At 35.4% G+C, this 72,089-nt stretch overlaps 2 protein-coding genes across 2 annotated transcripts; both read right to left on the reverse strand.

The window, feature by feature from the left end:
- Positions 1–24,100: 24,100 nt before the first annotated feature.
- LOC114281310 (FT-interacting protein 3) lies at positions 24,101–27,939 on the reverse strand. Its single transcript, XM_028223766.2, has 2 exons — positions 27,653–27,939; positions 24,101–27,212 (listed from the first exon to the last, which is right to left on the reverse strand). The coding sequence occupies exon 2, from the start codon at positions 26,792–26,794 to the stop codon at positions 24,467–24,469; it is 2,328 nt and encodes a 775-aa protein (XP_028079567.1). The 5' UTR covers positions 26,795–27,212; positions 27,653–27,939; the 3' UTR covers positions 24,101–24,466.
- A 5,326-nt stretch (positions 27,940–33,265) lies between these two features.
- On the reverse strand, positions 33,266–55,014 carry LOC114315426 (uncharacterized). The gene is made up of 11 exons (XM_082898061.1): positions 55,010–55,014; positions 53,648–53,729; positions 52,629–52,912; positions 51,618–52,498; positions 51,317–51,500; positions 49,056–50,319; positions 48,421–48,967; positions 48,204–48,327; positions 48,007–48,078; positions 34,173–34,263; positions 33,266–33,604 (listed from the first exon to the last, which is right to left on the reverse strand). The coding sequence occupies exons 1-11, from the start codon at positions 55,012–55,014 to the stop codon at positions 33,266–33,268; spliced, it is 3,873 nt and encodes a 1,290-aa protein (XP_082754187.1).
- Between the last annotated feature and the right edge of the window lie 17,075 nt (positions 55,015–72,089).

Consider the following 72,089-nt stretch of genomic DNA (forward strand, 5'->3'; position numbering starts at 1 on the left):
CACTCATAGCTGAAAATACTAACCGCCTTACGGTAAGTTTAGCCAAATCTGCTTCTGTACTGAGAACAAATGTAAGAACTAATATAGGCAAACAAACCTTGAGGCAAGGGAGAGTATTTGCACTTGTTCCAGGAGATGTTCAGAACACCAAATCTATGGTGTTAGGTATACCTCCTATCTATGCCCAAAATGCCTGTGTATTGATAGATTCTAGATCTACACATTATTTTGTGTTGCATACTTTTTCTCGAAAATTGACTAGACCTCTAGAACAAATGAACTATGTATTATCTGTATCTACACCATCTGGGGGTTCTTTGTTATATGCATATGTATATCCTACATGTGACATTATGATTGGCGATGTGCTATTATATGTTGACTCAATGCCTGTGACTATTGATCATGTTGATTTCATATTGAGTATGGATTGGTTGATGAAATATTGCGTTACCATCGATTGTGTAACTAAATCTGTTGTATTTTGACCACTTGGGTTACTCGAAATTATATTTGTTGGAAATAGTGTGGTTCCTCCCCTATATTTGATCTCTTCAGTGAAAGCTAATAAACTATTGAGAAAGGGGTGTCAGGGTTATCTGTGCTATGTATTAACTGAGCCCACAGCTAGTGCTAATGCAAGAGAACATTCATGTAGTCAATGAATTTCCCGATGTATTCCCAAATGAACTACCTGGTGACTTAGTCCATAGAGAGATTGAATTCACTATTGAAGTAGTACCTGGAATGCAACCAATTTCCAAAACCCCTTATAGAATATCGATCTCTAAATTGAAAGAATTGAAAATTCAACTTCAAGACCTGTTAGACAAGAAGTTTACTCGAACGAGCACTTCACCTTGGGGTGCTCCAGTTTTGTTTATCAAGAAGAAAGATGGAACCTTGAGATTGTGTATAGATTACTGAAAGTTGAATAAAGTAACTATCAAGAATAAATACCCACTGCCCTGAATAGATAATGTGTTTGACCAACTTCAGGGAGCCCAAGTGTTTTCCAAGATAAACCTTAGATCCGGGTATCATCAGTTAAAGTCAAAGCTGAAGACATAGAGAAAACTGCATTTCGGACTAGATATGGACATTATGAATTTTTGGTAATGCCATTTAGGGTAACTAATGCACCTGCAACATTCATGGACCTAGTGAATAGGGTCTTCAAACAATTTCTTGATGAATTTGTTGTTGTGTTCATAGATGATATCTTGATTTACTCTCAAAGCAAGGAAAAACATGAAAATCATTTGAGAACTATGCTACAGTTTCTGAGAGAAAAGAAATTGTATGCGAAACTGTCCAAATGCAAATTTTGGGTTGAAAGTGTAACATTTTTGGGACATGTAATTAACAAAGATGACATATTAGTTGATCCACATAAAATAGAAGCTATTGCGAATTGGCCAAGACTGACTACTGTGACAGAAGTTAGAAGCTTTCTGGGGCATGCTGGTTACTACAGAAGATTTGTGAAAGATTTCTCCAAACTTGCTATGTCACTAACTCAGTTAACATAGAAAAATGCACCATTTGATTGGAATAACCAAAGAGAGTATGCCTTCTAAGAATTGAAAACCAGATTAGTAACTGCACCTATTATGAATTTGCCGACTGGTACAGATGGATTCTAAATCTATAGTGATGCTTCATATAAAGGATTGGGGTGTGTGCTAATGTAAAACGGTAAGGTAATTTCCTACGCTTCTCAACAACTCCGACCTCATGAGAAGAATTATCCAACCCATGATCTTGAGCTTGCAGCTGTGGTGTTTACACTAAAAATTTGGCGCCATTATCTGTATGGAACTACTTATGAGGTGCATACTGATCATAAAAGCTTGAAATACTTTTTCACTCAGAAGGAATTGAACTTGAGACAAAGAAGACGGCTTAAACTAATCAAAGATTATGACTTGAAAATTCTGTATCATCCGGGAATGGTAAATACCATTGCAGATGCTTTGAGCAAAAAATCCATTGGAAATTTGGCATGTTCGCTCACCGGTCAAAAGGAATTATTGTATGATCTGGAAAGAAATGAAATTGAGATTGTTTTTCATGAACAGGGTGGAGTCTTAGCTTCTATTTTTGCACAGCCAACTATAATTGAAGAAGTTAAAGAAAAATAACTAAAAGATGAATTTTTGAAAAAGATTGTTGATGAACTTGATTCCAAACCAAGACTGGGATTTGTGTTGGAAAGTAATGTATTGAAATTTCAAGGTAGGCTTTGTGTACCAGATTGTTCAAAACTGAGAAAGCTTTTCATGACTGAGGCACACAATTCTAAATTTGCTATGCATCCAAGGAATACAAACATGTACAAAGATTGGTGGCCAGGAATGAAAAAATGTGTTGCTGACGTTGTAGCCAAGTGTTTGCATGGTCAACAAGTGAAAGCAGAATGTCAATGACCCGCTGGATCACTTCAGCCGCTTCAAATACCAAAATGGAAATGGAAGCATATTTTTTATCTGGGTCATAGTTGATCGATTAACTAAATCTGCTCATTTTCTACCTGTGAAAACTTTTTATAATGCAGATAAATTGGCTAATATTTATATGAATGAAATTATGAGATTACACAGGTGCCACTGTCTATTATATCTTATAGAGATTCTAAGTTTACCTCAAGATTTTAGCAGAGTTTGCAACAAGCCTTGTGAACCGCATTAAGATTGAGTAGTGCTTATCACTCACAGAAGGATGGCCAATTAGAAAGAACTATACAAACTTTGGAAGATATGCTATGAATGTGTGCGTTACACTTCCAAGAAAATTGGGAAACTTATTTACTATTGGCCAAATTTGTGTACAACAACAATTACCATTCAAGTCTCGATATGGCTCCTTATAAAGCTTCGTATGGTAGAAAATGCCGATATATGATTTGTTGGGCCAAAGTAGGCAATAGACCATTATTGGGACCGGAACTTGTGCAAGAGACGATTAAGAAAGTAAAATTGATTCAGCAATGTTTGAAAACCACTCAAAGTCGTCAAAAGAGTTATGCGGATGTCCGAAGAAGAAATAGAGAGTATGAAGTAAGCGACCATTTGTTTATTAAAGTGACTTCTATGAAATGGCATACACGATTTGGAGTTAAAGGAAACTTAGCACCGCAGTACATTGGTCGTATGAAATTATTGAGAAAATTAATCCGGTGACGTATCAAGGGGCTTTATCTCCAATCATGGAGAATATGCACAATGTCTTTCTTGTTCCTATGCTTCGGAATTATTTAAGAGACCTGTTACATGTGATTGAACCCATAAACGTACTAATGAAAGATGACTTCACATATGAAGAACAGCCGATTCAAATTGTCAACCGAACGATCAAAAGATTAAGAAACAAAGAAATCTCGTTGGTGAAAGTAGATTGGCAAAATCACAGAGGGACGTATACAACTTGGGAGACCGAAAAAGAAATGTTGAAATGATATCTAGATTTGTTCCTTCTAGACCCGGCATTCTTCCAAAATGAAGGTAATTCGAGTTTTGAGGACCAAACTCTTCAAGAGGAAAAGGCTGTGACAACCCTAACCTATGATTAGCATATGATCCTTGATTAAGAATGCCTAACAAGTAATTAAAATGAAATCCTAAGTTAATTGCATGTGTTATGTGTTATTTGTATTTATATCTGTCTATGGTAGGAATATCTGTCTGAAATTTTGTTTTGGTATGCAAATTGTAGGCCTTGTCAGCATCTGAACACGAAATCGACTACGTTAAAGTGTTATTTGGAATTTTTAGAAATTTCTAGTAACTTAATTAGAATTCAATTCAAAATCAAATAATTAGAAATAAATAATTACAATTTGATTAGTTTACGCTAGATTGATTAGTGAAGCCTATATAAGGCTCATGTTAAGCCTTAAAACATTCTATATACTCTCCTTTCATCATTTGAACTCTTTTAACGTGGAGAGAGAGAGAGAGAGAGAGAAAGAGATTAACAAGAGGGAATTAAGGAAGACTTGGAGAGATTAGAAAGAATTTGGAAGAATTGACTTGGAAACTCAAGTGATTATTTGCTATATAGAGCCCAATTGAAGACTTAAGGTAGGAAATTCAACTTTTGAATTATGAATTTGAGTCATTTAGTGCAAGAAATCTAGGGAATTAGAAGAATGAACATGAGATTCAAGATAAGAATGTAGAATTGAGCATGATCCATGCATGCATGCATAGTTCATCAAGTTTTTCTTACATGCATGGGCATATACTTGCATGATTTTGAAGATTCAACATGATTCTTCTCTTCTTGCTTCATTTGAACATGTTTTGGAACCAAAGATTTTGAGTTAGTGCATACATGTATATGTATATATCTATCTATATATAATGTTTCAAGTTTGATTGTGAACAATTGACTTGCAAATGGGTCTTGATTTTGTGAAATGGCTTTCCATTCATGAAGTTCTATGAGTTCCCAAATGTTTTCTAAAGTTTTTGGTCCAAAAGAGCTAGTTTGAAGCTTTAAACTCATGTTTTGAACTTGGAATAACAATCTGGAAATTCCAAAATTTGGTCACGTCACTCGATCGACCAAAGCTTTGCTCGAGCATAAATTACGAGCTCTCAGTATTTTTGTAAAGTTTGATGGTTGGCTCGAGCAACCAAAGTTTCGCTCGAGTGACCAAAAGTTGGCTCGAGCATGAAATGAGAGCTCTTAGTAGTTTTGCAGACAATTGCACGCTGGCTCGGACGACCGATTGTGTGCTCGAGCAAACATCATTTTTCTCAATACTTGGGTTGAGTGACTGTCGAGTGTGAAAATCAAGCATCCAATACTTTTGCAGACTTTACAGACTGCTCGAGCGACCAAAGTTGCACTCGAGCGAGCTGCCTTGTTTTCCAAAATTTTACAAGTGTTTTCAAAGTACATGTTTGCATCCTCATTTTATCCTAGACATTCCTAGGCCATGATTAAGCAATAAGAATGAGGATAAGAGTTAGAAACACGCATTAAGAAAGAAGAATGATAAATTAAACACCTATGGCACGTGTGTTCAAATGTATCTGTCATGTGTTTGTAGGTCACGTGTTAACACCCACCTAATCAATCTGTTTTGTTCAAGTGATATGTTCTACCTCTAGAGCTATTTGTGAGTAACAACTTTGTAAAACTATGTTTGAATTTAAGTATTTTTAAAATAATGTGATATGATCTGCTTTCTGAAATGCTATATGTGAATCATGAATGATTGTCCAGGTTTCTAAAATGTATTCATGGCATCCTTAGCATCAAGTGTTCATGTGATATATGTGGCCTAGTACTAGGGTTTCAAGTGGGTTCCATTTATGGAACTGTTTATGCATAACCGTCTTTATCAAGTGAAAGTGGGTCATCTAAATGGCCATCTCAAGTGAATGTGGGTCTTCATGACCAAGTGATCTGTAGCTAATGAATGTACCACATATAACTATTTGTGAAATCTGTATAAGTATGTGAATATGAATCTGTTTCTGATATGAACTCTAATTTTTAATCTGTGATGGACATCATTCATAAAACCTTTACTTGGTTGTTATTCACTGGACTCTAGCTCACTGTATAGGAGGGGGACCAGGCCTAAGTTGCTAGCTTGGAGTTCTTTCTTGTCAAGCTAACCACCGTGCCTCCTAAGGAGGTTTCCAAGTGTTTCTGTGGTCAAGTCAAGTGCACATGATGTCTATCTTTATCTTTTCTTTCTTTTGTTAAACAAGACTGTTGTATACTCTGTAAATAGGGCTAAGTCCCTTTTGTTTATCTGTACATGGGATGACATGTGTATGACATCCTATATGAATATGATTATAAGTTTAAATTTTTTATCTCATATACGTTTGTACAGCTCTATGGATATTGTACTTTGCTAACTGCTTCCGCTAGCCCCTTTATTTTGTTTATCTGTTTCAGAGGCCTTCAATAATCCCAAGATTACTGGGCAGTTACGATGCTAAACCTACAGGGGCGGGTTTGGATCGTGACAACTAGAGACGCACTTAAGCAAGGAAGAGTTTTTGCACTCATCCTAGGTGATACACAAAATACAGAGGTCGTTGTCTCAGGTACTCTTTCTATTTGCAACCAAGATACTTACGTGCTAATTGATTTGGGTTCGACACATTCTTTCGTATCTACTATATTTGCATCTTGATTGGATAGACCCATGGAATCACTGCCCTATCTGTTGTGTGTATCTGCTCCATCCAAAGAATTTGTATTGTGTTCATTTGTATATCGTGCTTGTCAAATACATATTAGAAATGCTACGTTGTTTGTAGACTTGTTGCCTCTTGACATATGACATTTTGATGTGATTTTGGGAATGGACTGGTTGTCTAAATATTGTGCTACCACTAAATGTATAATGAAACGAGTTTTGTTTAGACCAACAGGATATGATGTGTTTATGTTTGAGGTTAATGGTGTAATACCTCCATCTTACTTAATTTTGGCAATGAAAGTATGTAAATTACTTAAGAAGGGATGTCAAGGTTACCTATGTAGTATTTTGACTGTGCAATCTGTGGATACTAGGTTAAACGATATTCCGGTAGTTAGAGAATTCTCAAATGTGTTTCCAGAGGAATTGCCAAGGGAATTGGTTGATAGAGAAATCAAATTTACCATTAACGTTATGTTGGGTACTCAACCCATCTCAAAGACTCTATATAGAATGTAAATGGTTGAAATGAAAGAATTAAAAGAATAGTTGTAGGATTTGCTTGACAAGGGTTTTATCCGACCGAGTACTTCGCCATGGGGTGCTCTGGTTCTATTTGTGAAGAAGAAAGATAGAACACTCCGCTTGTGTATTGATTATCGAGAATTGAATACGGTAATGATTAAGAAAAAATACCCTCTACCTGTATTGATGACTTGTTTGACCAATTGCAAATTCACAAGTATTTTCGAAGATTGATTGAGATCCGAATACCACCAACTGAAAGTGAAAGCTAAAGATGTTGAGAAAATCACATTTTGAACAAGGTACGAACACAATGAATTTTTAGTAATACCATTTGGAGTGACGAATGCCCCTGCAGCTTTTATGGACCTTATGAATCGAATCTTTAAATCCTATCTTGATGAATTTGTTGTAGTATTCATTGATGATATTTTGATTTATTCGAGAAGTAGAGAAGAACTTGAACAACATCTGAGAACTATTTTGCAAATGCTTAGGGAGAAGAAATTATATGCAAAACTAAAGAAATATGAATTTTGGTTGGATAAAGTTGTGCTTGTAGGACATGTGATTGACATGAATGGGATTTCAATAGACCTGCAAAAGGTTGAGACAATTGTGAATTAGCCTACACCGATAAATGTGACAAAAGTCCGAAGCTTCATGGGATTAGTTGGGTATTACAGGAGGTTTGTAAAAGATTTCTCAAAGATAGTTGTACCACTTACCCAACTCACTCAAAAGGGAGAACCGTTTGAATGGACTGATAAGAGAGAATCCGCATTTCAAGAACTAAAAACAAGATTAACCACATCAACGGTTTTGACCTTACCATCAAGTACAGAAAATTTTGTGATTTATAGTGATACTTCATATAAGGATTTGGGTTGTGTTTTGATGCAAAATGGAAAAGTGATAGCTTATGCTTCTCAGTAATTGAAGCTGCATGAAAAGAACTATCAGACTCATAACTTAGAGTTGGTTGCCGTTGTATTTACTTTGAAGATTTGGTGTCACTATCTATATGGAGCAAAGTGTGAAGTCTATACCGACCATAAGAGTTTGAAGTACTTCTTTACACAAATGGAGTTGCATATGTGACAAAGAAGATGATTAGAACTAATTAAAAACTATGATCTTCAAATTCAGTATCATCCGGGTAAAGCTAACACTATAGCCGATGCTTTCAATAGAAAATCAACGGGGAATTTGGCAAGTTTGATCACTGAATAGAGAGAGTTACTGAATGACTTAGAAAGATCCGAGATTGAAGTGGTGTTTCACGAACAAGGCAGAATGATAGCCATCATCTCAACTCAATCGACAATCATTGAAGAAATAAAGCAAAAGCAATTGGAGAATGAATTCCTCAAGAAAGTGCTTAGCGAAATAGAATCAAATCCGAAACCAGGGTTTAGTATTGAGAATTAGATATTGAAATTTCAAGGGAGATTATATGTTCCAAATAATTTTGATTTGAAGAAAATGATTTTAGAAGAGGCTCACAAGTCAAAGTTTGCAATGCATCCGGGCAACGATAAGATGTATCAAGACTTGAAGCAAAGTTATTGTCATGACCCAAACCCGCCCCTAAAAGTTTGGTCCATGACCGACCTGTACGTAGGCCTCAAACAGAAATTTTAGAATAATATTTAACCACATATGGGGCCTTAAGCGGAAGCAATATCAATAAAATGCAACATCCATTGAGCTTGTGCATACATGATGGCTTAATTAATTTAGCATTTACATACATTCCCATAATTACATATACAATCACAAAATTATGCAGATCTCACACAAACTTAAATAAGACTCCAAAAATTACATAACTCCCAGTAATCAAAAGTAAGGCCTCAACACGGAGGCGTACCCCAGGCGGCTTGGCAAACAGGTTGACCCCAATATAATTCTATTGTCAATCCCCGATGGCTCACCTATATAAACATGCATAAAAACAGAGTGAGCAAGGCTCAATGAATAATAGTACGTGATAATCCAATAACTAACTTGAATCAGAAGGTATATAAATGTAGAGAACTTATAGTTAATCTGATTTTGTACTAATTTCAGGACAGCCTTAGGCCCAGTCTTTAAACAAAATGGCTTTAAGCCCTTGAACAGAGTGGCATTAAGCCCTTAAACAGAATGGTATTAAGCCCTTTAACAGAATGGCATTAAGCCCTTGAACGTATTAACATTAAGCTTTACACATGTTGGCATATAGCCCTTGAACATACTTGTATGAACCCAAGAGGTGTCTCACATGGATTCTAGAGGTGACTCACGTCGTAACACTTAGTTCCGTGTAGCACTTTGTTCCATACCAGAAATCATTAGGTCTTAAAGACCGATCAATTCATATCATGTTATAACATAGCATAAACGAAACGGATAAAAAGAAACATATTCATATATATTCTTAATTATGCTTGAATTAGAAACAGAAATCAGAGTTCATGCTTGATTATAACCCACCCGTACAAGACCGTCGGTGGTACCATCCGTACAAGACCGTCGATGGCAAAACATAACCCACCCGTACAAGACCGTCGGTGGTACCATCCGTACAAGACGGTCGATGGCAAAACATAACCCACCCGTACAAGACCGTCGGTGGCAAGAGATATCTCGTAACTTACTTGAACCACGGTATTATTACCCCCGGGCAAGGGCCATAAGACCATGGTATTATTACCCCCGGGTAAGGGCCTTGTGCTTAGGATGCCATGAATACTTTTACATATATGGATAATCATTCATTAACTCATAACGTAATAGGGCATTTCTTGCTATATCATGTCATTATCGTGCGCTTAACAAAATGGAATAATTCACATTCTCATGTGGGTCACTTAATGATGTTAAACTTTTGCATTCATGTTGTAGATTCGGAATCACTTTGAGTTCATATGGATTTACATAACTTTCCAATTATTCTGATTCTTCGAAGATGAACAACAAAGTCTCTTTATTCATTAAGAAATGGTATGGTTCACTTGAGCTATTAATCAGTAACATACACCTTTATTTAATCATTCATATATGTTAATATGGTTGACCCGCAACTAACAGAGTATTACTGGTAACCATTGCATTATTCACCTGAGTTAATGTAGGTAACTTAAGTTTAACAGAACGTTCTTGATAAATATTAACGAAAGGTAAACACATTTTACCGATTGAAGGATTCCAGAGATACCAGAATACCATAGTTCCATTTATTAGCTATAGACAGGACATAACGATTTTAAAGTCATACCGATGTATGCCAATCTTTCAACGTTCACATTGACTTCCAATCGTCATAAATGTTCATGTATCACTTACGAAGAACAGAGCATTAGTGACAATAATTATCAATGGTAAATAAAATGTACATTTCCGTAGTATTACTCACAGTGGTAGGTCTCTGAAGCGGTGGAACGATGTCCTCGTCTTGACCTACAAACATAATGCACATAACAGAATATGAGAATAAAACCATTCACTTTCTTATTCTTTAATCAATAGCCATGGTGGTTCTAGACTCATTAGTCCTCCATAGGTTATAATCCATGCCTCAAGATAAGAGGAAGCGATAGGAGAAAGGTTCCGACGAAGAAACGGTACAAAATCGGTAGACAGAAAGTGAGCAACTCTCACTAATTTGGGCATAACTATTTCCTTATTTAGAATTTGGGAGTGAGACCACCACTATTGGAAACTAGACTTCCGGGGCTTCATTTTAGGCTCAAGAATCACTCAAAATGGAGTCTGGATGCAAAAGATATGCTTGTTCAAAGTTGACGGAGCAGAGCTGTCTCCTGCACGTGCGGGAAACAGGGCCGCACGTGCGGGAATAGGGCCGCACGTGCAGCACGACATGCCTTTTTAGCAGAAACAAAATTGGTTTTGGGGCTGAACTGCCGCACGTGCGGGAAGACCCGCCGCACGTGCGGCGATGGGTGATTTTTTGTCCGAAAATGGTGTTTTGATTAGGATCTTCTCATTTTCAAAATCAAACTTCAAATTCATGTAAATCAAAGCCCAAAACCCTTTAATACATGCTAAATTTCACATTATTAGCTTCCATTAAACATCATAATCTCAAACTACTACTCAATTCCCAAACACACAAACAAGGGCAATCTCCCTTTAATTCCATATGACAATTCAATTCCCTTATATTTGATACATATATACATAAGATATAAGGACAACCATGTGTATTCAACATAAGAAATCAAAGAATAAGATGTATTCCTTCCATACAACTTAATTACTTCCAAACAACCAAGTGATAAGAACATCTTCCCAATTCAACAATTAACACACACACAACTCTAATTACCACCCTAATCTCACAAATGAAAGGGAATTCTTACTCAAATCCAAGAAAGATGTTGAACTAGGTAGATTAAACTCACCTTGAGCTTCCATCTCTAAACCCTCTCAATTTCCTTCCTTGTTGAACTTCTCTTTCCCTCTAAAATTCTCCTCTTCTAAGTCTCCCTCAGGAGATATTTTGAATAGTGGCCCTAGATCAAATAGGCAAAGGACATATATATCTAAAATGTGAATAAATACGAAAATCAACCAGTTTAATCATTCCAAGTCAAAATTTCACAGAAAGTCATATTATAACCTAAAAGTCATGCTAATCTCAAATATAGAATTAATTTCAAATTATCGAGCCTCTAAGGCCTTCAATTTACAGTACAAAGTTAGTCACCCAAACATGCGTTAGCAGATCAGACGAATTAAATTTCTAATTAATTTTCCCAAATTGTTCTAAAAATTCTCATTAACATACCTGAATACTCAATTTTGATTTCTGAACCCAAAAAGGTCGGTAATTTCAATTTTTAAAGCTGTAACTCAACAGGTAATTCCTCAATTTGAACAGATATAATCAAATTAAAACGCCTCAACTCACAAGGACATAAAAGCAATTTCGGTTACAGATTTTGGGGTCGTTACAGTTATTAGGGGCCTAGCATGAAAAAGGAAATTGCAAAGTATGTATCTAAATGTTTACAATGTCAACAAGTCAAGGCCGAACATCAAAAGCCGGTAGGAGTGCTTCAGCCCTCTCCCTATTCTGGAATGGAAACGGAAGCACATAACCATGGACTTCATTGTTGATCTACTGCAGACACCTAGAGATATGAACTCTATCTGGGTTATTGTGGATAGGTTGACTAAATCTGCACATTTTCTACCTGTAAGAACTACTTATGATGCTTATAGACTTGCCACTATTTATATTAATGAGATTGTTCGTTTGTATGGAGTTCCAGTATCTATTGTTTTAGATAGGGATTCAAAATTTGTGTCTAGATTGTGAAAAAGTCTTCAAAGGGAAATGGGAACATAATTGAAATTTAGTATTGCTTTCCATCCACAAACTGATAGACAATCAAAGACGAGTATATAGACCTTGGAAGATATGCTAAAAATGTGTGCCTTGGATTTTTAGGGAAGTTGGGAGACTTATTTACCGTTGGCAGAGTTTGCTTACAACAACAGTTTTCATTCTAGTATTGGTATGGCACCGTACGAAGCCTTGTATTGCAAAAAATGTAGATCTCTAGTCTGTTGGACAGAAGTTGGGGACAGAGTTTTGTTTAGTCCTGAGATTGTGAAAACGACTACCGAAAAGATCAAAATCATTCAGCAAAGGCTTAAAACTGCACAAAGCCGACAAAAGAGTTATGCGGATCATAGAAGAAGGGCTCTTGTGTATGAATCCGATGATCATGTGTTCATTCCTATGATTCCGATGAAGGGCCAATCAAGATTCGGCAAGAAAGGCAAGTTGTCAGCCTCATATATTGGGCTATTTTAGATTTTGGAAAGGCTTGGTCCAATAGCGTACTAAATTGCTTTACCACCAGGAATGGAACAAATGCATAATGTGTTTCATGTATCAATGTTGAGGGGTTATCTCCGAGATCTGTTCCACGTTATTGACTATCACTGAATCGCTTTCGATGAGAATATGGAGTATGAAGAGAAACCGATCCAAATCCTTGGCCGACAAGTGAAACAGTTGAGGAATAGAGAAATTACTACGGTGAAAGTGGAATGAAAGAACACTATGGCATGGAAGCAACTTGGGAGAAAGAAGATAAAATAAGGCAAAGGTATCCTGAATTGTTTCCGACACACGGTAACGCAAGTTTGGAAGACCAATCCTCTTAAAGGGGAGAAGAATGTGACAATCTCGTCATGCTAATCATTGATTTTGAATATTATTAAAGTGCTTAGTGTGAATTTGAATGTTAATTATGCGATTAATATGATTTTCGGGTTCATAATTGTTAGCTGTAGGAATATCTGTAGTGATTTCTATTATAATCTAAAATTGAAGGCCTTAATGGCGTCAGAAATCGAAATTGATTAGTTTATTGGAACGGCACAATTTTTAGAGCCTTATGAGAAGTTTGATTAAAATTTGATTCAGATTAAATTAATTAGTTAAAATCAATTAAGTTAAATTTTATTTGATTAAGTCTTAAGCTCTAATTACTTAACCTAATCCTTGATTAGTAAATTAAGTTAATTAAGCCTATATATGTTGAGAATGTGATTAGGCTCATTATATACACTCAAAAATCTTTTGAGATTAATCTAGAGAGAGAGGGAGAACAACTTAGAGAGAGAAATGCAAGAAACTTGAAAAAATTGCAAGGAGATTGAAGAATTCTAAAGTAGAGCTCAAGTTTTTTCTAGAATTGGTGTTATTGAAAACCTTAGGTATGTATTTGAACCTTAATTTATGAATTAAAGTCATCAAATATGTGAATTCAAGTAATTGTGTGATTAAATGTGAGAATTGAGCTTACAATGAAGAAATTGGTGTCGAATCATACATGCATGCATAATTTAGTAGTGTTTCATAATTTTGAGCATGATTCATGTCGCCCATGTTAAAATTAGAAGTTATATCATACATGCACTCATGATTCATAAGAGTTTGAAGTTGAATTAAATGTTTTGAGAGTTTTTTTTTTTTTTTTTTTTTAAGGGGGGGTGGGGGAGGGAATTAAAATCATTTGGCACATACATGAAAATTTGAGTTCAATTTGAAGAATTCTTAAAGTTTTGGAGCTAAGGGTTGAAATTGAGTACATGGTTATGTTTTTGAAAAAGTCTCTATGTGTTTTTAAGGTTTTGAATAAGCCATGCAAGTCTATGATTTGAAAATGCATGTTTTGAAACTCAACACTGTTATGAAAATTCAAAAATTCGACCTCATCACTCGAGCATGAAGTCACCGCTCGACCGCACTTTGAGAGCTTCCAATATTTTTGTAGAGGCATTCCACATAGCTCGAACGATAGCACTCGAGTGCACATCTCATGCAGCTAGTATTTTTACAAACATTTGCAGTTGGCTCAAGCGACCGCCTTTTATTTTGAACATTGGCTCAAGCGACCATCGAGCCTAAATTCAGACCATCTAGTACTTTTGCAAACCAAGTGGTTTGGTCGAGCGAAGTGTCCTATTTCAGCATTGTAGACACCCCATTTTTGACCGACTTTAAGACTCAGACGTCGCCAGTAGAGCACTTGGTGATATTGCATGTTGTGCTTGTTCAGAAGTCTCAGAGTCGCGGCTGCGAGCCCTGCCTCCGGACTTCCGAACCCTCTTCTGTGCCTTGTCTCGGTTTGCGAACCAGACTCGGTTTTCTCAGTTTCTTTTCCTGAGGGAAGGGAGAGGTCCCGTAGACCATCTCTCAATGGCCGTGGGCTACATTTGGTGGCCGTAGGCCATTTTGCCCATTTCGGAGTCCGGTTTCCGGTTTTTCGGAATCGTTGGCCGTGTGCCTCGGTTCGGGACCGCCTAACCATCTCCGTTTGCCCCGGTTTCTGGCATACCTCCTATTTACTCCCTTTTGAGGGACACTGGGGTCTGAGAAACCCACTTCGTGGCCGAATGCCACTTTCGGTGCTTAACAGCCCATTTTCGAGACCCCGAACTGTGCGTTTTGGCCCCCGAACATTCGTTTTGCAACGGTTTTCGTTCATTTTTGGCAAGTACCTCTGTTTTATCACCGGGAAGGTCACTGAAGGGTGGGAGGCCAGTAATTGTTGCAGCAACCAGTTATATATCCTCCGACGCCCTCCGATGCCTGTTTTTCACACTTCCGGGCTAATGTTGAACACCTTGGGGCCACTTTCTTGAACTTTGGACCACATATTTGTGATGTACACACTTGGGAGGATCCTAAAAGTTAGTGGCCGGCCAGTATTTCAACTTGACCCTTTTGACCCCCTCCTTCCGGGCTAATGTTGAACAGCCTAGGCCCTTTTTCTTGAATTTTGAACCATAGGGTTGTGTTGTACACACATGGGAGGACCCTAAAAAGTGGTGGCCGGCCACTATTTCAACTTGACCCTTTTGACCCCTAGCCGGCCGGCTAGGGGAGGTGGCCGGCCGGCCACCTGGAGCTCCAAAAAGGGGCCGGCCATGTTCCTCTCAATATCCACTTTACAGCTGTATAGCTGTTTCCCCCAGAAAATATCCCAATCCGGGGGATATTTTGTGGGGGAAAACTTGCCTAATTTTCCCCCACCTTTGCCCTTCCTTTACTCCCTCTTTTCTGTCCTTATAACCAGCAGGTGATATCACATTTAGGGGTTAGAAAAAATTGCTTCAAGCCTTGATACACTTATCTCACTCCATCTCTCTTATTTTCCTTGAAAATTCCTAAGCTACACCTCATTTTCTTCATCACCACCAAGCTCTACCACCACCACTCCATTCCAGAAGCAAGGGGAGGAATTCCAGCAGCTAAGAGGCAACAAATTTGGTCCAAGAAGCAACAAAAGTATTGATCTTCAAGGGTGAGTCCATTTTCCCTCTTTTCTAGTTCATTTTTGCACCATTCCTCTAGCCATCATGCTTACTATTTTGAGCTCCGACCAAAACTAAAAAGGTCATTTTTTTGAGCTCATTTTCATGTCTCATTAAGGGCTCAACCCTGTTTGAGCCCTCCATCTTGCACTTGCTTCAATACCCTCTTTGTATGTCAATATTTTGCATGCTTTTTCTAACCTACGTGTGATCTATTTTGGAGTTTCTCATGAACTGTAAGTAGGCTTATTTTGAGCCCCTCTTCAACATTGAAGAAGGGCTCATCTTTGTTTGGGACCTCCATGTACCACTTGTCTTTATATCCATCTTTGGTCCCCTATTCTTGTATGACTTGGCAGCCTATCTTGGTTCCATTTTTGGTCATTTTACAGAGCTATAAAAGTTCTTATTTTGGTCCATTATTCATGTTTTATTAAGGGCCTTTCATGGTTTGGGACCTCCATATGCTACTTCATGTTATATCCCTCCTTGGTCCCCTTTTCTTGCATGTTTTGGCAGCCTATCATGCTTCGGTTTTTGGCCTTTTTACAGTACTAAAAATAGTCTTATTTTGGCCCATTATTCATATTTCATTAAGGGTCTTTGGCCGTTTGTGGAATATTTTGTATACTTTGTGTTATAGCCTCTTTTGAGCCTCATTTTGCATTGCATTTCTAGCATGTTTGTATACTGTTTTGGGGTTTTTATAGTTCTGTAAACATGCATATTTTTGGTCCCTCTTCAGTGTTATAGAAGAGTCTTTTTCTGTTTGGGCTTTGCATCTACCACTTGCTTCTTTGTCCATTTTTCGGTCCAATTCTTGCATAAGAGCTTAGCCATACCTATGTTTGTTTTTGGGGTTTTTACAGTTCTGAAAAATGTCATATTTTGGGCTCCTCTTCAATGTTGTTGAAGGGCCCTAACCTGTTTGGGGTCAGAAACTGTGAGTTGCTTCATTATCTCACATTTAGAGCCATTTTTGCATGCTAGTTTTGCCCTATCTTTGCTTGCTGTTTGGCCATGATTTGTACTGGTAAAATGCTAATTTTGGGGCTGCCTTGCTACTATCTATTCATTGCATGTCCATATTGTGCATGTTTGGTATAGCTATAGGCCATTTTGGGTGCCAAAATCCATGTTTCGGGACTATTCCATGCATCGGGTGTACTTTCGTCTCGTTTCGGGGCTGTTTTCCCCACATTTCAGTGCTGAAATTCCATTGGCACGTTTGCATATCATTTTAGCCATATTTGCATTGCGTATGTCGTTTTCTCGATTTGCGTGCCCGTGTGCACGCATTTCGAGGCACTTCATTTGCATCCATCGGCCTCTTATGTGAGTACAGCTGAGGCTCTCTCATGTTAGTATAAGTCCATGTTGCATTCTATGTGCCATTTTAGCCCTATTGCATTGCATATGTCATTGCCTCGGTTTGCGTGCCCGTGTGCACGCATTTCGAGGCACTTCATTTGCATCCATCGGCCTCTTATGTGAGTGTGGCTGAGGCTCTCTCATGTTAGTATAAGCCCATATCATATTTCCATGTCATTTGCATTGCGTATGCCATTGCCTCGGTTTGCGTGCCCGTGTGCACGCATTTCGAGGCATCTCATTTTCATAGCATTGTGCATGCTAGGCTGTATCTTAGTTGCATTCATGCATGTCATGCATATTGCATCGTGTTCGGGATAGGAGTTAGCCTGGGCACGGGAAACGAGGCGCATTTCGTACTCCGAGTGACGGAATGTATCTCAATTCCCCAGTCGCCGACACTCCGGATCATCCATGATGGAGTTAGGTTTTAGCTGTGTTTTCATGTGCATTCATCCTATATTGAATTGTGCATTTCGATTCCTCGGCCATCATGCATCGGTATGCGTGATTGGTGGCACGAGGATCGAGGCATGCATATATCTGTGAAAATACATTGCTATGCCCCTTTCCTGCTCTCTGTTACAGCAAAATGAAGAATCAGCAACTTTTCAGAGTCTGGCACGCTCTCCAAGAAAAACTGCTAAACAGAGGCTAATTGGGGCATCCCGGTGGATTTCCGCGCAAGACAACCCGGACATGCATCATCCGTCAGAAGCGAGGCAGTCCCTGGCTTGCATGCCAGTTTTATTTATTTTCTTAGTTGATTTGTTAATTAATTAGGAATTTGTATATTATTTGGACTGTAATATTTGGACTGTAATATTCTTTTATTCGGGACTGTATTATTTATTTGGACCCTCTGTGCGAGGGCATAATTGTAATAAGTGTGGGTGCGTGTGTTGTATGTCTTCCAACCCCACGTCTTTCTCCCTTTTATTTACCAGCTTATGATGGTTAGATTAGGGCATATTTCAATTAGCATACAGTATGATAGCATGTTTGCATTCATTCATCTGTTTTGCATGCACCGGGCTCGGCGCATCATATTAACTGCATTTGTATTTCAATTCCAAGTTGAATACATGTTAGCTGTAGCATTTCATATGCCATGTTTAGAATAGCCGAGCCTGCTATAGTTGCATTTTTGCATGTGTTGCATTAGGCATTTCTGTATACTTAGGATCATGCATGATTTCTAATGAAGTTTCTGTTTTGGCTTGGAGTACTCGGTAAGTTTTATGCTTTAGCATCCTTGCATGCGTGTGAGTGACTGCCATGAATAGCATGCTTGCCATGAGGCTATGTGCTTATGTGATATAACTGCCTGAATGCCTGTGGGTGAAGGTTGGGTTACTTAGATTGGAATAAATCATCAACTGTTTGTTTTAAGCCCACTAGATAGTGGCAAAACCATCTTTTCTAAGCCCACCTGCGGGTGGCAAAATCTGCATTTTAAACCTACTTGCGAGTAGAAAACCATCTTTCAAATAAACAAGCATGAAATGTTTTGTTCCAATTCGGGCGACCCAGTCTATACTTATATGCTGTGCGCATCACATAGTAACCTAGGCTAATAACCGGAACAAGAACATACAAAGTTTTCAAAAATAGATATCATGGTTAGTAGAGGCCGATCTTTGATCGGGCGAGCGGGGGTGCTCACGAAGTGACCTTCCCCAATCGTACCCAAGTTCCCGAGCCGAGGCAACTTTGGTGATGATGGACACGTGGCCTTTGGCACCGAGTCAGGGTTTCCTAAATTTCCCATTAAAAAACATTTAGGTGGTGACTCTGTATCTGGCAAAGCAGTCCATGTTTGGCACTTCTTTCAAAATCTGTTTTCTCAAAACGATTTGTCGGATTTGGACTCTTTGGTTCAGATTACGAACCGTGACAATTTGAGAGTCCTGAGTTGTAGTGAGCCCAATATCGAACGGAACGGGAGCTCTTTCCTCCCGGGGCGTTTGGGGACGTCTACAAGCATATTTTGAAAAGTCATATTATGTTCGTGATTCCGTTCTCACTCTTTTCTGGACATTCTTAGGCATAAATTGAACACCCTACTAAATTAATGAGTTAGAATGAGACTTAGAAGAATTGAATAAGTTAGAGAACAACTCGCTTATGCAACATGATTTAATGTGTGTATGTTGATGAATTGTGTAGGATTATCCACGAGGAAGAGTCAACAACCGAATCACTGTGAGTAATATCTTAGTAAAGATATTTTCATATATACCCTATTTTCTGAATGTCCTAATGTGGTAAGTTTTTCTAAACCTACGATTTTGCATGTGTGAATAAGTTTCTATCTGTCAGATCAACATGATATCTGCAAATGTGTTTGATGAGATACGAATGCATATGATGGACCTAAAGTCATTCTGTATATTTGACAAGTTAGACCTAAGGTCGTTCTAGATATCTGAAAGTCTGAATATCTGATATGTGTTGACCAAATGGTCATTATACAACTATAACTGATTGGACCCAAGGTTGTTTCGCCAAGTATGATCTGTTCTGTTCTATACTTCTCTCTTGTATTGGACCCAAGATTGTTCCATTAGATAATATGAGAATGATTTTATTAAGTTTTAGAACTCATTCATATGACATCTTTACTATAATGTTATCGTTCACCCTGTATTTATATGTATGTAGGTGAGCAGCAGGATGTCCAGCCCTAGTAAATCTGTGAAGGATTGCCGAGTTTTGTAGAGTCAGCCATGGAATGCCTCACAAATGAGGCTTTTGTTTTTTATCTTTTGTTTTCTTTTAATTGTCAAGTTTGACCATGTCTATATGCAAGTTTTGGTTTTTGTGTGATAATGACATATGTACGATCTTGAACATGTAAGATCTCTTTATATATGTATGGGTGTGAGTTATTAATGTATAAGAAGCTTTTATTCATGCCACTTATACACAAGCTCATTGGACAATTTTTATAATTCTGCTTCCGCTTCTAGCCTCATATAATTAAATATAATTTGATTTATGTCTAAGGCCGTAAGTAATCTCATAATTACTAGCCTATTATTGATCCAAACCACTAGGTGCGGGTTCAGGTCGTGACATAAAGTATATGTTTCAAAAATTAATTTATAGAATTTAAACATTGGAAATCAAATTGAAACTTATTTTTATACATTGAAGATCAAAATGATATAATTTAAATATTAGAAACTATAATAACACATTAGAGGTGTGCACGATGCGATTTGAGGATGTGGATGACAGATTAACAAATTTACTATCCATAGCCAAACAACAATTTGGCCGATTTCAACTAGTTAGTTGATTGAATAATAACTTTAAACAATTACCAAACATTTACATAATGGTTAATTATTGTCCAGTCTTATTAAATGGATTTAAGTACTAATAAGTTCTAAAAACTTTTCATATGCACCACTAAATCCTTTAATGCCCTTATTAAATATTTTATTTTTCTTTTATCCCTTTATAATTTTCTAAATTTCTCTCTTTCTCTTCTCCATCTCTCTCTACAATCAAAGAACTTTACTCCACCATGCAACACCAACACAACCACCGTAGCCACCATCGCAGTCGCCATTTGCCGCCGCCGCCGCCGCCGCCGCCATCCACCATCTTTACCAACCATCTCTACCGTTGTTGATTTACACTCTACTATCTCCAATCTATACTTCACCGCCACTAATCCACCACTATCGTTCATCAACCACCTCTACCGTCATCGATCTACACTATCTTCTCGATCTATGTTCCACCATTATCGATCTACACCCCATCATATCCGATCTATACTCCATCAAATATCCACGGGAAACAACCTTGAGAATCTAGCTAGAATTTGAAAAACCTTTTCAACCAAAGAGAGTTTTTATTTTTTGGATTTGGTTTGATTTTTAGCATTTTTTATTTTTTTTCAAATCTCGCCCTTCTTTCCTTGCAGATGTTTCTTATAAACTAATGTTTGAAGAATTATGTCAGTGATAAATGATTAGTAGTGATAAATTTATCATTGATAAAAATTATTTTCTATGTGTAAATGATAGTAATTGTGAGAGAATGAGTGATGAAATGATCTCTCTCTATCTGTAAATTTTCTTACAATTTTAACATTGATAAATTTATAAATTTATCACTGCTAATCATAATCAATGATAAATTTGTCATTGATAAGAATTATTTTCTGTGTGAATGGTAGTGAGTGAATGAGAATGAGTGATGAAGTGAAAAAAATGATGCATACCACTAATTAGTGGTTGCACTAGGGATGTGGCAGTGGGTCCCACCCATTGCCACACGTGTTTTGTGCCTTAGTTTTTTTTTTTTTTTTTTTTTGGCTTGCCACATCATTAGTGGTGATGTTTTAGTGGTCTGTATCATTATTGGATGAAGTGAGATCTCTCTCTCTCTCTCAAATCATATCTGTCATTTGTAAATTTTCTTACAATTCTAGCACTGATAAATGTATCACTGAAAGAAAATACTACTGGTAAGTCTTTCTTTTTCCCCTTCATTCGTCTCTTTGCTACTTCTTCTCTTTCTTTTCTTTCTTTTTTTTGTTACCACTAGATCTGAAAATTGTTACCTCTAGAGGTCGCACGATTATCAGATGTTGAGCGGCCGTCGAAAGCCGCACGACTGTCAAAGGTCACTAGCTGTCGGAGGTAGTTTCTGGTGATGATGGGGTTATGAACTGGTCTTGTGGTTGAAGTGTTGAAAGAGGTGAAAGATGGGTATTTTAGGGATACTAATGGGTAAAAAAAATGAATAAGACTTGCAAGTTAATAAGTTTGGTTAACAGGACCGGCCATAAATCCTTCTTTACGTAATATATAATACTAATTTGCATACTAAATCCCTTTCACATTGATTTTCACCTTGATATTTCATTAGAAATAAAATATATATAGAGTAACTATGACATGGCGATTTCAAAGATATATTATAAATTTTAAATCCCGAATCAAACCAATTCGTGTTTAGCAGGTGGATCAATGCAAATTAAAAAGTTTTAGCTAATTAAGCCATATTTTGCATAGCCCAATAACACAACTCATACTTTGAGAATCAAAAATATAATTAACTCATCTTATTTTACCATTTGATATGTTAATTTAATTATCAAAACTATACTAAAGATCAAAAATGTTTGAGATTCTTAATTTTCTACCAAACACGTAATTTTGATTAAAAAAAAAAAAATTTATATCCATAACATTACTCATTAAAGATATACATGAATAGTGAAATGTCAACAAGTAAACTAATAATCATAGAATAATGCTATGTATAAATTGTTATACTAACGAATAATATGACAATTTTAAAAAATTTAATTATTTGTAATTTATATAATAAGTGGAATCAATAATAATATTTTAAAATATATTAGTACATTAGTTAATATACCAATTGATACATATAGCACTATCGATAATCATAATATGTATAAAAACATAAGTTAATAATTATCAACTATAGAGCATGGCACTGACGGTTCTAAAGTATGGGTTACAGCTGGGAAGCACGAATCACAAAACAGGGACACCAGCCAACAGGGGACCAGCTACCACGCTCTGGATCGAGTGACCACATAACATAGCATAACAAATTTACCATTGCATAGAGATCAGTGAAACATTTTCAACTTCCTAGGCCTTTTACCATGTACGCAGAATCAAAAATATAGGTTGAACTATGCCAACAAGGGCACTTTAGTCACTTTCATAACACACTACATAGAAATTTTACTACTTATTTCTCAAAAAAAAGGGGCCAAGTAAAGATCACTGCAACATCATTTTTTTACAGACTTACCGGACAACGTTCCCACTTTATTTTAGGATTATTTGCAGCATTCCATGGTCCAAATTAGTCATTTAACCTTCCTTTTTTTAACTATTTTAACCTAACTCAAAAAATTACAATTAGAATGAACTTGTTGACTTTTTTTTATAATTTTATGAAAAATAAAATAAAAGATAACAATTATGATTTGAACATAATATTTTACCTTATTGACTTTTTAACTTATTTTGTCTTTTAATGAATTAATTTAATCCCAACCATATTGCCAAAGCCTTAGTTCCATCTAAACTTTTTTTTGCTCATTAATTTCAAACTAGAACCAAGAAATTCAGATTGTCATGTTTTCATGTACTTCGTATGAACCAACCACATACCACAAGTTAGAAACCCTTCTAATAGATGGTCATTAGTCTCAACATACATAGCAAGATTGTATAAAATCGTAAATTATATACACACACATATATATAAGTATTAAAAATATATATTTTTTTAATTATCTGCACCAACTTAATGACAGCCCTGTCATTAGCATAACCACCACAAATTTAAAACTATAAATTTTTTTAATATCAAATAGGACTCTAATGACAAAGATAGCACCTCCATCTGTCCACTTCTCCAAACAAAATCATGGTTAACTTCAACAAGGTTCCAAACAAGTTGAAATTAAAAGAAATTATGAGCCCATAATAATTGCTGTTTGTCACCCTTGTATGAAGTAAAAAATAACAGACCAATGTGCATTAACAAGAAAACAAAAGCTAGTGTGTCCATGTCCATGTAAACATATTATAATAATATGATTGAACCACTAAATTCCAAACGGCCAATCTAATAAAAAACTGTACCCAACCATGTTAATACCAAACTAGCAATAAACTATAGCTAATCCAGACATTATATTCTTGAAAGATGTTCAAAAAAAATGTGGAGGTCATATTCATTCGGAGCGGAAGCAACACCACCACATGTTTAGATCTAGATCTACGTAATACATTCCGATTTACTTCTTAATATTTTTTGTAAGTGCGTGAAATTAGAGTAGAATATTTGTTGGTTTGTCACCAAACAATAAGGGGATGTTTATCTGTCGTAAAGAATTGCTTCAAAGTTCAGACACTCTTTACCCTGCATCAAGCAAGAGTATTCATGTGCATCAAGCAAGAGTATTCATGTGAATGGCAAAGGTTCCACAGAGAATAAAAGTCAAAAAGATCATCAATTCCAACAAATCAACATGTATACTTCCATGAGCTGCAAAAGCATCAGAAAACCAAACCATTCCATCTAACGGTTGTAGTAGTAGTAGTAGTAGTAGTAGTAGTAGTAATAAAAGACTATCAAACATAAAATTGGTATTTTGCAGTCCAACCCATCAAATAGACAAATCAACTAGTAAAATTAAGCATCTAGTTTGTCCAGGACAAGATTAAATCCAGATCACAACCTACAAAATTACAAATCAACATGGAGTACCAGAGTCAACTTTGAAACAGGAACCCTATGAAGGCATATAAATAAACTGCAAATCCACAAAATCTACTAAGCAGAGAGAGAGAGAGAGAGAGAGAGTGAGATAACACATCATACCGGGACCCAATATTCACCACACTGCTAGGTGAAAGAAAGCAAGCAAGCTCCATAAGTCTCCACATCTTCTTCCCCAACTGGTTTTGAACTGGCGGTGCTTAATAAACATTGAAGGAGAATAGAATAGAAGGCTTAAAAAACTGGCGGTGGCTTTGCTCATAACATGCAGTCAGTTCTTGCAGGCAGCCTCCTGAAGAAATTGAGGGGCACTGAAGGCAGCTTATGACGGAACCTTGGGTGCCTTAACACGTAAAATCCAGTGATAAGCGCCACAACTTGGAATGGTGTAACATAGAGAACTATTGCAGCAACCAAGCAGAAAATCACAAACAGGGCAGTAGCTCTTGGATCTCTCCAGCTCAGCAAGGACTGCAGCCTCTCCCCTTGAGTTGCCAAATCACCAACCACTGTCTGAATCCTGCCTGCAATACTTCTCAAACGATCATACCTCATCCTCACAATATCATTAGGACGGGAAGTTGGAAAGGTATCAAATTCTTCATCCAGTTCATCAGGATGTGCGTTATCAGCACAAGAGAGACGAGTGTCCATGTGTGGAGGATGCCTTGGCCTCCATCTGTAGTACCACACCCCAATCAAGAAAAGGTAGAGAAAAATGGTGGGCAGAATAAGCTCTGGATACAAAACCAGTATTAGGAACAAGATGTGAATCAGAACTGTTGTAATAGGGTTTTTCCAATTGCATATCTGATCAAACCATTTTCCCACAGCAATTAAACCCCCCAAAACTCCCATAATCCTGAGAAAATTAGCCTTGCTTCTTCTCATGCTCCACATGTGGGAACCAACATCCAACATATACTCCACCACCTCTTTTCTCAACGGTGGTTCAGCGCGACTCAGCCTCATGGATACAATCTGAGTGGCCTGATGCCTCAAGCTTTCAAGCTGATTGACAGTCAAAGGATGAAGATAATGCATTTTTGGCAACAGTGGATGAGAGTACAAATGCATCATATTGAGGAGAGAGGAGCATGTAAACCTCACAGCCAAATGAATTTCACCCATCTTCTTCACTCCAGATGGATGTAAAACCAAAAGTGGATATGAATGTGTGTAAACCCTATCAGTTTCAAGGGTAGAAAGACGAATTCTAACCTTTCCAATCCTTGAATCCCTTGCACCTCCAGCCTTATCTCCCCCGCCGTGCAAGTGACAGTTATCAAATACACCAACAGAAATGACAGTACACGGATCATAAACCTCCCAAGTGTATTGCTCATTCCATTTGGGAGTAAAGCTATCAATAATTGTCCTTGTCCGAACCCACTTCTGCCCATATTTGGCCACACAATAAGCATCGGTTGTTGCCCGCCCATCTTTTGTCTTCATAGGTGACAAACCCTGAGCACTCAGAATCCCCAATTCCAGAACCCCAATGCTGGACTTCCACAGTTGTTTTGCAGTAGGTCTGAGATCGCTACTGTAGTGGGTTGATTCATCCAGAACATGATAACCACCTTCCAAACAGATCCTCATGTGAATCCTGCTCGCAAACTTGACTTCCTTCTTCTTCTCCCCTTCAACGATAACATGCTTCTCAAGATTATACCACTTAGAGTTAATGGGTTTATGATCCAATCTCCGGTCCACATACTGTAAAGGAATTGCACACCTCCCCAGAACTTCCTCCTTGTTGGCCGCAACTCTGTCTTCCACACTTAAAATCAAGGGCTCTTCAAATGGTTCTGCTGCCACAAACATCAAATCCTCATTCCACATCGGATTGATAGTCTTACTCATGGAAATTCTAGTTCTCAAAGTCTGATTACCGAGAATAGCCCTCACAAAAACTTCAGGGAACCTACTCTTGTCACCTGGCATCAAGTCCTGAGCTTCAATCACATTGACCCTCAGATACCATAGCTTAGGCGAGAGATACACCTTTGAACGAATGTTTGCAAGACCATCAGCACCACTAACTGTAGCAGCATCCGAATGCCAAGCGTCAGGGAATGCTTCATCAGCTTGAGTACCCATCCAAACAGCCAACATCAGCTCTCCTTTAGCCTTATTCCCATTCCTATCTTCCAACCTATACCATTGAGGTGCCAGAGGACTATCAGGTGGAACCCGTTTTGGGACCTCGTTGAGATCAAACAACACCCGACCTATAAAATCATCCTTCACAAAATCCTTATCCTTGACAGTAACCTCAAGCATCGAAGCTTGAATCCGTTCCTTGGAGAATGCAAACACCTGGTTCCATTCGGGATTTGTTTTTTTCTCAAAATGCCGAGTTGTACCCTTGTAGTTCCCAAGTTTAATTTCAACGTAAGGGTCACAACTACCAGTAACATCTTTTGCAGGTAAATCTTTAGCTTTGACAACCCGAACATAGAGATATTGCATCTGCTCCACGAGGTCATAGGTGCTCGTGAGCTTATCCCCAGTGACCTTCCCACCACCAAGGTGGGGCTTGGTCTCCTTTAGCGAAAAATCTTCCATTGGAGGTCTCTGCATTTTCTGGGTCTAAACAAGACCAACCCAAAACACAGATACCAAGTTGTTGCTGAAAAACTATCGGAAAATAAATGTTTAAAAAACAAAACTTCCAGAAAAACAAAAATTTTAAAAATTTATATATATATATATATATCTTGAGGGATCGGAGTGAAAGTTTTACTTAGCCGTTACTACTAGAAACAAACCCGGTTTCGTAAATCTTGGGAAATTTAGCAAAACAGAGCTTAGATAACGTAATAGAGAGATCGAGAGAGAATGAGAAGTTGAAGATTGAAAATGCAAGGAGATAAAAAGCAAAAAAAAAGTTAAAACTCTAGATCTTTTAGTACATCAAAACTGTAAAATGATCTCATGAACCATCCACCATATAAACCAAAAAGCTTCGTTCACAGCCTCAGATCTGAATGCTTGAGACCTGAAAAACAAAATCCAGACAAGAAAAATACCCCAAGTTACACAGCAGCAACACAGTAACAATCTACATCAATTTTCCAACGAAATCGTTCAATGAACACTCCAACCAATATTAATATTATTCGTAAATCTCAGCAGAACAAAGTAAATCAGAGCCCTAGAAAATAAAATCTATGACCTTTAAAAATAAGAATCCATACGAAAGATAAGCTGTAATGTATGTAATTTAAAGAGAGAGAATAAAATCTATGACCTTGAAAAATAAAATCTTACAAGAGATGAACGCCATACAAACCCTAGAAGCATGGGGTAATGTATGTAACGTAAAGAGAAAATGAAGCTTTTATCACCTTAGATATACTGATATAACCATACACATACACAAATGTGTTTATATATATAAAGAGAGAGAGAGAGAGAGAGAGAGAGAGAGAGATCTACCTGAGTGTGTGATGAAGATTCAGAGGGATTCATTGAAGCGGTGGATGGATTGTTGATAAGATTGCAACAATGGAAGTTGCTTCTGTGGAATCTAGGGAGTGAGAGAGAAAGATAAAGCAAAGATAGAGCGTTCTAGAGAGAGAAAAGAGATAAAGGGTTAGAGAGAGAAAAGCGAAGGTAGCTGGTGGGTGGTGAGTGTGTGGGGGGTCTGATGAATCTGGTAGAATACACCAAACTTTACTCTACAGATATCTGCTCTGTCTCTCTCTCTCTCTCTCTCTCTCTCTTCCGCCTTTTTTTTTTAATTTAATTCTACACTTGGCTTCTGTTGCTTGACCGGAGAACCCGGGTCACGCGTGCGAGGACTGTGGTCGGACCTTCGCACGTGTTAAACCCGTGATTTCAGCTCCTCACTTACCACACCTTGTAGTTTTGGGGGTATTTTGGGAATGGTCTTTTTTATTTTTAATTTTAACTTATTTTTGTTTTTAGTAAAAAATAATTTTAATTTTTAAAAAAATATATAATTTTTAGCTTTGTCTCGATAAGATAGATGGAAAAAATAAAAATTTTGACATAAATATTTTAAAAAATCAATAAAGATAAAAAAAAATACTAAAAGATGTAGCTTTTTTCTTCTTTTTTTTTAATGCCAAAATGGGCCTATGATTCCAACGCCACCAAGACTGGGGTTTGTTTGGATTTTTTGATATCAATTTCTCTTTCTCTTTCTTTCTTTTTTTTTTCAAAATTTCAAATTTAAAAAGTATATTGTGTTCAAATTATTTCCATTTTCAAAAACTTAAAAATAAAATTTTTAACTTATTAAAAGAGTTAGGTTGTGTTTGGTAGAGTTTTGTAAATATGATTTGAGAGTATGAGTTGTATTTTAAGTTTGTGAGTTGTGAAATTATAATTTGAGTGTAAAAAATTTGTTTAGTTATGATTTTTGAATAGAGTATTGAATTAAGTTTTGAAAGTTTGATTTGATATCTGAAGTAAGAAAATTTATTTGGTTATGAGTTTTGGAAAGAGTTTTCAAAACTTAATTCAAATTGTTATAACTCATAACAAAACACACTACTTTCACACTATTGAAAATTCTGATCAATACTCATAACCAAACTCTTTTTAAAATTCAATTAAAAAAATTTATTATTAACAGAAAATAACATTAATTAATTTTTTAATTGAAAATACTACAAAGGAAATAATTTTTTTTCAAAAATAAATATTCAAAAAATTTAAATCATAAATATTTAAATAATTTAAATAATCTAAAAAATTTAATAAGTAAAAAATTAAAATAAATATTCATAAAATTTAAATAGCAAAAATTTAAATAATTTAAAATGTTAATATTTTAAATTTAAAAATAACTCTACACTCAAATCGTAACCAAATACATAAAACAAAACTCAATTAAGAAATTATTTTTAAAACTCATAACCAAACGCATAATTCGAAACTCCATACTACTTTTACAACTCTACGCTCAAATCGTAACCAAATACATAACAAAAAAAATTAAAATATTTAAAAATATTTTTATAAAATCGAGTTTGAATTTATTTTTATAAAATATTTTAAAATTTAAAAATTAAAATCGTAATATTTTGAAATTAAAATATTTAAAAATATTCAAAAAATTTTAAAAATCGTAACATATTTAAATATTAAAATATTAAAATCTTAACAAAATTAAAATATTGATTTGAATTGAATTTAGAAAAGAGTTTTGGATTATGTGTTTGGTTATGAGTTTTGAAGAGTAATGATTATGTTTTGAATTGAGTTTTGAGAAATGGGTGTAAAATTATGATTTAAAAGCTCAAAACAAACAACACACTCAAATCAATGGGTGGAACTATAATTTGAATTGCTTACCAAATGAAGTGTTAGATTTTTTCGAACAATATTTGAAAACAATTCATTAAACAAGATTAATGAAAAATGTTACTATTATTGAATGTACACGTGTTAGAGAAATGTTTTTTGCCCCGAATTCACGCGCCCCGAATGCCCCTAATGCCCAAAATGGCGTCGTTTTGGGCATTATTATTTTTTTTTTTTTCTTCTTCTTCTTCTTCCATTCGAGGGAGAGGGAGAAAAAGAGAAGAGAGAAAGAGAGAAAGAGAGAGAGAGAAGAGAGGTCGCCGGTCGTCGACCCAGCCGAGCTCGTCGCAGCCTCCGACCACCGCCTCCGAGCTCGCAGCCCCGCCGAGCTCGTCGCAGCCTCCGACCGCCGCCTCCGGCCCCGCCTCCGCCTCTCCTCCCCCTGTGAGTATGCCCCCTCCAGTCCCCTCCTCCTCCTTCTCCTTCCTCCTCCTTCTTCTTCCTTCTTATGCTGAAAAAAAAAAAAAAAAAAATGGAATTCGAGGCATTCGGGGGAGCTCAGATTCGGGCTCCCAATCGTGATTGACACATGTTATTATTATTTTTTTTCCTTTCATTGCAGGTGGCTGACATGTCCGTACATTGATGTGTTGGTCGGATTCAACTTTTATATTAATTTACCATTTAAATTAATATTTGTATATTATTTTTTTTTTATTTTTTTTAGTGAATAGTGATAACTTTTTAACTTTTTTTGATAACTTTTTAATTTTTATTGAACTTGCCAAACTTGACCTAAATAAATCTTTAACTCATTAAAATATACAAAATTAAAAACGACATTTGTTTTTCAAAATATAAAAACATTTCAACTTAGACAAGTCGAAATCAAGGCAGCCACACCAATAAAAATCACAATGACAAATTTAGAGATGATCTATTTGTAATAGGAGTTTTTGCATTATAAACTTTGATTAGTGATATATATATATATATATATAATAAAATAAAATTCAAAAAAAAATCAAAATGTAAATCACTTGGAGATAGAATGATAAAAATAAAAAATACTCATCTTGTTTTATATTCTTTTCATTTTCTTAACTAATTTTTTTTTTTTAATTTTAAAATATCTTTTTATTTTTTTAAAAACTAATAGCAATTGAAGAAACATTGAATAAAATAGTAGCTGAAGGTCACAAGCAGCCGAATGTTTATTCTAGAAAGGCATATTATCTTTTTTGGGTCCTGCTACGTTTCATGAAAACTGTCATGAAAATCATCTGCATAGTTGGATCATGAGACACATACCTGATCTAACGGTGCAGATGGTTTTCATGACAGTTTTCATGAAAATTCTTCATGAAACCTAGCATGTCCCATCTTTTTTATAATCTCATCAATTCGATGTCTTTTAATTGTTCAAAAAAATTAAAAATGTCTCCACAATTTTCTATATTTTTCACAGAACAAAAACAAAAAGTGTTGCTAAAATTGAAAACAATTTTCTTTTTTAATTTATGGACTATTCACTTATAAATTTAACATTGAAGTTTCAAAATGTAATGTTTTGTTGATTTGAATCACTGTGGCTTCCCTAATATTTTCATATGAAATATATAGGGAAATTTTTTTTAAGATCCCTCATATTAAAATTTTCTAGTATAAAGACATGAAATATTTTCATAATAGTTGAGATCTCTCAAATTTTACAGAGAAATTTCGAAGCAGAGAAATTTCAATCCACAGAAATTTCAAACTAGAGAAATTTGATTCGCTCAATTTCTCTAATTTTCTCTGTATTTTCAAATTTTTTCCAAATTTTGAAATTTTTCTAGTTTGCTTATAAATTTCTCTGTGTTTTAACCAATTTTGTGTCACGCCTAAAATTTAGACAATTAAATATTAAATTAGGACTAAACCCCAATCAATATTCCATTATCAAAATCCTAGAGATGAAACAAAATCTAAATGTTCTCGTCTCTATAAAGTTTCAATGCTGAAAAAAAATACAAGGGATAAATTCATGACTATCCGATACCTCCAACATTAAAATAATAACAAATAGTCAAAACAACTTAAATAATATAAAGTTAGAAAATAACCCACAATACCAAATTATTAAAATACCAGGTCGTAAAATAAATAAACAAACTAATATCAACCTTAAACTCCAATAAATAAAAGAAGTTCGAAAGACATGTTCTACAACCGTAGTTATTTCTCGTCACTACCGTAGTCCATGCTAATCCTGGAAAAGAAGCTCAGATGCGCTTAAGAAGAACGCATTCGAGATGTCAAGAGACAAAACGGGTCAGTATATAAATTTACTGGTATGAGTATAAGATTTCATACCCATGTGTCCATCTAAAACAAACAAAAGTACATTTAATTCTTGTTACGGGACAAGATAAGTAGTTCCACCCGCAACAAGACGAAGGGGTAATTTCCCGAGATATGGTAACATTTAGTTTCTTACCCGTACACAACTAAACATAAATTGATTATATAAAAAAAATAATGAAAATAAAAATAAATATGATAAATCAATCTATAAAAAGTTAGTAAAACCCACCATTCTATAGGTTCCTAGTTTATTTTAATTTTATATATTTTTTAGTGTGATTACAACCATAATATAAATATATATAAAAATCATAAATTTTGCATATACAACTAACCAAAATAATTGAAATCAATCCATCATCTTCATGCCAATACCATATCAAACCAACATTAAATAAAATAAAAATAAATAAATAATAACAACAAAATGAACATAAATTAAGGAAAGTAGGTTTTGCACTCACAATTATTTTTTAAAAATCAGAGAAATACTTAGAAAATTAATGAAACTACCAAAATAAAACCCTAACTCTTTTTTTCTCATCTCCTCTTTCTCTCCACCGTCTCTCTTTGGCTCCAACGCATCAACCAGAGAGTCAAAGCAACCTTCTTCCAATAGGCTTACTTTAATCAAGTGAAGTCTCGCTTTTCTCTCTCTCTCTCTCTCTCTCTCTCTCTCTCTCTGGGCTTTCTTTTCTTTGCCTCTTCAGATTATAACCTAATCACTATTATATTATATTTTATTATATAAATACAACATATATAAATATACTATATAACATCAATATATATAATAGTTTATAAATATATATATATATATATATTCGGATTAATTATATATAATTAAATATCACATTAAATTAATTAAATAACACATTAAATTCTCATGTATCCACACAATTAATAAAGCCAAAAATAAAATAAAGTAATAAACATAATAATAATAAATAATGACTTAAGAAAAATTAGGGTCGCTACAATATACACACCTCAAAAGAATCTCGTCTCGAGATTCGATAGAAAAGAGTACTAAGCAAAAAACTCTGGGTGCATACGCCGAACTTTCTCTTCCAATTCTCAAGTGATATCATTCTCATCCTCGCTCCATTACACTTTCACCAAGTTCACTTTCTTGTACCATAAACTGCTTTACATCCCGGTCTAGAATAGTAACTGGCCGCACCACATACGTGAGATCATCACATGAAATACGTTGTGAATCATAGCTAAAGCAGGTGATAGGGCTAATTTGTAAGTCATATTACCAATCCTTTCAATGATCTCGTATGGTCCCACAAATCTAGGTGTCAACTTTCCCTTCTTTCCGAACCACATGATACCCTTCATTGGCAAGACCTTCAAAAACACAAACTCTCCAATTTTCAACGCAACTCCCTTATGTTTTCTATTAGCGTAACTCTTCTAACGACTCTATGCAGTCTTAATACGTTCTTGAATAATATTCACCTTCTCTGTGGTCTCTCTCACCAACTCTGACCCTAACAATGGCGCATCTCCTACCTCCATCCAACAAGCAGGTAATCGACATGGCCTCTCATACAAAACCTCAAAATGTGCCATCCCGATAGTTGAGTGATAGTTATTGTTATAAGCAAACTTCACCAGTGACAAGTGTTCTTCCCATCTACCACCAAGATCGAGAACACAAGCTCTCGACATATCTTCCAAGATCTGATTTACCCGCTCAATTTGCCTATCCGTCTGAGAATGATAAATCGTGCTCAGGTCTAACTTAGCACCCAAAGCATGCTGAAAACTCTTCCAAAACTTTACCACAAACAACGAATCACGATCCGAAACTATACAAACTGGCGTGCCATGAAGTCGCACCACCTCTTAAATATACAACCTAGCTAGTTTATCCGTAGTTCGGTGAACATAGATAGGAATAAAATGAGAAAACTTGGTGAGTCGATCCACTATCACCCAAATAGATTCATTGCCACTATGACAATCCATCCATGAAGTCCATAGAGATGTACTTCCATTTCCAAGTAAGGATCTCAAGAGGCTACAAAAGTCCAAACGGTTGTTGGTGTTCTGTCTTAACATGTTGACACACATATCATCGAGAAACATACTCTCCTACGTCCTTCTTCATACCTTCCCACCAAAACATCCTCTTCAGTTTACAATATATCTTAGTTCCACTAAGGTGAATGGTTTATGGGGACCTATGGGCATCGTCCATAATCACTTTCCTTAATTCGACAATGTTAGGTACACACAACCTGTCCCTAAATCGCAACCATACACATACACAAATGTGTTTATATTATTAAGAGAGAGAGAGAGAGAGAGAGAGAGAGAGATCTACCTGAGTGTGTAATGAAGATTCAGAGGGATTCATTGAAGCGGTGGGTGAATTGTTGATAAGATTACAACAATGGAAGTTGCTTCTGTGGAATCTAGGGAGTGAGAGAAAAAGATAAAAGCAAAGATAAAGCGTTCTAGAGAGAGAAAAGAGAAAAGGGTTAGAGAGAGAAAAACGAAGGTAGCTAGTGGGTGGTGAGTGTGTAGGGGGTCTGATGAATCTGGTAGAATACACCAAACTTTACTCTACAGATATTTGCTCTGTCTCTATCTACCTCTCTCTCTATCTCTCTCTCTCTCTCTCTCTCTCTCTCTCTCTCTCTCTTCCACCTTTTTTTTTAATTTAATTCTACACTTGGCTTCTGTTGCTTGACCGAAGAACCCGGGTCAAGCGTGCAAGGACTGTGGTCGGACCTTCTGTCATGACCCGAACCCGCTCCGTGGGTTAAGGACATAACCGGCCAGTAATTGTGAGATTACCTACGGTCTCAAACCAAACCAAATGTATTTTAACGGAGTTAATGGGGGCCAAACGGAAGCGATTTAAAAACTTTGTCCTTAGAGCTGTGCTTACATGGCACGTCAAACAAGTCATACATATAAACATTAATAACTCACAACAGAATTAAAGTATCAAAAAGTTCTGTACAGACAAGATCATCTAAAACTAAGTCAACCCATGAACTATATACAGACATATACAAAGGCTCCGCCAACGTGACAACATAAAACAAAATAACAAAGGTGAAGGCGAGTCTCATGCGTGAGACACATAGGTTGACTTTCCAAAACTCGATTGATCCATACAGACTTTACTGGGACTGGGGCTGGGTCTGGACCTCTCTTGGCTCACCTATAAACACATGAATGAGCGTGAACGGAAGCCCAGTGAATAATATCAAATAAAGAAAATACATTGGAACATTATACAACAGACGGCCTTTGGCCCAATTCATTCATGTCAAACTGGCCTTTGGCCCTTTTCGAATGTTTATATCAGACTGGCCTTTTTGGCCTTATCAAACTTTCGTATCAGACTTGCCTTTCGGCCTGTAACAACCCTCGTCACTGTTTACCGATTAACCACTGATTACGGCTAAACTGAGACTGATTATGATTGGTAACTGAATTGATTGAAGTACTGAACTGATTGACTGAAATCTAGGACTGAATTGATTAAGTATACACGTTTACTTGTATGTCTATCTGTTTGTCGTTCAATTATCTGTTCATGTTTTTGTGTTTAAATTGCGAATTGAAGGCCTTATCGGCGGCCGAACCGGAAATTGATTAGTGTTCCATGATCAGTAGAATTTATGTGATTTAATGGTGTAATTATCTAAAAACTGATTAGGCATGATTAAACTAGATTAAATTAAGCTAAATTGCATTAGGTGGACTTAATTGCCAAAATGCCACTTAGTGGCCACTATCTCACACATTTAGAGGCTTGCATACTTTTGACACAAACACATTTCATCAGCCTTGTTGAGTGTATAACCGGCTAGAGAGTGAGGGAGAGTGAGAGAAGTGGGTTCAACTTGTTTTCATCTTGATTTTGCTTGGAGGCTTAGGGAAATTGAAAGCTTAAGTGCATAATTGAGCCTCTAGACTTGTAATTGAGGAACCTAGGTATGAATTACATCCTCCTTCTTGTGTATTTAAGTTCCTTCTAGCATAGATCATGGTAGTTTAAAGAATTAAGTCAAGAATTGGTTCAATAGTGTTGAATTGGAGCTCATTCCATGGATGCATGGTTGTATTATGAATTTTAAGTTGTTTTCATGGCGAATTGTCACATGCATGTTCATAATTAAGCTTAAGTCCATGATTTCGTCTTGTTTTTGGAACAATTGGCTCATTAGAGCATGAAATTGAAGCTTTGAAATGATTTGGATTTCATGCATGTCTTGGTTGTAGCATGTTCATGAAAAATTGGTTTGAGTTGAGTTGTTTGAAACACCCTTGGGCTTTGACTTTACAATTGAGCTTTGGAATCATGTTAAACTATGAGTTTTGGGATGTTTTCTGAAAAATTGGCCCAAGAGGATCGAAATTTATGCTTTAAAAGTTGAATTTGAGCTTGAGGTTCAAATCTGGGAATTCCAGATTTTGAACTCACGCTCGAGCGGGGTGACTGGCGCTCGAGCGTGAAATTCGTGCTCCCAGTACTTTGCACTGTTTTGAAGTCCACTCGAGCAGAATAATTGACGCTCGAGTGGGACATTGTGTCTCATGCTCGAGCGGGTGTCGAGCGCCCAATTGAGCGTGATTTTCACTTATCCAGCACTTTTGACTATTTTGCAGAATGCTCGAGCAGGTAAGTCTGTGCTCGAGCGGAAACCTTTGTCTGCATGTCCGCTCAAGCGGAGTAACCTACGCTCGAGCGTGACCCCTGTTTTCTGAAAATTCTGAAAATGTTTTCTGAATGCGTCTTTGCATCCTCATCCCATCCTAAGCATTCTTAGGCCTAGTTTAAGACACCTTAATGAGGATATAGATGTAGAACACACCGAGGCAAATTAGGGATTAAGTTATTATCTTTCCCAACTGTGTAGCTTAGCGTGTGTTCAATCTGTAACTGTGTAGGGTTGGCGACTGGGGACATGCACTAGCTTTACTGTAGCCCAGAACTCTGTGAGTAACAACTGTGTAAAGATATGTTCAAAATGATTATCTTCTGAACAATTGAACTGTACTGCTTTCTGAACTGATACTGTTAATTGAATTAATGTATGTCCTATATTCTGAACTGTATTGTGGCATCCTTAGCAACTACTGTTTACTGTTACTGTTACAGAGATCTCTGTCGGTTCCCTTGTTGGAGCCACTACTGTTACTGATTGATGGCCATCATTTACTGTTCGGTCTTTTAAGACCTACTGTTTACTGTACTGTTATGCTAATGGATGTACCACATATGACTGAATGACTGATATACTGAATTAACAAACTGTTTTCATTACTGTAAGGACATTCATTCTTAACCTCTTTACGCATTACGTTATTCACTGGGCTTTAGCTCACTGCTTATATATATATGTAGGTGTACAGGCACCAGACCGTGGTTAGAAACGTCGGGGTAAGCTCCAGTTTTGTCAAGCCAACCACTATGCCTCACTGCGAGGTTCCGAGCCCGTCAAGTTATGGCTTAGGGGTGTTTTAGTTCCCTCTTCTGTCTCTGTAACTGTTTTGTTTACTGTACTGTACTGTTTAATAGGGATTAGGTCCCTGAACTGAATGATTGTATATATGTACATACTGTTTTGTCCGACTGTATATATTTGAATGAAAAGTCTTTTTGCATACAAACTGTCACAGCTCATTAAACATTGTTTATTTACTGTTTTGGCTTCTGCCATGCCCTTGTACTCTGTTTTACTGTATTACTGTTAAGCAGGCCTTCGGTAATCTTGGATTACTGGGTGGTTACGGTGCTAAACCCATAGGGGCGGGTTTAGATCGTGACAGAGTGGTATCAGAGCGATACTTACCACGAGTTATACTGCACACACGTGTCCCAATGAGCTATAGGATGTCCTAGAAAAGCGATTAGGGCATTACATGAGCATGATAAGTGTGTGGCTATGACATGACTGAATGTATGCTAATGTGTTAATCTGTTTAAACAAATGACTGCCTATGTTGATAACTGCTATAACTGCCTATAGTGAAATAGATAATGCGAGAACTGCAAATGAATTTGAATCCTCATCCTCTGAGGCAAGAATGGCAAGGCTGGAAAGAATGATGGAACTAATAACTGAGAGACTAGATCAACAACAGAATCAACAGCCCCCACCTCCTCCTCCGGTACAGCCGGAGCAGAATGTGAATGTTAATGATGGGGACATAATTGCTCTCACCCATAAGTTCAGCAAAATGAAACCGCCATCTTTCCAGGGAGGCCTTGAACCGTTAAAAGCTGAAGCATGGGTTCTCGAGACAGAAAAATTGTTTGAGGTCTTTCCGTGCTCCGAAGCACATAAAGTGCTATTGGCCACCTTTACTCTGCAAGAAGAAGCTAGAAGGTGGTGGATGCTTATCCGTAATGACAATACTGGTATGACTTGGGCTCAATTCAAAGGAGCCTTCTTTGAAAAGTACTTCCCTCAGTGTGTTAGGGACAGAAAAGTACTGAATTTGAATAGCTGAGACAGGGCACAATGTCCGTTGCTGAATATGAAACGAAGTTCACCGAGCTTGCTAGATATGCACCACATATGGTTGACACTGACTACAAGAAGGCCAGAAAGTTTGGAGGCGGCCTTAATGTTGCAATACTCGACATAATAAATGTTCTGAAATTACCGAATTATGTAAATGTTCTTGACCGAGCCGTGATGGCTGAATCGAACATCGAGGCACTGAAAACTGAAACACCAGCGTCTGAATGGCGTGGTAAAAGGCAGGGTTTTAAATTCAAGAAAGGCAAGCATAACCCATTGAACAAGAAACAGAATACGGGGTCAACAACTAGCCCCAGCCAAGGGAGTGGTTTCATACCACCCTGCTCTGAGTGTGGCAAGAAGCACAAAGGGGTCTGTTACAAAATATCTGGAGCCTGTTACAGGTGTGGCAAGGTGGGCCATATGGTTAAAGACTGCCCCTCTGCTTCACAAGCCAGTAGTAAAGCTGCACCAAGCGTGGCAGCATCAACTGTTGCACCAAAATCGAACCCCAAAGCTACCGGGAAAGAGCCCATGAGGCAGGGCCGAGTGTTCGCCCTAGTACCGGGAGACGTGCAGAATACCGAGACCGTTGTGTCAAGTATTCTCTCTATTTGTACTCAAAATGCTTATGTACTGATTGATTCGGGGTTTACGCATTCATATGTGTCGCATGCTTTTTCGCGAAAACTGAATAGACCATTAGAACCCATGAATTATCTGTTAGCTGTATCATCACTCATTGGGGGATCTATGACCTGTGCATATATGTACCCTGCTTGTGAAATTATTGTTGGAGGTGCACATTTGTTTATTGACTTATTGCCCCTGAACATTGATCATTTTGATGTAATATTGGGAATGGACTGGTTAACGAAATACCATGCTACCATAGACTGTGTAATGAAACAAGTAGTTTTCCGTCCACCAGGTTTACCCGAATTTGTGTTTAATGGGGTTGGAGTAGTACCTCCTCCGTATTTCATTTCATCTGTGAAAGTTGTTAAATTGATTAGAAAGGAGTGTAAGGGATATCTGTGTTCTGTATTGACTGTATCTACTGATGATAATGCTAACGTGAACAGTATTCCTATAGTCAGAGAATTCCCAGATTTTTTCCAGATAATCTGCCAGGGGATTTGATTGACAGGGAGATTGAATTTACCGTTGATGTGATTCTAGGAACACAGCCAGTATCTAAAGCTCCTTACCGAATGGCTCTAACTGAACTGAAGGAATTGAAAGTGCAACTGCAAGAACTGCTAGATAAGAAGTTCATCAGGCCTAGCACTTCACCATGGGGCGCTCCTGTTTTATTTGTGAAGAAGAAGGACGGCTCACTGAGACTGTGTATCGACTACTGTGAATTGAACAAGGTAACTGTGAAAAATAAATACCCATTGCCATGTATTGATGACTTATTTGATCAGTTACAAGGTGCTCAAGTGTTCTCTAAGATCGACCTCAGATCAGGATACCATCAGTTGAAAGTTAAACCAGAAGACATTGACAAAACTGCTTTTTGAACGAGGTATGGACATTACGAATTTTTAGTTATGCCTTTCGGAGTTACCAATGCACCTGCTGCATTTATGGACCTCATGAACAGAATCTTTAAACCATACCTTGATGACTTTATTGTAGTATTCATTGATGACATACTAATTTACTCCAAAAGTATAGAAGAACATGAACATCATCTGAGACTTGCCCTACAGACCCTAAGAGAACAGAAATTTTATGCTAAACTATCTAAATGCGAATTTTGGCTCGATCATGTTATGTTTTTGGGGCATGTTGTTAGCAAAGATGGAATTTCTGTTGATCCGCAGAAAATTGAAGCTGTAGTAAACTGGCCTAGACCAACAAATGTGACAGAAGTCCGAAGCTTTTTGGGTTTGGCTAGATATTACAGAAGATTTGTCAAAGATTTCTCCAAAATTGCCTTACCGTTGACTTAGTTAACTCAGAAGGGGATGTCATTTGACTGGACTGACCAAAGGGAATCAGCATTCTAAGAGTTAAAAACTCGACTTGTAACTGCACCGATTCTTACCCTACCTTCAGGTACGGATGGTTTTACTGTATTTAGTGATGCTTCTCATAAGGGTTTGGGATGTGTTTTAATGCAGAATGGGAGAGTTATTGCTTATGCTTCCCGACAACTGAGACCGCATGAAAAGAACTACCCGACCCATGATCTGGAACTTGCTGCAGTAGTATTTGCACTGAAAATCTGGCGTCACTATCTGTATGGGGCGACATGTGAAGTATATACTGACCACAAGCGTCTGAAATATTTCTTCACACAGAAAGAACTGAACTTGAGACAGCGGAGATGGCTAGAACTGATTAAAGACTATGACCTACAGATTTTGTACCATCCGGGAAAAGCCAACACCGTTGTCGATGCACTGAGCCGGAAATCGATCGAAAATTTAGCCTGTTTGCTCACCGGGCAGAAGGAATTGCTTTGTGACCTTGAAAAATCTGAAATTGAAATCGTTTTACGAGAACAAAGTGGAACCTTAGCTGCTATTTCTGCTCAACCAGCACTGATTGAAGAGATTAAAGAGAAACAACAACTGGATGACTTCTTGAAGAAGATCATCGAAGAAAGGGAAACTAAACCAAGACTGGGTTTCAAATTTGAAAATAATGTACTGAAATTTCAAGAAAGACTGTGTGTACCAAATGATACTGAATTGAAAAGAAAGGTTCTACAAGAGGGCCACAATTCAAAATTTTCTATCCATCCAGGGAATATGAAAATGTACCAAGACCTGAAACTGAATTTCTGGTGGCCGGGAATGAAAAAAGAAATTACTGATTTTGTGTCGAAATGTCTTCATTGCCAACAAGTCAAAGCCGAACATCAACGACCCGCAGGCTTATTGCAGCCCTTACCGATACCGGAGTGGAAATGGGAACATATCACCATGGATTTATTGTGGGATTGCCTCGCTCCAGTAAAGGTATGGACTCAATTTGGGTTATCGTTGATAGACTGACTAAATCTGCTCACTTCTTACCTGTTAAGACAATTTATAATGCGGACAAATTGGCTATACTCTATATTGATGAAATTGTTCGACTACATGGAGTGCCTGTATCCATTGTTTCTGACAGGGATTCGAAGTTTACATCGAGATTTTGGCAAAGCTTACAGACTGCATTGGGTACCGAATTGAGACTAAGTAGTGCTTATCATCCTCAGACCGATGGCCAGTCAGAAAGGACCATCCAGACTCTGGAGGATTTACTGAGAATGTGTGTCCATGATTTCCAGGGAAACTGGGAAAGCCATTTTCCTTTGGCTGAATTCGCCTACAACAACAGTTATCATTCAAGTATTGGTATGACGCCTTTTGAGGCATTGTATGGCAGAAAATGTAGATCTCCGATTTACTGGGCAGAAGTTGGAGATGGGCCTTTGCTTGGGCTCGAGATTGTATACGAAACGACTGAGAAAATGAAACTGATACAACAGAGACTGAAAACCGCACAGAGCAGACAAAAAAGTTATGCTGATATCAGAAGACGGGATAGAGAATACGAAGTGAGTGATCACGTGTTTGTGAAAGTGACACCGATGAAAGGCCAGACTCGCTTTGGAGTCAAAGGCAAGTTAGCGCTGAGATACGTCGGACCATATGAGATTATTGAGAAAATCAATCCGGTGGCGTATCAAGTTGCGCTTTCTCCTGAGATGGAGCATATGCACAACGTCTTCCACATTTCTATGTTGAGAGACTACCTCCGGGATCCTTTCCATGTAATAGAGCCTACTCGTGTAGTGCTGAGTGATAACTACACTTACGGGGAACAACCTATTCAGATTGTAAACAGACGGATCAAGAAATTGAGAAACAAAGAGATCCCGTTAGTGAAAGTTGACTGGCAAAACCATGGTGGCGTGTATGCCACTTGGGAGAGGGAAGATGACATGGCTAAAAGATATCCTGAACTGTTTCCACTGAATCCTGTTTTCTTCCAAAACGAAGGTAACTCGAGTTTAGAGGACCAAACTCTTTTTAAGAAGGGGAGACTGTAACAACCCTTGTCACTGTTTACCGATTAACCACTGATTACTGCTAAACTGAGACTGATTATGATTGGTAACTGAATTGATTGAAGTGCTGAACTGATTGACTGAAATCTGGGACTGAATTGATTAAGTATACCTGTTTACTTGTATGTCTATCTGTTTGTCGTTCAATTATCTGTTCATGTTTTTGTGTTTAAATTGCGAATTGAAGGCCTTATCGGCGGCCGAACCGAAAATTGATTAGTGTTCCATGATCAGTAGAATTTATGTGATTTAATGGTGTAATTATCTGAAAACTGATTAGGCATGATTAAACTAGATTAAATTAAGCTAAATTGCATTAGGTGGACTTAATTGCCAAAATGCCACTTAGTGGCCACTATCTCACACATTTAGAGGCTTGCATACTTTTGACACAAACACATTTCATCAGCCTTGTTGAGTGTATAACCGGCTAGAGAGTGAGGGAGAGTGAGAGAAGTGGGTTCAACTTGTTTTCATCTTGATTTTGCTTGGAGGCTTAGGGAAATTGAAAGCTTAAGTGCATAATTGAGCCTCTAGACTTGTAATTGAGGAACCTAGGTATGAATTACATCCTCCTTCTTGTGCATTTAAGTTCCTTCTAGCATAGATCATGGTAGTTTAAAGAATTAAGTCAAGAATTGGTTCAATAGTGTTGAATTGGAGCTCATTCCATGGATGCATGGTTGTATTGATGAATTTTAAGTTGTTTTCATGGCGAATTGTCACATGCATGTTCATAATTAAGCTTAAGTCCATGATTTTGTCTTGTTTTTGGAACAATTGGCTCATTAGAGCATGAAAATTGAAGCTTTGAAATGATTTGGATTTCATGCATGTCTTGGTTGTAGCATGTTCATGAAAAATTGGTTTGAGTTGAGTTGTTTGAAACACCCTTGGGCTTTGATTTTACAATTGAGCTTTGGAATCATGTTAAACTATGAGTTTTGGGATGTTTTCTGGAAAATTGGCCCAAGAGGATCGAAATTTATGCTTTTAAAGTTGAATTTGAGCTTGAGGTTCAAATCTGGGAATTCCAGATTTTGAACTCACGCTCGAGCGGGGTGACTGGCGCTCGAGCGTGAAATTCGTGCTCCCAGTACTTTGCACTGTATTGAAGTCCGCTCGAGCGGAATAATTGACACTCGAGCGGGACATTGTGTCTCATGCTCGAGCGGGTGTCGAGCGCTCAATCGAGCGTGATTTTCACTTATCCAGCACTTTTGACTATTTTGCAGAACGCTCGAGCGGGTAAATCTGCATTCGAGCGGAAACCTTTGTCTGCATGTCCGCTCGAGCGAAGTAACCTACGCTCGAGCGCGACCCCTGTTTTCTGAAAATTCTGAAAATGTTTTCTGAATGCGTCTTTGCATTCTCATCCCATCCTAAGCATTCTTAGGCCTAGTTTAAGACACCTTAATGAGGATATAGATGTAGAACACACCGAGGCAAATTAGGGATTAAGTTATTATCTTTCCCAACTGTGTAGCTTAGTGTGTGTTCAATCTGTAACTGTGTAGGGTTGGCGACTGGGGACGCGCACTAGCTTTACTGTAGCCCAGAACTCTGTGAGTAACAACTGTGTAAAGATATGTTCAAAATGATTATCTTCTGAACAATTGAACTGTACTGCTTTCTGAACTGATACTGTTAATTGAATTAATGTATGTCCTATATTCTGAATTGTATTGTGGCATCCTTAGCAACTACTGTTTACTGTTACTGTTACAGAGATCTCTGTCGGTTCCCTTGTTGGAGCCACTACTGTTACTGATTGATGGCCATCATTTACTGTTCGGTCTTTTAAGACCTACTGTTTACTGTACTGTTATGCTAGTGGATGTACCACATATGACTGAATGATTGATATACTGAATTAACGAACTGTTTTCATTACTGTAAGGACATTCATTCTTAACCTCTTTACGCATTACGTTATTCACTGGGCTTTAGCTCACTGCTTATATATATATGTAGGTGTACAGGCACTAGACCGTGGTTAGATGCGTCGGGGTAAGCTCCAGTTTTGTCAAGCCAACCACTATGCCTCACTGCGAGGTTCCGAGCCCGTCAAGTTATGGCTTAGGGGTGTTTTAGGTCCCCCTTCTGTCTCTGTAACTGTTTTGTTTACTGTACTGTACTGTTTAATAGGGATTAGGTCCCTGAACTGAATGATTGTATATATGTACATACTGTTTTGTCCGACTGTATATATTTGAATGAAAAGTCTTTTTGCATACAGACTGTCACAGCTCATTGGACATTGTTTATTTACTATTTTGGCTTCCGCCATGCCCCTGTACTCTGTTTTACTGTATTACTGTTAAGCAGGTCTTCGGTAATCTTGGATTACTGGCCGGTTACGATGCTAAACCCATAGGGGCGGGTTTGGGTCGTGACACGGCCCTTCCAAACTTGTCATATCAAACTGGCATTTAAGCCTTTCAAACTTGTCATATCAAACTGGCATTTAAGCCTTTCAAACTTGTCATATCAAACTGGCATTTAAGCCTTTCAAACTTGTTATGTCAAACTGGCATTTAAGCCTCTCAAACTTGTCATAATAAACTGGCATTTAAGCCTTTCAAACTTGTTATGTCAGACTGGCATTTAAGCCTCTCAAACTTGTCATAATAAACTGGCATTTAAGCCTTTCAAACTTGTCCACCATTCAAAATTAATGAACTTTACAAAACTTACATAGAAGTAAGCAATTGGACAACAATATGTATTTCAGATAATACTCACAGTGATCGGCTTGTGGATTTGCCCTGGAGCTTGACCCTACACATCACATAACACATATGGGTCACAATTGAATTAATCTGTTCTTTAATTCACATTTTCCTCTTTAAGCTTCATTCTTATCTCTTTAATTCAATTACAATGCTCAAAGTATGCCTAAGAGGGATTAGAAGTGAAAGAGGATGGAAAACGAAACACAGAACGCGTAAACAAAATTTCAGAAAACCGGGTCCCCGCTCGAGCGTGGACTTACTCGCTCGAGCGGACTCGTAAGGCCTGCAAAAGTACTAGTTGCATCAAAAATACTCTCGAGTGTGAATTAGGGCGCTCGAGCGAAAGGCCTGTCTAAATAGCTCCCCCGCTCGAGCGTGAATTACCCCGCTCGAGCGGACACCAAGCTTGCAAAAAGTACTGGGAGCACGTATTTCCAGCTCGAGCGGTAGTTACCCCGCTCGAGCGGACATCAAAATTCTGGAAATCCCAGATTGCGTTTTTGAGTTTCATTTCGACTTTCAACTAACAATTCATGCATTTTATAGCTCCAATTCCACACATACTTGCACTAACATGGTATAAACACCAAAACACATCATCATGGAGCTCAATTTCAAAGATTTAACACATGCATGGCTCAAATTGACACCGAACTCAATTCTAACATACACATTTATGCATTCAAAGTTCTTATCTTCATAGATTGTACATGCATGTGATGTCTAACTCCCATTCTCAACTTAGATGATACCAATGGTGATTATACATGAGTTTCAACTACAAATTTACATGGATTTCAACCAAATTGCAACATGAATCATGTAATTCAAGCTCAATTATGCAAATTCCAAACAATTACATGCATGCATGCATATATGGTCTTTCAATTCAACAAAACAAATTCAAAACATGCTCTTGACCATTAATTAACTTTGAACACACAAGATTACACTTTAAACTTATGAATTCAAGAATCAATGCTTACCTAGAAGTCCAATCTATGGTTAATTCTTGAACTAGACTTCAAATTCCCAAGCTTGAGTAAAAAATTACACAATTCTCTTCCTCTCTCTCTCTTTAACAGCCGGTCCCTCTCTCTTTCTTAGAGTTTGATCAGCCCAAGTGAAGATACAAGAGGGAATGGGAGGTTTAGTGCTCTTCCACAACAAATCCCACTAACCAAAATTACAAATATTAACAATTTGAGTACAAAGCCATTAAATAAATCAATTTAATCTGACCTGAATCAATTTTCAATTAAATTTCACCGTAGGCTCTAAAAATTACGCTAATCATAATGGCGCAATCAATTTCGGGTTTTGTGGCCGATAATGCCTTCAATTTAATTTCCAAAGTAGATAATCAAACAAATATTCCTACGGTGAACAGATAGAAATTCAAAATCACATATTTCCACATAATGGTGCACACAATCATGTCAAAACACATAATTACATTCATATCAAGGACCAATTAATATATTACGGAACAGGGGGTATCACACCTTCGCACGTGTTAAACCCGCGATTTCAACTCCTCACTTACCACGCCATGTAGTTTTGGGGGTATTTTGGTAATGGTCTTTTTATTTTTAATTTTAACTTATTTTTGTTTTTAGTAAAAAATAATTTTTATTTTTAAAAAAATTTATACTTTTGATAGATTGAAAAAATAAAAAAATTGACATAAATATTTAAAAAAATCACTAAAGATAAGAAAAATACTAAAAGATGTAGCTTTTTTCTTTTTTTTTTTTAATGCCAAAATGGGCCTATAGATTCCAATGCCACCCGGGGGTCTGTTTGGATTTTTTGATATCAATTTCTCTTTCTCTTTCTTTCTTTTTTTTTTTTTCAAAATTTCAAATTTAAAAAGTATATTGTTTTCAAATTATTTCCATTTTCAAAAACTTAAAAATAAAATTTTTAACTCATTGAAAGAGTTAGATTTTTTCGAACAAATTTGAAAACAATTCATTAAACAAGATTAATGAAAAATGTTACTAAATAAATCTGTAACTCATTAAAATATACAAAATTAAAAACGATATTTTTTTTTCAAAATATAAAAATATTTCAACTTAGACAAGTCGAAATCAAGGCAACCACACCAATAAAAATCATAATGACAAATTTAGAGATGATCTAATTCTAATAGGAGTTTTTGCGTTATAAACTTTGATTAGTGATATATATATATACTAGCGTATGTCCGTGCCTAAAGGCACGGTGTAAATAATTTTAAAATTAAAATGCAGTTATAATTTATACGTATTATGTTGAAATTTATAAAGTTTATGTCATTTTTTGATAAAGATACTGAAAAAATATATTGAAATATTTTGCTTGTATTACACGCTCTACAAAACTCAAATAAAATGACAACTCTCCCTAATCTTAATGCAAATTAAGAAACAAACATTTAAGATTTAAAGTTATATTGCATATCAAAATATAAAAGGCAGTAAAAAAAAGTGTAAACACTGAACAAAAAATAGAAATAAAGTTATACTGTCATACACCAAAAGAGTAGGTTAAAACTTTACAAAAAGTGGGTTAAAGTTTTACAAAAGATGTATGCTTTACAAAAGATGTGTCACTAACATGTCATACACAAAAAATTATATTGTCATACACCAAAAATATGTATGCTTTACAAAAGATGTGTCAATAACATGTCTTCAAATATGCGTTTACCCAAACTTCCTCCTCATTACTTTCCAAAAAGTCTTTGTATCAACTTTTATGTATCCCCAATGAGGAATATGCACAACAATCTGGTAATTTGTGGAAACAAAAAAAATATAGATTAGTACATGTGTTGGAAATATACATGTCAAAATATTTTCAGATTGAAATTACCTTATTACATCCCCATCGAAGCAAGGTAGTCGTATTTCTCCTTTTAAGCTCCATAGATTTTTCGGTCCAATCCTACAAAAGTCCAAATTTCAAATTATTATTAAATTGAAATTTTTTAAAAAGTTATATAACCAATAGAAATAAATCTACGTGGTTACCTTCTAATAAAACGTCATTTAATCTGCATAGAGTACTACAGCAACACTTCAGGATAAACAATATTTGTAGTAGAATCCAAATTATCTTTAGGGGGAAGAATACTTATACGATCAAATGATGTACATCTAGACAATGCCACATATAATTGCCCATGGCTAAACACTGGTATACGCAAATCAACCCCAACAAATTTCACAGATTGACCTTGAGATTTATTAATGGTCAAGGCATATGCCAATCGGACTGGAAATTGACGTCTTGTCATTTGGAAAGGCATTTCTGGAGAAGATGGTGTCAAAGATATCCTTGGTATGAATGCCAAATTGCCAAACTTTTCTCCAGTTAAAATTTGAGCTTCAATTATGCGAGTGCCGCACCTAGTAACCATCAATCTTGTACCATTACATAGTCCATCTTTCGGTGCAATGTTTCTCAACAATATTATAGGACAACCCACTTTCAACTCTAACTTAAAAGTTGGCAACCCAGGAGGATCCAATGAATTTAAATATTCATTAGGATATCTATTTGTAATGGTAGGATCAATTTCATTATCTTCAGACATTTTATCTGCTGCAAGATAAGTATATAATCTCCCTGGAAAGATATTCAACGCAGTAGTATTAATGTCACTGACATCATCGTTACGCGCAGACAGAATTGTGCGTTCAGTTAAAAATGTTGGGGTTGACGTCTCTATCATATTCAATTGTGGATAAACTGTAGAGAGTAATTCATTCAAATCTTGACATTTGTGTATTGTTGATGGAAGGTTAACGATTTCTTGAGGATTGGTCCCAATCTAAAAAAAAGTGAAATCAATAAAAGAGTAAGTGTAAACACAATTTATTAATTTAAAATCTATATAATACAGGTTAAAGTAGTGTTACCTCCATCAAGAAATTTGCAAAATTAGCATTTTCATGGCCTTCATGATTCAAGCGCATATTCAAATCCAAAGTCAAGATATATATATGCTTCCATAGAACAGAGTGTCTTAATGATGCATTCACAATTTGCTCACGAACTCCTTTGGGTATAACTGGTAAGATTTGTCGAAAGTCTCCTCCAAGAACAACAGTAATACCCCCAAATGGCTTTTCACTATCACAAATGTCCCTCAATGTACGATCAACCGCCTCAACACAATGTCTATGTTGCATAGGAACTTCATCCCAAATTATGAGTTTTGTTTCTCTAAATAACTCAGCTTGTAATGATTGTTTGCTAAACCCACAAAGTGAATTTTCCAAGACATCTAACGGAATGGAAAATGTTGAATGTGCAGTGCGACCTCCTACCAGTAACAGTGATGCAATTCCAGACGAAGCCACAGTAACAACGATATGCCCAAGGCTACGACATTTTAATGCAATCGTATTGTATAGAAATGTTTTCCCTGTTCCTGCACCCCCATTCAGAAAGAAAACAGTTCCTTTATTTTGAAAAACTGAAGAAGTGATTGTATTATAAGCATTCCGCTGTCCATTATTGAGACAATCAATAGTAATTTGTGGATCTGCATGTTTTGCCTCACTCTGCAGTTGTTGATGTTCAACTATCAATCGATTACCAACTACTGCACTCCAATTTGCAGTAGGTTGTGGCATGGGTGGGAAGTCAATTAAACTTTTGCCTGATTCATGAAGCATTTGATTCAAAAGATGGAGACCATAATCTTCAATTTGAGCCTCAGTTGGTTTAGAAATGACAAACAATGTACAAATCTTATGTGCAAGATCATCACATATATGCGTTGAAAATTGATTCCATAATGCATATGGATTTAGTGGAGAGCACTGGGTGAGAATAATACTAAACAATCTTCTCAATTGATATCCAGTTTTTATGACTACAGCCTCTTTCAAGCATTGTATCCATTCTTCATCATCTTCTAAAAGCCCCCTTGCAATACATGCTAATTTAAATGTATCATGCACAACATTATCGACTGTGCGTAAAGACTGAAACGACTTTGGTCCTTTGACAACGGTTAGTAACAAACGTAGATAAAATCTTTCACCACAATTAGGGCTAGCAAAGTACATTCTACCAATTGCATATCCCCTTTCTCTTGATTTCCATCTCTTTTCTGACTTGAGCCAGACAAAATGTTGTGGAAATTCTTGATAAGTGAATGGACATTCATCTTCACTGGCAGCACAATATGCAAAAAAGCCAGTAAGAGTTGACTCTTCTGGGTAAATGAATCGTTTGTAATGACTCTTCTGGGTTAAAAACAACACGATGCATTCCAGGTAAATGAAGTGCCAATCATACAACTGTTGGCATCTCTGCATGCAAAGGATGACCAAATATTCGCCAAGCAGCTTCTGGAGGTCCAATATACCTTGCATCGAGATATTGTTGAATCTCATTTATCATTCCTAACACCATCGTTGTACGATCATAACCCTTATAAATGTACTTATGTATATACTTGACACATCTCATTCCGGCACAAACTTCCACATTTATATGACAGTTGAAAAGTTTTGAAAGATATGCATTGTATGGTACGACATCCCTGTTATCAACTTCTTGCCCTCTTACAGTATGTACTTGACCATTATTGCGACGACGATAGATAGGGTATCCATCTTGATCCATAGTTGTTGTTTCTGTGAAAGCTCGAGGGTATCTCTTAGTGCATCTACCATTTTCCATACATGGTGCTTGCGGATTTCGAGCACCACATGGTCCATGTACCATACAACATTTGATAGTTTCAAAAAGCATTGGATCGTCTTTTGGGTCTGGAAATTCTGCACACACCAATTTGTCTACTTGAGCACATGTCCGAATTTTGTCTGGACCCTTGAGAAATAAAAGTGCATGCATATGAGGGAGGCCTCGTTTTTGAAATTCAATTGTAAAAACATGTGCAACTTTATTTCCAAACACTTTATTTGTTTCTATCTCCTTCATCAAACATTTTCTCTTCAACTCAAAAACACGGGCAATTAAATCAGGACGATCAATAGGTTTTTGATATGGTAATAATGCTGAAGTAATTTCTGGCCAATTGGGATTTGCAGTCATGGTAAGAAAAATATCTGGGTGTTGGTTGTATCGTGTGATAGCCATTGAATCTTGAAAGATTTCAAACATATGTCTAGGACTACCAGTAAATGAAGATGGCAAAACAAACCTTTGACCAATTTGTCCAGGTCGCACATAATCTGGATCCATATCTGACAACTCTTGGTAAAGCTCAGCCCGAAGTTTCCCTTGATTAAGCTTGTAGTAAGTCAATCGATTTTGCTCAGTTGCAGCCCAAGCATCTACCAAAAACTCTTGAAATAGTTTCCCACCTCTCAAAATTGTTGAATACTCTGTGGGTCGTTCAAACAAATGATAACTATAAAAATTCATTTGAGTAAGTCGATCAATTGAAGGTCGATCATACTGAACATTCCACAATTTCAACTCAGGTTCCCATCTAAGCTCACCATATGGAAATAATAGAACATAATGTAATGGCAAGTATGCTGGGTGACATTCATTAATTTGCATCAACTCATTATTTCCTCGGAAATGTAAAATAATATCTCTCATTCCATGTACCTCTGTTCCATCACTTGGTATTACAATTGCAATCTCATCTGTAGTTGGTAGGTTATACCGACGTCGATCAGTTGTTGAACTGTAATGAAGATGAGCAGGTAGATTGTGTCCTGCCGAGTCTAATTGATGTAAAATGGCATGAGCCTGGCGATATTTATCTACAAATGCATTGACTTGCAACAAACTATCCTGAATAGTTTTGAGAACATCCCTTCTCAAGTTAGGATTTCTACGATTACGAATTTCTAAAGCTGAATAAGGGTCATAGATATACAGCTGAGCATAACTCGCATCCTGCCCTGGTTGTGGTTGTAGTGATCCTGTTCGATGTCGCAATTCCCCATGAATTGTGAATGATGTAGGGCCCCTTCCACTGAGTACTCTAGGATCCAATGTAGCACCAAGACTCGTAAAAGCATTGGCTGCATTGTACACTCGAGTATAACTTCGAAAGGATTTTGATTGATCATTATTCCCATCATACAATGCCTGAAGTGGTGGAGGGGGTGTAATAAGTAAAGGTAGCCTAATCTTCCCTTCCAAACAGCAAGTTCCGAATAAGGGACGCTTTATAGATGATTTTGTCAATTTTTCATCCATCCAATGTAAGGCTGAACAATAAGGACATAATACATCCATCTTGCCAAGATAATGGCGGCAAGAATCTTTGTGTGCCCGGGCGCCAATTGATATACTTGTAGGTAGATCTTCTAATTCATCATCAGTACATAGATCTTGTTGAAGAAATCGATTTATAGGAGTAGACCTACAAATATTTGTGTATAAATAAAATTCTGTAAAACAAAACGGTATGAGTAAAAGTATGTATTGAAGATGTGAGAATCTGAAGATGTGCTTGAAGAAATCGATTTATAGGAGTAGACACAGTAATTTACCGATTCCTTTGTGAATTTGAAGATGTGCTTGGCATAGAAAACGAACATGTCTGATGATAGGTAACCATTGTTCGTTTTTGTGCCGACTGAGAATCTTCAGTTATTGTTTCCCACTCCAAGTGAGTGCAATCGCGACGAATTGGTGTTAAAGAACGTTGTCTTATTTGAACACATTCTTCTAATCCCTCTTGCTCTCGTTGCAAGCATTGAAATTCAATTTTTTCACGCTCTCGCCGTGCCCGTTGGGCCAATGCAGCTTTTGATATTATATTATCATTTTGTGTCTAAAAAGAAAATATTTTATCATTGAAGCAAACAATGTGAATATTTTGTGTTTAAAATGAAACTATCTTCTTATTTCTTCCCTTTCTCTTAATTTTGTTTTATATTTTATTTATTTTATACCTTTAATAGTGTTATCTTTATTTCTTTTTTTCTTATTTCTTCCCTTTCTATCTTCTTATTTCTTCACTTTCCCTTTCCCTTTCTTTGTTTTCTATTTTATATATTAAATAAGAATTAAAAACCTATCTTATTTAGTTTCTCCTTTCTTTATATATTTTTTCTTTATTTCTTCGTTTCTTTTTTCCTATTCTCTCTATATAAGTAGCAACTTATGGATGGTACATTATAAATGCACATGTATCCATGCAAAATAAGAATAAATAAATTTGAAAAATACATACAAATAATAGCAAGTTACAGGAAAACATATTACAATCATTCTACAAAAACAACATAAAACAATAAATTCATTTTACACACTCATATATTTTAACTATCAAAATTTTGATTAGTTTTGCATCATATTTTTAAAAAAGAATATATACCACTTGACATGCATTTGTCATTCTCTTGCTAGAAGGAGCCATCTTTTCTTTTCCTTTAGACATTGGGTTGACCTTTTCTTTATCTTTTGCCTAACAAATATAAATAAAATATTGAAAAGATTAAAAAAAATCTTATATAATCTTATATAAATAAAATACATACAATGTTTGACTTGATTTTGTACTTACCGCACGAACACAGATAACATTAAGGTCGTGCTCATCACGGATGACCACACCAACATTTCTACATGGAGTTGTAGGAGGAGGCCTACAAAAATAGATTGTGAACAAATTAAAATCTATATAATAAAGTGGTAATAGTAAGAGTAAAAAATTCAAAATTGTCTTGGGTAAAAGATTCTTTTTCTTTTTACCAATTTGGTGTTAAAGAAGGTTGTCTTGGGTTAATACATTCCTTCGATCTTTCTCTTTCTCGTTCTCGTCGCAGGCGTTGTCCCAATTGGTATGCAGAGCATGGCTTTTGATTTTTTTCACGTTCTCGCCGTGCACGTTGGGCTAATGCAGCTTTTGATAACACATTATCATTGTGTGCCTAAAATGAGAATATTCTATAAGAATGTGCATAAAATGTGAAGATTAACTAACTTGCTTCCCTTTCATCATGTAATTTTTCTTCCTTTTAACTAACTTTTCCTCTTCACTCGGTTAAGTTGTTAGTCATATAAGAACCAATGCATGTATTTATGAAATTTAAAAAGGAAGGGAAAAATAATTTGAAAACATAAAACTGCAAACTCACTATGCACGCACTTATTGATTTTAAGACACTACCCATCTCTTTACAAAATGTACGTTGAAAAGGTAAATATTAAATCATTGGGTACGTAAAATGTGAATATTAGCATGTAATGTCTTGTACTTTCCTTTTCTCTCTTCTTGTTGTTTCTGTTGTATTAAAATGCATTTTTGTCTTTTTCTTCTTTCCTTAAGAACTTCTTATAAGAAAAATAAAAATTAAAAAAAATTATATTATGTAGTTTCCTTTTCATCACATAATTGTTCTTTCTTCTTATTTTCCTTATTCGTTTTCTTCTATTTTATTTTTATTATGCTATGTTGTAGATGCAACATATTGTCTCAATGCAACATATTTTTATCATACAAATAGACAAACATATTGAAAATTCAAATTAATGTTTATACAAATGCATTAGCATGTTGTACAAATGCTTACTTTAACATGCTTCAGAAAAACATTTCACATTCAATAAAAAGAATTGAATAAATTTTTGAAAAAGAAACTTTTGAAAAATGTACATAAAAAATAGTATATGACACTATGCAATTCCTAAAAAAATCTATATAATATTCGAAAAAGAAACTTTTAAAAATTGTTGAGAAACCATACCATGGGATGTGCATTTTCCTTTCCTTTGCCATAAGGAATAGCTTTTTTTGTTTCCTTTGATATTGCCTTGTCTTTTTCCTTTGCCTTTGCCTGTAAAAAATAAGTAGAATATATTTATAAATTATTTTTAAAATGATAAGAAAATACATGTCCAATGTTGAAGCGACTTTTAGGCTTACCTCATGAATGCGAATAGTATTAAGGTCACGCTCATCGCGAATAACAACATTAACATTTCTTTCTTGAAGAAATCGAACCTATACATACAAAAATTTTAGAGTGATAAATAAAACTTTATACACATAAATAAGAAAATTAGTAAAAGGAGGTGATATTACGGTTCGGTGTAAGTCCCCACCCACCTATAAAGTATGAGGAAAAAAAATAATTAGAATAGTGATATTGTCCATAACTGTTGTACTTAAATTTATAAGAGAGATACTTAAATTTATATGAAGAGAAAAAAGAAGAAAAAAAACTTACTTGATCAAAAATAGTGATATTGTTCATAACTGTTGTACTTCAACCTAAAAATGTTTGGTTATATAATTTTAGACACAAAGAAACAAAAAATTAGCAATAATAAAATTAGTAATTAGCAAAAAATTGGAAATGAAATGTTATTTAAATGAAATGTTATTTAAAATTCGAATAATAAAATTCAAAATTTTATTTAAATAAATAACTACCAGGAATAGAAAATACTTAACGGGTTACAATCAAGAGGAAATGCTTTAAATAAAAATATAAACTTCTAAGAAAAAGAAAAAGGTCAACAGATATCAGAGGCACGTGCCTTCTCTGTTTAGAATGGTACAAATTTTTTTTTTAATTTTTTATAACAAAATGTTAAATACATTTTTTTGGATTAAGTTAAATACTCGGTGAATTTGATTAAAAACAAAACGGATTATGTTAAATACTTGCGTTAAGTTAAATACTTGTAAGTTTAATACATTTTTTTTCATGAAGACAACTAAAGTAATACGCACACACATAAGGATTGACCAGAATTTTTAAAATACAACATAGAATATTATATTCCCTTTAAAAATAAAAATAAATAAACTCTCTTGCCATATTACACATAAATGTTAAAATGCCAAGTCTTTCATTTTTTTTTTTAATTAGGAACTGTAGATATTCACAAAATAATTAAATGAAAAATATTTATCATCTGTACATTAGAATCACACAACAAATAAATATTACATTTGAATGGTACAACTAAATAAATATATTACACAGCAAGTAAAATGTTAAATAAATTTTTCTGAGTGTTAGTTTAATTTTTTTGTTGCAGGAAGATCAAATAAATAAATCACCCTTACTTTCTTTTTAAATAGCTCCAAACAAACAGTCCCTTCCCTCTCCCCCTCTGTCTCTCTACATTCTTTGCGAAACCCATAATCAAACTCACATTTTCTGAGTCAACCCAGCATTTAGAATAGATGTTTTTTAACAATCACATTAAAATTAAAATGATAAATTAAAACTCGAGCACAATAATTGTCTGAATTTGAACTTTTCTCTTTCTTAACTGACTTCAATTTTATAGAGATGAAATTAAAACCAAAATTAAAACCCATTATAATCATAAATATTTTGAAGTTCACCATTTATGATTTGGAAAGTCCAAACATAAATTTATGCCAAAAAAAAAATTCACCACATAAGAAAGCCATTTTATAAGCAATAATGAATAATTATTTCATCAAGCAACTAAAGTAATACACACATATGCATTGACCTGAATTTTTGAAATGCAACATAAATCTCTTGCCATATTACACATAAATGTTAAAATGCCAAGTCTTTCAAAAAAAAAAAAAAATTAAATGAAAAAAAAACAATCACTTTCTTTTTAGAATCACACAACAAATATATTATATTTGAATGGTACAATTTTTATTTTTATTTTTATTTTTTTATAATAAAATGTTGAATACATTTTTGTGGGTTAAGTTAAATACTTGGTGAATTTGATTCAAAGCAAAACAAATAATGTTAAATACTTGTGTTAAGTTAAATACTTGTAAGTTTAATACATTTTTTTTCATGAAGACAACTAAAGTAATGCACACATATATACATTAACCAGTATTTTTTGAAATACAACATAGAATACTATACTCCCTCAAAAAAAAAAAAAAAAATACTCTCTTGCCATATTACACAGAAATGTTAAAATGCCAAGTGTTTCAAATTTTTCTTTCAATTAGGAACTCTAGATATTCAAAAAAAAAGAAAAAATTGAAAAAAAAAATAGTCCATTTCTTTTTAGAATCACACAACAAATATATTATATTTGAATGGTACAATTTTTATTTTTATTTTTATTTTTTTATAATAAAATGTTGAATACATTTTTGTGGGTTAAGTTAAATACTTGGTGAATTTGATTCAAAGCAAAACAAATAATGTTAAATAGTTGGGTTAAGTTAAATACTTGTAAGTTTAATACATTTTTTTTCATAAAGACAACTAAAGTAATATACACATATATACATTCAACAGATTTTTTTGAAATACAACATAGAATACTATACTCCTTTAAAAAGGTGCCAAAAAAAGAAAAAAGAAAACATAAACTCTCTTGCCATATTACACATAAATGTTAAAATGCCAAGTCTTTGAAATTTTTCTTTTAATTAGGAGCTCTAGATATTAAAAAAAATTATGAAAAATATTTATCATCCTTTAAAAAGGTGCCAATATTTATCATCTTGCACACATGTGTGACCCACTAAATGAAATGTTCTTTCATCAAAAGGGTGACTAAATCATGGTTGATTGCATCTATTTTTGAAAAATAAAATTGAGCATGTAGAGAGGGAGAGAGATGAATAGTGATGTGCTTGATGGTTTAGTAAGTTGAATAGAAATGAATAATGCCTTTTTGTCAAACAATCCTATGGGCGCCTAAGCCTAGGTTTTTATTTTGGAAGGAATAAATAAATAAAAGGGAGAATAGAAGCCCATATTACATCAAAAGATATCATCACATAACTAAGTAAAGGAGTCAGGACAACGAAACCATGATGGTTATGATTAGTAAATTACTTAACTTACTCTCTCTCTCTCTCTCTCTCTCCCTGTTCATCAAATTTGAGTAAAAATTTGATTAAAAATTTGATCTGATACGAATACTCCAATCGTTACTCTCATGGTCTTCTTCAAATCTTTTCAAAAAAATTCCAAACTTATCCTAAAAACCATCTCTCTTCTATACTATTTTTTATGAAAGAAAACCATCTCCTATCCATACTCTATTTTAAAATTTTATCAGAAAAGATTAAAAGTATTATTATTGGAGATTTGGTAAAAAAATTTGTTCATCCTTGATTTAGTGAAAATTTTGGATCTATTACGTTTTTCTTGTGTATAATAGCCAAACAATTTTGAGACCAACCTTATGTGTAAGGACCAAATTTGTGCTTAATAGTTCAAATAATTGACAGTAATTCCTTGTACTCCAAAATAATTTTTGCTTAATGTTTTTTTTGATTAAAAAAATTGGCAATAATTCTGATTAAAAATTGACAGAAATTTGGTGATGAGAGACATTTCCTCAATGTTTAATAGTTCTGAGAGAAATTTGGTTCACAATAATTCTGGTTAATGTTTAATCAAAATTGATAGAAATTTGGTTGACATGATGTTTTTTAAATAATTGACAAACCAACTATTATACACAGTTGACAGTAAACACAATGTGTATAACCTTTTTTTTTTTTTTTAATAGCATACCAATTTCTGTTTAATGTTTTTTTTAATTAAAAAAATTGACAATAATTCTGATTAAAAATTGACAGAAATTTGGTGATGAGAGACACATTTCCTCAATGTTTAATAGTTATGAGAGAAGGCACTATGTTTAATCAAAATTGACAGAAGGCACGATGTAAATAATTTTAAGATTAAAAATATATTGTTATTTTTTTCTTAAATAACTTGTAACATTTTTGCTTGTATTACATGATCTACAAAACTCAAATAAATAACAACTCTCCCTAATGTTAATGCAAATTAAGAAATAAACATATAAGATTTTTAATGTTCACCAATACTGCAAATCAAAATATAAGAGCAAGTAAAAAAAAAAATTGTAAACCCTGACAGAATAATTTCTTAGTTGATGATTAAGTAAACCCTAAAAAAAATTGTAAACTCCTAATAATTTCTTTGTTGATGATTAAGTAAACAAACAAACCAATTTTTTTTAAATTGAATTTATGCACAATTTGTATATACAGAATCTTTTTATATAATGCACCTAATATTAAAAAATCCAAGGCACTTAGATTCACAGATTCACATGATTTGTGAAGATCATCTATTTTTTTTGAGAGCACTGAATTTCATTTTAAATAACAAACATAGAAAAATCAAAGCACTCAGTAAAATATATCATCAAGTTTCTTTTGAATATGATATCTCAAACCAATAATGTTGAGTCATAAAAAAATCATCTCTAAAGCCAAAAGGGGGCTTGGATTCTCCACAACTTTTTTTGGAGTGTTGAACACATTCAAGAGGCTGAACTAAACCAAGCAAAAGGTCAAACCACTGAACTGAAGTATGCTCTCTCGTGCTGCACATTTTCATTAATTTCCTACCTAATTTTATATACAATTTTTTTAATTTTTTTGTGTAATAAATATAGATATATGAGTGGCATGGTTGTCACAAAAGTTTCATTCAATTTTATTGTTGTGGGATCTCTAGTGTCCAACATTGCAGTGGTGATTTAAAGGGGTAGGCAACTTTTGTACTTATTTAGGATATCAAGTTAAAAAGAATCCCATATAGTGTATGTGTATATATAAGTATTTTGTTTTAGAAAATAAAATAGCAAATTGTATGATTGAATTCAAAATATAAAACTTAAAATAAATTTTAAAAAATAATAAAGTTAATATATTTTCCAAAAAAAGAAATAATAAATCATAATTACCCATATAACTAATTTAAAAAATATCTTCAAATATCAAGTAGTTCAATAATTAGAAAAATGTCTTCAATAACATCAAGTAGTTCAATAACATGTCTTCAAATATGTGTCAATAACCTTTTTTGAAACCAATTTTCAAGTGTATAACACCAAGCTAATTCAAAAAATCCATTGAGCAGAATTTTTGGCGGAACCAAAATTTATGATTTTGGTGATAAACAGTTGACAGTAAACACATTGAGCAGAATTTGGTGATTTTGGTGATAAGAAATTCTGCTTTGAAAACACATTGTGCAGAATTCTTCTAATTGAGCAGAATTCTTTGAAAACAGAATTCTTTGAAAACAGTGGACAATTAAAATTCTTCTCAGTAAACACATTGAGTAAAATTCTTTGAAAACACAGTTGGCTCAATATCAAAGTAAAACAATAACAGAAGCTGCACCCAAACGTTACCAAAGCAATAAACTAACCGAGCAGCCGAGCTTTTTATTTTTTATGGCTCCAAGTTCCTGATTAACTAACCGAGCAGCCGAGCAAAGTTCCTGTTTCAAGTTCAAGTTCCTGATTTCAATTAAAAAATAAGTGATATTGTTGGGTGCAAGGAGATACATGGAGCCATATGAAACTAAGTGAATAAAATAAATGAACATTCATACTTAAATAAATGAACATTCATACTTATATATATAAATGAACTTTCGCAACCATGTGAAACTAAGTAAATAAAATAAATGAACATTCATACTTAAAATAACATACATTTTTACTCATTAAAAATATATTACTGAGTAGTCATTGGGTGCAAGGGGAACTTCACTCTGGATGATATATGCTGGTAGTCATTAAGTATAACTATTTTACATTGATGATATATGCTGTTAATGTGAATATTTTACATTGATGATAAGAAAATATATGTGAATATTTTCTTAATCATCAACTAAGAAAATATATGCTGGTATAAATATTTTCTTAATCATATTTTCTTAAAATGCTATTCTTAATCATTAAAATACTATGTGCCAAATATGTTTTTCAACTCACATTTTTCCAGATGTCATTGTGCCAAATATGTCACATTTTTCAACCTCTAACACCATTATGCGAGGGGACCATTTTCAAAATAGAAAGTCACAGCGGTAAACATCATCATGTTTTTCAAAATATGTTTTTCAACCTCTAACACCTCTGTTTGAAGTTCTTAATCAACTAAGAAAATATTCTTAATCAATATTTTCTTAATCATAAACTAAAGCATTAGATTAACCAATCTACTATAATCTCAAGTATGGAGTAAATGAAACGAAATGGTGGAGTCCTATCTTTTAATGATCAAAATATAAAAGTATTTAAATATATTATTGTATCCTATTTTGTATCCTATAAATTGTAAATTGTATCCTATTAATGATCAAAATCTCACCTCTGTTTGTAGAAAATTTTAAAATCTCAAGTATAAATTTTATGATATATTGTATGATAGAAAATTGTATCCTATAAATTGTATCCTATTAATGATCATAAATATATTTTACGATAGAAAATTGTATCCTATAAATTTTAAATTGTATCCTAAAAGTATTTAAATACTTTAATGATCAAATTTACTCCAGACTTGAGAAAATTTTAAATTGTATCCTAAAAGTATCCTAAAAGGATACAATTTACTCCATACGTTAATGATCAAATTTACTCCATACTTTAATGATCAAATTTTAAATTGTATCCTAAAAGTATCCTAAAAGGATACAATTTACTCCATACGTTAATGATCAAATTTACTCCATACGTTAATGATCAAATTTACTCCATACTTTAATGATCAAATTTTAAATTGTATCCTAAAAGTATTTAGATTGGTTAATCTGATGCTTGAGAAAAAGTGAATTTCCCAGGTAACATAAATTTAACATTGATATTTCTAGAGAAATTCATGGAAGAGAAGCTACCATGAAAATGCACAGGAATACATTGACCCAATATAAACATAAACACAAACAGGGAAGAAAGGAACAGTGAAGAATGATAATAAGATGCACCTGCAATAAGATCTAAAACAACATCTACAATCTTGTAGCCAATCTTGGTTAACTGAGATACAAATAAAAGCTTGATCTAATAGGGAACACTCAAACCTTACTCTCTTTTATTTCATCAAATCTTTCTAAAAAAAACCAAACCTATCCTAAAGATCTGTTTTAACCATTTTTAATGAAAGCAACGCATATCCAAAATATTTGGTGAAACATAAACATCAGATTAACCATATCCTATTGTATCCTATTAAGCATCAGAAAAATTGTATCCTATTAAGCATCATATTAACCAATCTACTATAAAAGGAAATAATTGAAATCATTAAAAAGATACCCAAAGAAAAATCCCAAAGAAAAATCCTGGTCAGATACGTGCAGAAAAATCCTGAAATGAATCCATATGAAACATGATTGATCAGGAAACTCTTGTAAACTCTAGTTGTATTGTGTCACCGACTACACACCAAAACATTTCCAGCAAAAGAATGAAACTCTTGTAAACTCCAGTTGCAGTAAACTCTTGTATAATTACAATGAAAAATGAAACTCTTGTAAACATTTCCAGAAAAATGAAACTCTTGTAAACTCTTGTAAACTCAATTGTCATGAAGAAAGAGAGTAAGAGAGAAAGAGCAAAGCACAGAACTGAGAGACATGTCTGAATTTTGTATATTAAAATTTATTTGGAGTATATTATCATCATTGGTTTCAATTGGCATCAAGCATCATCAAGCATAGAAAAATTTATTTGGAGTATATCATCATCAAGCATAGAAAAATCAGCCGAGTTAATCAGCCGAGAGACATTTTTGGAGTAGTCATTTTTCTACGCTTGATCATCATCAAGCATCAGATTGGTTTCATTTTTTGGAGTACATTGTGCAGAATTCTTGTGCAGCCGTGTACATTTTTGGAGAATTTTTGGAGTACATTTTTTGGAGTACATTGTGCAGAATGTTGGACACTGGAGTACATTGATCATCATCAAGCATCAGATTAGCAAAACCAGCATGTATCATTAAGTGTATGTTAATCATTGGAGTAGTCATTTTGTTTCACATTACCGAGTAGCCGAGTTAATCATTTCCACCTCTGTTTGAAGTTCCTGTTTCACTTGGAGCCAGAGTGAACAACGGTAAGCTCTGATGAAGGCAAAAGATGAGGGAAAAAAAAAATTCAAGAAGAAGAACAAAAATGAGAGAATAAAAATGAGAGAAAGCATATATGAATCGATTGACTGTGCATATAAGAGAGGAAAGGAAAGGAACCCGAAACATAAGAGAGGAAAGGAAAGGAACCCGAAACATAACTGTGCATAAGAACCCAACATATATGGATTCAATAACTTTTGATTTTGAGTTCAATAACTGTGCAGAATTTGCTTCTCTCCAACCTGCTTCTCTCCAACCCACCTCTGTTAGAATTCGAATTCAGCCCACCTCTGTTTGAATTCAATAAAATGTTGTGCTTCTCTCCAACCTTCTCAAATCAATTTCGTATGTGCTTCTCTCCAGCAGTTAAGAGTGCAGTAGTATTTTTCTGTCAACCTTCACATCTCATCAGAGAGTAGGAATGGAAAGAAGACAGAGGGTATGGGGGAGACAGAAATGTGTTGGGCGGGAAATGCTTCTCTCCAACCATTGATCTCAACCATTGGATAGATATTACAATTGATCTAGACCATTGGATCAAATGTATCTCACACACATTTTTGACATAAATTCAAAATCCTTCTTGCCTTATTATATAGATATATATATATATATATATAAAATAAAATAAAATTCAAAAAAAATTCAAAATGTAAATCACTTGGAGATAGAATGCTAAAAATAAAAAATACTCATCTTGTTTTATATTCTTTTCATTTTCTTAACTAATTTTTTTTTTAATTTTAAAATATCTTTTTATTTTTTAAAAAACTAAGAGCAATTGAACAAACATTGAATAAAATAGTAGCTAAGGTTCAGAAGCAGCCGAATATTTATTCTAGAAAGGCATATTATCTTTTTTATAATCTCATCAATTCGATGTCTTTTAATTGTTCAAAAAAATTAAAAATGTCTCCACAATTTTCTATATTTTTCACAGAATAAAAACAAAAAAGTGTTACTAAAATTGAAAACAATTTTTTTTAATATTATTTATGGACTATTCACTTATAAATTTAACATTGAAGTTTCAAAATGTAATGTTTTGTTGATTTGAATCACTGTGGCTTCCCTAATATTTTCATATGAAATATATAGGAAATTTTTTTTTAAAGATCCCTCGCAGATCCCTCGCATTAAAATTTTTTAGTATAAAAGACATGAAATATTTTCATAATAGTTGGGATCTCTCAAATTTTTACAGAGAAATTTTGAAGCAGAGAAATTTTAATCCACAAAAATTTCAAACTAGAGAAATTTGATTCGCTCAATTTCTCTAATTTTCTCAGTATTTTAAAATTTTTTCCAAATTTTGAAATTTTTTTAGTTTGCTCATAAATTTCTCTGTGTTTTAACCAATTTTGTGTCACGCCTAAAATTTGGACAATTAAATATTAAATTGGGACTAAACCCCAATCAATATTCAATCATCCAAATCATAGAGATGAAATAAAATCTAAATGTTCTTGTCTCTATAGAGTTTAAATAAATTTTAATGCTCAAAAAAATAAAATACAAGGGATAAAAAAAAAATAACAAACGCCAATCAAACCATCTATTATAAATCCATGACTATCCAACACCTCCAACATTAAAATAGTAACAAATAGTCAAAACAACTTAAATAATATAAAGTTAGAAAATAATCCACAATTCCAAATTATCAAAATACCGAGGTCGTAAAATAAATAAATAAACTAATATCTGTTGGAAAAAATAATTTTTGGGGACTTTAATTTAATATTAAAGTGTGGTGACTTTAATAAATATTAAAGTGGGTCCTAACCATTTTTTGTGTTGGGTCCAAGTGAGCCAAAAACCATTGGGTTTTGAATAAGAAATTGTCAAGAAATTGCTTCATGATGTTAGATTCATGAATAGGATTTTAAAGAGTATTTAAATCTTTTTTCTTGGCTAAAGGGTGTGAATCCTTTGGGCATCCATACTTTTCATTTTGTGGAAAGGGGCTATGGATGCTTGGTGTTTTAATGACTAGCCTTAAAGGCTGGAGGCTTTTCCTCTCTCCCCTATATATGTATAAATTGAGACCCTCCTGTCAAGTTTCAATATAGAAATTTTTGCTTCCATTTTACAAGTCAGTTTGCTTGATAGTTCCTATTGTGAGAGAGTGCTACCATTGTTTTGTTCACTAAGTTAGACAGATAGTGCTTCTGCCGTAGCTGGTTTTGACCGTCGTATCCTGGGAGACAGACGCCGGGTTTCCTCAAGCACTCGACCCGTGAGGCGGCGAAATCTGTTTTAAGGAAACTGCTTCCGTGCAGGCTTCGGTTTTGTCTCTTTACCCTTTATTGTTTTTTGTGTATTTCTGTTGAAATTTAGTTATAATTATCAGCATATGTTCTTGGTATATAATTTGTTTTCTTCATAAATCTATTTATTTAATTTCACAATTTTGAACAACAAGCTTAAAACAGATTTTATATATCTTTTCTATGAAATTGATCGAATAGATTTATATAGACTATTAGGTTAGCTTTGTATAATGTTACTAGGAATTGTTGCGGAATTGCTCACTATTTCAATAATTGTAAATTATGCAATGGTACTCTCTAATTGCTTAGTTTAATTAGAATGCTCTATTATAATTTGCATACTTAATTGTATTAGTATGATCTTGTTTTATGCGTATGGTTCATCATTTCCCTACCATGATTTGCATGAATTTTAAGGTTATAAAATATAATTTATGGATGTTGCAATTTTGACATGCTAATTCTATTCTAGTCTCAATTTGTTACATGCTTATTATTTTTTAGGCTAGATTACATAATTTAATGTATTTGGAGTTATAGAGTTTTATGAATTGTGTACATGATTAATCTAAATTATCTAATTGTGTGCATTAATATGAATTATTTAATTGGGTGCATTAATCTAAATTATCTAATTGGGTGCATTAATCTGAATTATTTAATTAGGTGCATTAATCTGAATTATTTAATTAGGTGCATTAACTTTGAATTTGACTTATCTATTTGGGGTTATTAGTTTAAATGTTTATTATGAATTAATTTCATTCATGACTCATGAGTATTGAACTTTATTTTAAAGTTGTAATTTAATTTTGAAGTTACAAATTGTATTTTGTTTTGGTACCTTATATTAGTTGGTTACTTATATAATTAATAGTTGGCTAGATGGTTTCAATTATTTATTATAATTAAATTTTTTAGATTATTTGTTTGTATTTTGTTGTGGTTTGCTACTAACTTTCTTTGTAGGGATACCAATGCGAAAAACAAATATAAAACCAAATGAATAGAATTTGGGATGTAAAAACAAAAATGTTTGGACTACTAACGTTTGTGTTGAATAGGAATACCTAAGCGTGGAAAAGCTTTTGGACTACATAGAATCCTTATGGATTGGCTATTTTATCAAAATGTTTGAAGCATGTTTGCTTGAGATGTAATTGATTTGTTTACCAATTTGTAGTAGCAAGTTTTATTTGCTTATATTGTTGTAGCAATGGTTTTACATTGCTTGTAAAAGTTTTGGACCCTGGTTTGCTTTAACCTAGTTCATCCCTAAGAAAATTTAATTCTTAATTTGTTTATCACGGACTAGGAGTCAACATGCTCTTAAAAGTTTTGTCAAAAGGTTAACTGGGTTTTAAGTGGGACCGATGTGACCCCTCCAGTCTTCCTGGAAACTTTCTTGACCATGTTCGATTCTAGGTTTTGTGGTGAGACTAATTTTTGAATTAATTTTTCTTCTAAGGGATTTTCTAAGGGTTAAGTTTAATTTCTGGAAACACAGAACTGATATTCTGGTGTAATTTTCAGAAATGGAAACTATCATTGATGCTGCTGCTACTGCTAATGTTAGTGGGGATTTGAACCCCGGGGCAACTGGATTGCCAACCCCTACTGCTGTGACCTCTGTGGTCAACCCTGGTGTTACTCCGGCTGTTCCGGGAGGACCGCTTAGTCACCATGAGCACCCAGAAAAATTTGTTGGGGAAAACTTTAAGAGATGGCAACAAAAGATGCTGTTTTACTTGACCACGCTAAACCTTGCCAAGGTTCTGAGTGAGGATCCTCCGGCCGTGGCAGAGAATGAGCTTGATAGGCAGAAAGTCATGGAGTTTGACACATGGAAGCAGACAGACTATCTTTGCCGGAACTATGTGTTCAACAGCTTGGCAGGCTCACTCTATAGTGTGTTTTGTTCCAAGAGTTCAGCAAAAGAATTATGGGAATCTCTGGACAAAAAGTACAGGACTGAGGATGCCGGGGCAAAGAAATTTGTGGTTGGTCGTTTCCTTGATTTTAAAATGGTAGATTCTAAAACTGTGATAAGTCAAGTCCAGGAGTTCCAAGTGATCTTGCATGAAATTCATGCTGAGGGGATGCCTTTGAACAAGTCATTCCAAGTTGTTGTGATCATTGAGAAACTTCCCAATGGTTGGAAGAATTTCAAGAATTACTTGAAGCACAAGCGCAAGGAAATGTCTGTTGAAGAGCTGGTTGTCTGACTCCGGATTGAAGAGGATAATAGAAAGAAAGGAGGGAGTACCTCCTCAGTAAAGGCCAATGTCGTTGAGCATGGCAAATCTTCTGGGATAAGGAAGAAGCCCCCTGTGAACAAGAGCTCTAAGCTGGGGCCAAGGGGTGGTGTTGCAAAGAAGTCGGCTTACAAGCTGCAGGAACCTGGTTATCGGTTCTTTGGGATGTGTTATAACTGTGGTAACGAGGGGCATCGGGCTAGTGACTGCCGTAAGCAGAAGAAGCCATACAAGACCAAACCTCATGCTCTTATGGCAGACTTACAAGAGCACTCCCATGAGGAGGATGATAAGCACTTGTCTGCCGTTGTCTCTGAGGTGAATCTGGTGGGTTCAAACCCAAGAGAATGGTGGATTGATACTGGGGCTACACGCCACATCTCCTCTGAGCAGAAACTGTTTACAACTTTCGAACCGGTTACAAACGGTGAGAAGTTGTTTATGGGAAACTTTGCTACCTCGATTATTGAGGGGAAAGGAAAGGTGGTCCTGAAGTTGACGTCAGGAAAGGAGCTAACCTTGAACGAAGTCCTGTATGTTCCGGACATTCGTAAAAATCTTGTCTGAGGGTCTCTTCTTAGTAAACATGGTTTTCGCATGGTTTTTGAGTCCGACAAGGTCGTTCTTACCAAAAGCGGAATGTATGTGGGTAAGGGTTATATGTTGGGGGGTATGTTTAAACTCAATGTTATGACTGTTATCCCAAAGATGAATAAAGGTGCATCTTCTTCTGTTTACATGCTTGAGTCTTCCAATTTGTGGCATGGTAGACTAGGACATGTGAACTTTGAATCTTTACGTAGATTAATCAAGTTAGATCACATACCATCTTTTAAGATTAATTCGAAACACAAGTGTGAAACTTGTGTTGAAGTGAAGTTGACAAGATCTTCGTTTCATTCTATTGAAAGAAGTTCAGAACCGTTGGATTTAGTGCATAGTGATGTGTGTGACTTAAAATTTATACAATCACGTGGTGGCAATAAGTACTTCATCACTTTTGTTGATGATTGCACTAAGTATTGTTATGTCTATTTGCTCAAAAGCAAAGATGAGGCGATTGACAAGTTTGTTCTTTATAAGAATGAAGTTGAGAATCAAGTAGGCCGCAAGATTAAGGCTCTAAGAAGTGATCGTGGTGGTGAGTATGAATCTCCGTTTATTGAGACTTGTGCTCAATCTAGGATTATCCACCAAACCACGGCGCCTTATTCTCCTCAATCTAATGGGATTGCTGAGCGGAAGAATAGGACGCTAAAGGAAATGATGAATGTAATGTTGATAAGTTCTGGATTGCCACAGAACTTGTGGACAAGACGCCGTATGAGTTATGGAAAGGTGTTAAGCCTTCGTATAAATTCTTACGAATGTGGGGGTGTCTTGCAAAAGTGGTGATTCCTACACCCAAACGGGTTAGGATAGGCCCGAAATCTGTGGATTGTATATTCATTGGTTATGCACATAATAGTAGTGCATATCGGTTTCTTGTTCATAAGTCTGAAATTCCAGACATACACAGGAATACCATCATGGAGTCAAGGAATGCATGTTTCTTTGAAGACATTTTTCCTTGCCGAACCCATGCAGGGGTTCTAAGGTCTTTAGAGCAATTTGATTAGCTTGCTAGTGAGGATGATCATGTTGATGATCCAGGTGATGATCAAATTGAGGTTTTAGATGAGCCCAGACAGAGTAAAAGGGCTAGGACATCCAAATCTTTTGGTCCAAACTTCTTGACTTATATGGTTGAGAACGAACCTCAAACTTTTTACGAAGCTGTGACTTCTCCTGAGAGTCCTTTATGGAAAGAAGCAATCAAAAGTGAGATTGACTCCATCTTACAGAACCACACCTGGGAGTTGGTAGATTTACCTCCAGGTTGTAAGCCTTTAGGCTGCAAATGGATTTTTAAACGAAAGATGAAGGCCGATGGGTCTATTGACAAGTATAAGGCGAGGCTCGTTATCAAAGGGTACAGGCAATGAGAAGGCCTGGATTACTTTGATACGTACTCACCTGTAACTAGGATAACATCCATTCGCATAGTGATTGCGATAGCAGCTTTGCGCAATCTTGAGATACACCAGATGGATGTAAAGACAGCTTTCTTAAATGGGGATTTGAATGAAGAAATCTACATGGAGCAACCTGAAGGGTTTTCAGCTCCAGGACAAAGCAAGAAAGTCTGTAAACTTGTCAAATCTTTGTATGGTTTGAAGCAAACGCCTAAACAATGGCATGAGAAGTTTGACAATGCAATGTTGTCAAATGGGTTTCGAATCAACGAATGTGACAAGTGTATTTATGTCAAAGACACTGACAGAGGTTATGTCATTTTGTGTCTATATATTGATGATATGCTCATTATAGGTAGTAACGATGAAATGATCAAAACTACCAAGAAGTTGTTAAACTCTAAATTTGACATGAAGGATATGGGCATTGCAGATATTATTCTGGGAATTAAGATTACCAGAATCTCTGGTGGAATTGTACTTTCTCAGTCTCATTATGTTGATAAGATACTTGAGAAGTTTAGTGGATCAGATACGAGTGTGTCATCGACACCTGTAGACTTAAGTCTACACTTTACCAAGAATAATAAAGAGAGTGTCTCTCAGTTAGAATATTCTCAGGTAATTGGAAGTTTAATGTATCTGATGAGTTGTACTAGGCCAGATATAGCTTACTCGGTTAGCAGACTTAGTAGATACACAAGTAATCCTGATGCTTCTCATTGGAAGGGCATTGTGCGGGTGTTAAGGTATTTACGCTACACTCGGGATTATGGGCTGCATTATACTCGATATCCAGCAGTGCTTGAAGGATATAGTGACGCGAATTGGATATTAGATATAAAAGACTCAAAGTCCACTAGTGGATATGTGTTCACTCTTGGTGGGGCAGCCGTGTCTTGGAAATCTTCCAAGCAAACGTGTATATCTAGATCAACGATGGAATCAGAGTTTATTGCTTTGGATAAAGCAACGGAAGAAGCAGAATGGCTTCGCCATTTCATTGAAGATATTCCTCGTTGGTCTAAACCCGTGCCAGCTATTTGTATTCATTGTGATTGTCAATCTGCAATTGGTAGGGCACAGAGTAATATGTATAATGGAAAGTCTAGACATATCCGTCGTAGACATAATTCCATACGACAACTACTCTCGAATGAAGTTGTCTCTTTAGACTATGTAAAGTCTAAGGACAACATTGCGGATCCGCTAACCAAAGGGTTAAGTCGAGTGTTAGTCGAAACGTCGTCAAAAGGAATGGGGTTAAGGCCTTTGGAAGTTACCGGAATGGAAACCCAACCTAGTTGACTGGAGATCCCATGATCTAGGTTCAATGGGACAACCTAATTGCGTGTAACAGTGGTATGTCACTGAGGAGGTTAAACCTCCAGCCATTCCTTCTATTAGTGATACCTGCAAGTGTAGAGGATAAGCTGAGCTTTTAATGACTCTTATGTGTTAAGCTGTTGAGCTAAGTATTGCAGGATACTTTAGTAGAGTCACCTATGTGAGTTTGAAGTGGGGCCGCTTCTAGAAGAATTGGGCAGGCCAAGATTCTTTGAAACCACTCGCTGAACCAGGCTAGTGTCCAGGGCCACACAAGGCACACCAGTGAGAACATAATGGTGGTAGGAGTAATTCCCGTGTGAGATCTATTGTCTCAGTTTACATAAATGGTAGAGCAGTTCAAGATGTCTTATTCACTGATCTGCCAGTAAAGTCGATAGGTTTTCACTGGGAGAGGTTCAAAGCCAAAAGCTACCTACTCTGATGTCGGGGTCAGTCCGTTGTACTCTCTCTCAGAGTCTTTATTGTTGAACGATGTCCGTTTGTTGAGTCATTCGGTCAATTTTTATTCATGTGGGGGATTGTTGGAAAAAATGATTTTTGGGGACTTTAATTTAATATTAAAGTGTGGTGACTTTAATTAAATATTAAAGTGGGTCCTAACCATTTTTTATGTTGGGTCCAAGTGAGCCAAAAACCATTGGGTTTTGAATAAGAAATTGTCAAGAAATTGCTTCATGATGTTAGATTCATGAATAGGATTTTAAAGAGTATTTAAATCTTTTTTCTTGGCTAAAGGGTGTGAATCCTTTGGGCATCCATACTTTTTATTTTGTGGAAAGGGGCTATGGATGCTTGGTGTTTTAATGACTAGCCTTAAAGGCTGGAGGCTTTTCCTCTCTCCCCTATACATGTATAAATTGAGACCCTCCTGTCAAGTTTCAATATAGAAATTTTTGCTTCCATTTTACAAGTCAATTTGCTTGATAGTTCTTATTGTGAGAGAGTGTTGCCATTGTTTTGTTCGCTAAGCTAGACAGATAGTGCTTCTGCCATAGCTGGTTTTGACCGTCGTATCCTGGGAGACAGACTCCGGGTTTCCTTAAGCACTCGACCCGTGAGGCGGCAAAATCTGTTTTAAGGAAACTGCTTCCGTGCAGGCTTCGGTTTTGTCTCTTTACCCTTTATTGTTTTTTGTGTATTTCTGTTGAAATTTAGTTGTAATTATCAGCATATGTTCTTGGTATATAATTTGTTTTCTTCATAAATCTATTTATTTAATTTC

The sequence above is a fragment of the Camellia sinensis genome, chromosome 12 (assembly GCF_055761805.1).
Source record: "Camellia sinensis isolate YWXY chromosome 12, ASM5576180v1, whole genome shotgun sequence".
NCBI classification, from domain to species: Eukaryota; Viridiplantae; Streptophyta; class Magnoliopsida; order Ericales; family Theaceae; genus Camellia; species Camellia sinensis.

Coding starts and splice junctions, on each gene's coding strand:
- LOC114315426 (XM_082898061.1), bottom strand. Junction 52,913..53,647: donor ATGTTATCTGTGTTCGTGCG/GTAAGTACAAAA, acceptor TTTTCTTTTTAG/ACACAAAATGATAATATAAT. Junction 34,264..48,006: donor TTCGATGGGGATGTAATAAG/GTAATTTCAATC, acceptor CTCACTCCCTAG/ATTCCACAGAAGCAACTTCC.
- LOC114281310 (XM_028223766.2), bottom strand. CDS start 26,794: ATGCAGAGACCTCCAATGGAAGATTTTTCGCTAAAGGAGACCAAGCCC.